At 46.4% G+C, this 72,089-nt stretch overlaps 2 protein-coding genes across 2 annotated transcripts in view; both read right to left on the minus strand.

The window, feature by feature from the left end:
* Window positions 1-2,145: 2,145 nt before the first annotated feature.
* On the minus strand, window positions 2,146-44,836 carry TBXA2R (thromboxane A2 receptor). The gene is made up of 3 exons (XM_063147199.1): window positions 44,748-44,836; window positions 4,377-5,334; window positions 2,146-2,604 (listed from the first exon to the last, which is right to left on the minus strand). Exons 2-3 carry the CDS (start codon window positions 5,163-5,165, stop codon window positions 2,335-2,337), a joined length of 1,059 nt encoding a protein of 352 aa, XP_063003269.1. The 5' UTR covers window positions 5,166-5,334; window positions 44,748-44,836; the 3' UTR covers window positions 2,146-2,334.
* An 18,838-nt stretch (window positions 44,837-63,674) lies between these two features.
* The window catches only part of CACTIN (cactin, spliceosome C complex subunit), a 23,942-nt gene continuing 15,527 nt past the window's right edge, over window positions 63,675-72,089 (minus strand). The window contains exons 9-10 of the mRNA XM_063147209.1: window positions 69,949-70,220; window positions 63,675-64,254 (exon numbers count right to left, since the gene is read on the minus strand). Of these exons, the coding sequence (XP_063003279.1) occupies window positions 63,764-64,254; window positions 69,949-70,220 (763 nt within the window). The 3' untranslated portion in view covers window positions 63,675-63,763. The remainder of the gene's footprint in view (window positions 64,255-69,948; window positions 70,221-72,089) is intronic.

Here is a 72,089-nt window from a genome sequence, read left to right on the forward strand (position 1 = left end):
AAGAAGATTGCTTCTCATTGAATATAAACCAGAATTTTCATTGATTCGGATCTAGGCAAAGAGTGTCACACTGCAGCAGCAACAGCGATTTACTTCCTGAATTTTTTTTATAGTGCAGTTATTAATGCGCATATGCGCACATACGCACATTTGCACAAATGAGGCTATGGATTATAGATGAGGGAAGCTATACATTTAATCTGCGGAGCTCCGCAGATTCACAGAGGAGGAAAACCAAGTGGGGAAAGGAACAAGGCAGCAGAGGAGGATGTGAGCGGGGGACTGAACAAGTCCCCTCCCTCTCACTGCCTGTTCCCCCCTCTTTATTTTCATTTGAAAAGCTCCACCTTAATTCAACATGAAAAAGATGGGAAGGAAAGTGGCAGCCAGAGGACGCGATAGGTGGGAAGCCAGGGAATCAGCCAATCACTTTGTCCTACCCTCAAAGCCCCGCCCACATGTCAAAATGTGATTTAACTCCCCCAACGACACATCGCCATAACGCAGAGCAAACTCGGACATGATCCAAAAGTCGCGGTAAATCGCAAATGCGGATATGCGCATTATCGCGTTAAAAACCCAGCGCTACAGTGAATGGATGGCTGCGTCATGTGTCCTGAAATGAGAATATGTGCATTTCGGTCAGGGTAAACAAGCCGTATAGAATCATAGAATCATAGAATAGCAGAGTTGGAAGGGGCCTACAAGGCCATCGAGTCCAACCCCCTGCTCAATGCAGGAATCCACCCCAAAGCATCCCTGACAGATGGTTGTCCAGCTGCCTCTTGAATGCCTCTAGTGTGGGAGCGCCCACAACCTCCCTAGGTAACTGATTCCACCGTCGCACTGCTCTAACAGTTAGGAAGTTTTTCCTGATGTCCAGCTGGAATCTGGCTTCCTGTAACTTGAGCCCGTTATTCCGTGTCCTGCACTCTGGGAGGATCGAGAAGAGATCCTGGCCCTCCTCTGTGTGAAAACCTTTTAAGTATTTGAAGAGTGCTCTCATGCCTCCCCTCCGTCTTCTCTTCTCCAGGCTAAACATGCCCAGTTCTTTCAGTCTCTCTTCATAGGGCTTTGTTTCTAGACCCCTGATCATCCTGGTTGCCCTCTTCTGAACACGCTCCAGCTTGTCTGCATCCTTCTTGAATTGTGGAGCCCAGAACTGGACACAATATCTAGATGTGGCCTAACCAGGGCCGAATAGAGAGGAACCAGACAAGACCCTGGACTCTATCGCAGCCTCAGATCGCATTAGCCTTTTTAGCAGCTGCTCCATGCTGCTGCATCATGCCCAACTTGCGATCTACTAAGACACCTTTCCCCCTTCCCTTTAAATCTCACTTGCTTGGCCGGTAAAGGGTCCGCAGCCTGCCCCAGAAACACAACAGTCACAGGCAAACAAAACACATGCCACAGGGTTTATTTACTGCCACAATTGTACATACATGCACTTTGCCCTGCCCATCCTGCAGGGATCGATCCACTCTGGGCTTTGGGACAAGCGTCGGACGCACAGCTTTTCCTCTGCTCCAAGATAAATGGGCTACAAAATACAGAGCGTCCCAAATACACCTCCCTTGTCGTGGGGAAGGGCCCTTTCGACTCTCAGTCCGGGTTTTGTTGAGATGCAGTTTTCAACAGCTCATGCTATATTAGGGACTATTGGGTTAACCATCGCAGGGAGCTGTGGGGCCGAGGGTCAGGCCTGGGGGCACAGGATTAGGGTGACCAACTGTCAGGATTTCCCCGGATTTGTTCTGGTTTTTGTTCTTCCATGGTGTCAGGGGGGATTTTCTATAATTTTCAATAATGTCCTGGAATGACACACCTTCCGCTTTAAGGCTGCCACTAGCATGGCAGGAGGGAATGACATGCTTTCTTGAGGTACATCATTCCCCCCCCTCCGAGCTCCAATTGAGGTCTTAAAGGGGAAAGTGGGCCATTCGTGGACATTATAGAAAAGGCCCCCATTGGAGTGGATGGTGGTGGTGCAGAATGAAATCCTTTCCCCTCCTCCACTCCAATCGGGTTCTTTAAGGTGGCGGGGGAATAACGTACTTTCTGCAGGACTCAGAAAGCTGCTTCCCCCCACACACACTAGGTGTCCTCTTTTTTGGTTTCCCAAATATGGTCACCCTACACAGGATGTGGTGGAGCTGGCTTGGAGAGGGAGCCTTGGGGCACGTTCCCAGTGCCTTCACCCTGTTACCAAGGCCAGGTTAAAGCAGTGAGCAGCGTAGCGAAGCAAAGGTGCTTCCCCGTTCCCATAACCTATAGGCCTCACCCTGTTGAAAAGGGGTCATCCAATCGGGAGATCCCCCGTCCCGTCGTTTTCTATTGGAGCACAGATTCCTGGGTAAATTTCCGCCTCAGTGAGGCGCTGACCATAGGGTACAGGGAGATGATGGAAGGTCTGGGTCTGAAGCTGGGGTAGATGCGCTTCAGCACCGCCCGGCGGAAGAGGATGTAGACCCAGGGGTCGAGAATCTGGTTCCAAGTCGCCACGCGAAGAGAAATGAGCAACAACTTCTCCGTCTCCTGGGGAATTTGGTGGGCGGCCAACCCCGCGGGGGGCGCTTGAAAGGCCTTCTGGGCAATGAGTATCTGAAGCAGAGCGGGGGGCGGGGAGAGGAAAGTAAGAAAGAAGATATTCATTCCCTTTTTAAAAAACAACAACAAAGCCCCTAATTATTTTAAACGGAAGCATTTCGTTTTCTTTCTTTCTTTTCTGAACTAAGAACCTCAGAAGTGCCCTGGTGCTGGATCAGACCAAGGGTCCATCGAGTCCAGCACTGTTCACACAGTGGCCAACCAGCTTTTGACCCACAAGCAGGGCATGGTGCAACAGCACCCTCCTGCCCATGTTCCCCAGCAACTGGTGCACACAGGCTTACTGCCTCTAATACTAGAGATAGCACACAACCATCAGGGCTAGTAGCCATGGATAGCCTTTGCCTCCAGGAATTGATCCAACCCCCTTTTAAAGCCATCCAGATCGGTAGCCATCATTACATCTTGTGGTAGTGAGTTCCATAATTTAACTATGCACTGTGTGCAGGGCTGGGCAGAGCCCCCCCCCCCCGGGGGAGTCAGTTGGCATGAGCCTACGATTTTGAGGGGGCCTACTGGGGAAAGTTGCTTGATTTTTCTGTTGTTGATGATGAGTTTGACCAAAGAAAAGCACATAAAGAGGCAGCTGGACAACCACCTGTCAGGGATGTTTTAGGGAGGATTCCTGCATTGAGCAGGGGGTTGGACTAGATGGCCTTATAGGCCCCTCCCAACTCTACTATTCTATGAGTATGTGGACAACCTCATCTGTAGGTGGATACTAGGCTGACCCTATGGAAAGGAGGACAAGGCTCCTGTATCTTTAACAGTTGGATAGAAAAGGGAATTTCAGCAGGTGTCACTTGTATGCATGCAGCACCTGGTGAAATTCCCTCTTTATCACCACAGTTAAACCTGCAGGAGCCCTGTCCTCTTTTGTACTTGGCCACTCCAGTATAGCTCTTGCAGCTTTAACTGTTGTGATGAAGTGGGCATTTCGCCAGGTGCCTACAAATGACACTGAAATCCCCTTTTCTAGACAACTGTAGCCGCTGTGTGAACAGAGTGCTGGACTAGATGCACCTTTGGTCTGATCCAGCATGGCAATTCTTCTGTTCAAATTATTATTATTATTATTATTATTATTATTATTATTATTATTATTATTATTATTCTTACCCGCCTCTGATCGCCTCCACGCCTCCGCTGTGTAGGGTGACCCTATGAAAAGGAGGACAGGGCTCCTGTATCTTTAACAGTTGTATTCTGAAGGGAATTTCAGCAGATGTCATTTGTATATATGGAGAACCTGGTGAAATTCCCTCTTCATCACAACAGTTAAAGCTGCAGGTGCCCTGCCCTCTTTTAAATCTGGTCATAGTATAGCTGCAGTATAGCTCCTGCAGCTTTAACTGTGGTGATGAAGAGGGAATTTCACCAGGTTCCTCATATATACAAATGACACCTGCTGAAATTCCCTTTTCTATGCAACTGTTAAAGATACAGGAGCCCGGTCCTCCTTTTCAGAGGGTCACCCTACCGCTGTGGCTCCGGAGGGAGGCGACGGGTTGTCTTGACGCCATCTTGTGAGTCCTCGCTCTCGCTCCAGAGAAAAAAATCGGGGTAACCCCCCGAGTTTTTGTCTGCAGCTTCAGCGGAAAGCCCCGGGGTGGGTGATTGTACGGGTGGCGAATAATCGCCACTGTGCACCTACCCCAGGGCTTTTGAAGCATTAAAGCCACTCCTGAAACACCATCATCACCATCACCTTGACCACTTTGGGGGAATGAAATAAGAGCAAGGGGGGAGGCACTGAAAGCACTCACCAGTAAGGGCAGCCAGCAGACGCTCGCAATGACCATGATCCCCACAAGTTGGACCATCATTTCAACCTCGCTATCTCGCCGGCGTTGAACTGACTCAGAGTCATGATAGACGCGGCAGAGGGTCACCACGCTGACTGTGTTGAGGAGAAAAGAGAGGCCCACGGAGAAAAGGCCCAACAGGGCAAAAATTAGGCAGAAGGCCCTGTTCCTGGCGTCATGGATCAAAGTGAGGAAACACCAGGAGTTGGGGTACTGCAGGGTATAGTCGCCTAGGCCGAAAATTGGCAGGAGACCAAGGAAAAGTCCCAAGGCCCACACTAACCCTACCAAGGTCCAGGCCCGGCGTTTCGTCATGCTGGTGGAACGGGAAAAGGGCCGGTTGATGCCCACAAAGCGTTCTCCTGCCATGGTGGCCCCCAGCAGTAAAGGGCACTGCCCGAAGAAGACCATGATGAAGCCCATGAAGTGGCAGAGGTGGCAGTCCGGGTCGACATCCCGCCAGTCAAAGCGGATGAAGTGATAAGGGATCACGATGGAGAACGTCACCAGCAGGCCCATGAAATCCGTCACCACCAGGCCACAGAGGAAGACCAGGAAGGACGAGCGTGACCGGCTGTGCATCTTCTGCGAGGAGTTAACCAACACGCAGAGGGCAAAGAGGTTGGAGCAAAGGCCGATGATCCCGAAGGTTGTGGAGAACCACGGCGAGGCAATCTGCCCACCATGCTCCTTGCTGACGTTGACTTCACGGAAGCAGGAGCTCAGTTTGCTGAAGTTCCCCAGTTCCATGGTCAGGAAGCATGGGCTCTTGTCCCACTTGATGCCCCCATGCAACTACTGCAACCCTCAGCAGCTCAGGGTCTGGAAAGGTCTCCTCCCAAAAGTGAGATGTTGCGTGCCGGGCCCCCGGTTTCTTCCATCGTGTGCACCAGGATTAGTCTAGATTGCAGTGCAGGTTCTTCACAGAGAAGGGGCAGAGGGAGGGGAAAGAGAAGATTAAATAGTTAACACCAGGGCTGTGCATATCTCACACTTCTTTAAAAAAGCGAGAGAATTCACCACCACCACCTGCAATTCTGAGAAGCACGTCTTCAACAGCGATACAAAATAGCACAAGCTCCCTAGGATTTCGAAGGATTTCTTCTAGTCCTGCTAGGTGTGGAGAGGAGCAAGGTGACTGAGCGCCTGTGGTGCAGTTAGGTAATTTTTGACTCTGCCCTTATACAAATCCATGGTGCGACCACACTTAGAATGCTGTGTACAGTGCTAATCACCACACCTAAAAAAGGATATTATGGAGCTGGAAAAAGTGCAGAAAAGGGCAACTGAAATGATTTAAGGGGCTGGAGCATCTCCCCTACAAGGGAAGGTTACTTGGGAAAAAGGAGGCTAAGGGGAGACATGATAGAGGTGTACAAAATTATGCACGGTGTGGAGAATGTGGAGAGGGAGACATAGAATCATAGAATAGTAGAGTTGGAAGGGGCCTAAAAGGCCATCGAGTCCAACCCTCTGCTCAATGAAGGAATCTACCCTAAAGCATCCCTGACAGATGGTTGTCCAGCTGCCTCTTGAAGCCTCTAGTGTGGGAGAGCCCACAACCTCCCTAGGCCACTAGTTCCATTGTCATACTGCTCTAACAGTCAGGAAGTTTTTCCTGATGTCCAGCTGGAATCTGGCTTCCTTTAACTTGAGCCCGTTATTCCGTGTCCACAACCTCCCCAGGTAACTGGTTCCATTGTTGTCCCTCTTTCAAAATACTGGAACCAGGGGACATCCCATGAAGCTGATTGGTGGGAGATCGAGGACAAATAAAAGGAAGTCCTTCTTCGCACAGCGCATAGTTAAATTATGGAACTCACTACCACAGGATGTAGTGATGGCCACCAATTTGGATGGCTTTAAAAAGGAGTTGGATAAATTTCTGGAGGCGAAGGCCATCCATGGCTACTAGCCCTGATGGTTGTGTGCTATCTCCAGTATTCGAGGCACTAAGCCTGTGTGCACCCGTTGCTGGGGAACATGGGTGGGAGGGTGCTGTTGCACCGTGTCCTGCTTGTTGATCCCTGGCCGATAGCTGGTTGGCCACTGTGTGAACAGAGTGCTGGACTAGATGGACCCTTGGTCTGATCCAGCATCAGGGCACTTCTGATGTTTCTAACTCATATTATCAACTCATCATTTATGGAAATCGCTGCCACTAACTTAGATGGCAGAAAACTGTGGCAGACTGTACATGGTCCAATTTTGGAATTAATTTTGAATATTTTCCTAGTTACTGGAATTGAGAAAGAATGTGATGCAGTGAAAAGCAAAATCCAGAAACAATAACAGAACAGAGTAGGGAGGGAGAACCCTGTCTTCACTACAGAAAGAACACTTCAAATGAAAATAAACCATTGGATGGCGCACAGTCTCTTGCAGGCGTGGGCAACTTACGGCCTTCCAGATGTTTTGGCCTACAACTTCTGTCAGCCCTAGTCAACCTAGCCCGTGGTGAGAGATGCTGGGAGCTTAAGGTCAAAACACCTAGAAGACCACAAGGTGCCCACCCCACCCCAGTCTCCTAGAATCACCAGGAGAGGGTCAAGCCAGAGAGGACATCAATATTCACCACAAAGGCAAGTCCTGTGATGTTTGAAAGAACGAAGGCAGAGAGAAGCCATCTCTCAGGGGGAAACACCACCCTGACCCCCTATTTTTACATTCCTCTGTACATACCCCAACAGACCTGAAATGGGTTAAAATCTGTGGTGTGGACATCATAAGAGCATCCCGGCCTATCTAGTCCAGCATCCTACTTTGCATGGTGGACACCCAGAAGCTTCTTGGAAGCCCATAACCAGGCCATACAGTAACACCCTACCAGTTGTGTTCCCTAGCAACCGATATTGAGCGGCATACTGACTCTGATGCTAGGGGTTGCATATAGTAGCCATGGCTAGTAGTCTTTGATAGCCTTGTCCTGCATGGCTCTGTCTAATCCCCCATTACAACTATCTAAGTTAGTAGCCATCACTTCATCTTGAGTTTCTGAATTCCATTGTTTAACTCTGTGCTGTGTGATGAAGTCCTTTTTTTTTTTTTAAAACTGTCTTTAATCTGCTACCATTCAGCTTCATTAGACGGTCCTTGGTTCCAGGATTATGAGAGACGGAGAAAAATGTCTCCCTGTTCACTTTCCCTATTGCCATGCATCATTTTATACACCTCGATTGTGTCCTACCTTATAAGAACATAACAAGAGAGAGCTCTGGAGGGGGAAAAATATAGTACAACTGAAAATTGGGATCATCGCCATCCCCGTTGGCTACAACTCAGTTGCCAGAGTCATTTGGGGAAAGTTATGCCTGAGTGATAATCCCCTTTCTCTACATTGTTTAAAGAAACTTGTTTCTAGCTTCTCAGCAGTCAAATAAGCCCACCGTCATCTCAGGAACTCCAAAATGGATGCTTTTATTTTTCTTTCTGCCATTCTATGCTTTTTCTTTCTTACCATGCAGGCCCCCGTCTATACGACAACAAGATTGTTCCTAATTAAACATACACCCGAATTTTCATTGATTCAAATGTAGATAAAGAGCGTCAACACTGCAGCAGCAACAGCGATTTATTTCCTGAATTTTTTTTTAAAGTGCAGTTATAAATGCGCACATGCGCAGATTAGGTGCTATGGAGTACAGACGATGGAAACTATCAATTTTATATGCGGAGCTCCGCAGATTCATATAACAGACAAACTGGGAGTGGGGAGAGGAAGAACAAGGCAGCAGAAGAGGATTCCTGTTCCCCCCCTCTTTGTTTTAATAAGCTCTCTCTGCGGAGCTCCGCAAAATCAGAGAATTCAAACTAAAAATGGCGCAAAGGAACGAGGCAGCCAATAGGTGGGAAATTGGCCAATCACGTTGTCCTACCCTCAACGCTTCGCTCACATGTCAAAATGCGATTTAACTCCCACAAAGACACATGACCATAACGCGGTGCAAACTCGGACATTGATCTAAAAGTCGTGGTAAATCGCCACTACGAATCTGCGTATTATCGCATTAAAAACCGGCGCTACATTGAATGGACGGCTTTGTCATGTGTCCTAAAATGCAAATATGCGCATTTAGGTCAGGGTGAACAAGCCGTATAGACAAGGCCCCCACACAGGTAGCAATCTCCTTGTGTGTGTTATCTGTCTGAAGAAAAAATAAAAATAAATCAAGAACATAGGGGTAACCATCCCTAGAGGTAGAGATTCCCTTACCTCTAGAACGTAGAGATAAAGATTCCCCTACCATTATTCTCTTCCAATACGCTTCAGACCAACACTATGTACAGAGGAATGTAAAAATAGGGGGTCAGGGTGGTGTTTCCCCCTGAGAGATGGCTTCCCTCTGCCTTCGTTCTTTCAAACATCACAGGACTTGCCTTTGTGGTGAATATTGATGTCCTCACTGGCTTGGCCCTCTCCTGGTGCTTCTAGTATCATAGAATCATAGAATAGCAGAGTTGGAAGGGGCCTACAAGGCCATCGAGTCCAACCCCCTGCTCAATGCAGGAATCCACCCTAAAGCATCCCTGACAGATGGTTGTCCAGCTGCCTCTTGAAGGCCTCTAGTGTGGGAGAGCCCACAACCTCCCTAGGTCACTGATTCCATTGTCGTACTGCTCTAACAGTCAGGAAGTTTTTCCTGATGTCCAACTGGAATCTGGCTTCCTTTAACTTGAGCCCGTTATTCCGTGTCCTGCACTCTGGGAGGATTGAGTAGACTGGGGTGGGGTGGGCACCTTGTGGTCTTCTAGATGTTTCGACCTTAAGCTCCCAGCATCTCTCACCACTGGCTAGGTTGACTAGGGCTGACAGAAATTGTAGGCCAAAACATCTGGAAGGCCGTAAGTTGCCCACGCCTGCAAGAGACTGTGCAACAGTTAAACAAGGTGTTCCCTGACCACAAGCTTAGAGTCTGAAAAGACACAACAAGCAAGAGAAAAGGGATGGGAAGGGAAGGAAGAAGAAAAAATTAAGTAGTCTTTTAGCAGGGCCAGTGGAATAGCCCCATTTCCCTTCTCTAGGGTGACCATATGAAAAGGAGGACCGGGCTCCTGTATCTTTAACAGTTGTATTGAAAAGGGAATTTCTGCGGTTATCATTTGTATATGCAGCTTTAACTGGTGATGAAGAGGGAATTTCACCAGGTTCTCCATATATACAAATGATACCTGCTGAAATTCCCTTTTCTATGCAACTGTTAAAGATACAGGAGCCCTGTCCTCCTTTTCGTATGGTCACCCTACCTTCTCACCTCCTGTCATGTCTAGCCCTGCTCCCCCTGTTTTGGAAGAAAGTGTTTCAGGTGATCATTCAGACTCTGAAGCAGAGGAGTCGGCGCCAGAAACAGGCCAGCCTGTACCAGTGGGGGAGAAAGCTCTTCACCAGCTTGGAGTGAACCCTCTCCAGAGCTTATCTCCTCAAGGGCAAACAATACACAGTCAGCGGGAAGCAATCATTCTTCTGAGAGAGAGAGAGCACAGAGAGGTTAGCCGATCCTAGAGTACACCGCAGACTAAAATGGGCGGAGCTAACGGAAGGCGAGAGAAAGTCAGCCTGGCTGGTGTCCCGTCAGGAGCTGCCTCAGAACGAGTCTCTCTGAAGTTAACGCGTCTTGTGAAAGGGCTTTCCATTCTTCTTGAAAGGACCATTGTCTCACTTAGTTTGCCTAGTTTTGCCTACGGGAAAGTTCCTAGAGATTTAGACTCTCTTCAGGCGGGAAGAGATGTTTATTGCTTGAATAAAGCTTTGTGGTTTACTTAGCAGGCCTCGTTATTGTCTCCCAGGAAGGCGGGAGGTTTTGAGAAACACGACTCCTCCCTCAGCTCAACCTGCTGGAATGGCTGTTGGTGGGGACAGTTGAGGGAATAATAGAATAGTAGAGTTGGAAGGGGCCTACAAGGCCATCAAGTCCAACCCCCTGCTCAATGCAGGAATCCACCTCAAAGCATCCCTGACAGATGGCTGTCCAGCTGCCACTTGAAGGCCTCTCTTGTGGGAGTGCCCATGACCTCCCTAGGCCATTGGTTCCATTGTCCCAACTAAGGGAGGCTGTGTATGAAGTTTTGTCATGATCCTGTGAGCATCCAGCGCTTTAGAGCCTCCACCCCATTGTCAGGGTGATGCTGAAAGTGCTGAATTAAGGCCCTGTACTTTACCCCACACCTCTCCGCTCTCATTGGGATATTGTAGAAGGTTAAAACAGGCTGCTGCGATGTTGTCAATGCGTGAAACACGCTCCTACCGGGGCTGCAGCAAGACAGGGGGATGACTCAGATTACGCACAGTAGTTTAATAAACTACGCACAATAGTTTATTTGTACAATTGTGTGGGAGATAACAGTAGCTTATTTTCAAAATAAGCTACGGTGAATAATTTATTCAGCCATCACGGCTCAAAGCAGGGTGGATATGATTTAAATCAATTTGATTTAAATCGTGGTTTAAATCACGATTTAAATCACTACTCAGAAAGACTCGATTTAATCATGTGACTTCCCCCACCCCCCAAAAAGTGCACTCCGTTCCTTGAATTTTTTGAAACTTAGCACTTAAGAGGTAAAGGGGGTTGATTCTGTGTACACCGATTTGCAAAGGCATGACGGGATTGTGAACTCTGCAGATACGAATTCACAGTTTTGAGAACTGTCAAACCAAGCAGCTGTGATAATAATATCTTCTAGAAGGAAAAATTGCCCCATAATCTTACAGAAACCTCTGGAAGAGCATGACATGGTGAATGCATTCATGGAATTCATTTACCCCAAAATGTAAACATTGCAGGAATATACAGCCTCGTGCGACACAGTTAAAAACTAATCCTTATTTCATGATGAATAACCTTAGGACTATAATGTATCTTAAATCATAGAATCATAGAATAGCAGAGTTGGAAGGGGCCTACAAGGCCATCGAGTCCAACCCCCCGCTCAATGCAGGAATCCACCCTAAAGCATCCCTGACAGATGCTTGTCCAGCTGCTTCTTGAAAACTATCTTTAGATAGATTTTTCCTCAAGAAGCATATTATTAAAAAAAAATCCTATTTAAATAAAAAAAATTCCATTTTTAAAATATATATATATTTAAAAGCATTGATTTTTATCTACCCTGGCTTAAAGTGATGTCCGAACCTGACCAGTGTAAATTATTATTATTATTATTATTATTATTATTATTATTATTATTTATTTATTTATTTATATAGCACCATCAATGTACATGGTGCTGTACAGAGTAAAACGTAAATAGCAAGACCCTGCCGCATAGGCTTACATTCTAATAAAATCATAATAAAACAATAAGGAGGGGAAGAGAATGCACCAAACAGGCACAGGGTAGGGTAAAACTAGCAGTATAAAGTCAGAACAAAATCAAGTTTTATTATTATTATTATTATTATTATTATTATTATTATTATTATTATTTATTTATTTATATAGCACCATCAGTGTACATGGTGCTGTACAGAGTAAAACAGTAAATAGCAAGACCCTGCCGCATAGGCTTACATTCTAATAAAATTTGTGAACTACAAGTTCAATCGCAGCTTTTAAAGCTCAGCTAAAAACTTTTCTTTTTAAAAGCTTTAGGAAAAAGAAAAGTTTTTAGCTGAGCTTTAAAAGCTGCGATTGAACTTGTAGTTCTCAAATGTTCTGGAAGAGCGTTCCAGGCGTAAGGGGCAGCAGAAGAAAATGGACGAAGCCGAGCAAGGGAAGGAGAGACCCTTGGGCAGGTGAGAAACATGGCATCAGAGGAGCGAAGAGAGCAGCATGCAGAAAGAAGGAAGGTAAAGTGAGAAACAGGGGAGGGGAGGGAAATGTCCCTTTCTCTCCCCCCCCCCCAGGGCTGCCAAAGATGCTCCCCCTTGCCCTGTAGGGTTCTAGTACCCTCCAGGCTCAGACTAGCCCTTATTTTTGCTCTTGGGCTTAATTGAGCTTAATAGATGATTAACGAGTTTTCTCCGTAGCAGAAGCAGCTTCTCAGCCATGGCCATGTGCCATTAAACTCCATTTGCGGAGTCTCCAAAGAGCTGTGGTCACAAGTCTTGATGAGCTCAGACATTTGGGAGATGTTTGGTAGGAGTTGGGCCATTTGGTGTTCATTCCAACCCACCGCACCCACTTCCGCCGATGTACCCAGGGAAAGATATTCTCGCAAACCAGGGCAGCGGAAATGGAAGGGATGTTTTTGGAAATGGTTTCTCTTTTTAGAATGTCCAAATTTTGGACAATGCCCAGTTCCCCACAGCTTTCAATTCCAAGTGTCTTTCCACCCCCTTCTTCATCACCAATGCACATATGTGCACCGGTAAAACATTGCAAGAAAAAGGCAATCTTGGTGCAATTATTAATAAGTTTGTTCTTACTGTTTTATAAAGTTGTTAGTTTTAATGTCCCCTATGCCTGTTTGGAACATTCCTTCCACTTCCTTGTTGTTTTATTGTGATTTTATCAGAATGTAAGCCTAGGTAAGGCCCAGTATTGGGCAAAAGGCGGGATACAAATAAATATAATAATAATAATAATAATAATAATAATAATAAGTGGCAGGGCGTTGCTGTTTTATTGTTTTGCTATATACAGCACCATCTGCATTGATAGCACTATATAAATAGTGATGATGATGATGGTAAATTGTTCAAAGATTTGTATCTATTGTATTCTTGGATGGGGATAGGGAAGTTGCAGAGAAGCTGAATGAATTCTTTGCATCGGTGTTCACTGCAGAGGATACAGGACAGATGCCTGTGCCTGAACTGATGTTTTCAGGAAGGGAGTCTGAGGAACTGAGGCAAATGCGCAACATGTCCCTAAGCTCAGCCTCCATACCAGAGGACTGGAAGATGGCCAATGTAACACCAATGTTCAAAAAGGGATCCGGGGGGATCTGGGAAATTACAGGCTGGTTAGCTTATTTATTTATTTATTTATTTATTTATTTATTTATTTATTACATTTTTATACCACCCAATAGCCAAAGCTCTCTGGGCGGTTCACAAAAATTAAAACCATAATAAAACAACCAACAGGTTAAAAACACAAATACAAAATACAGTATAAAAAGCACAATCAGGATAAAACCATGCAGCAAAATTGATATAAGATTAAAATACAGAGTTAAAACAGTAAAATTTAAATTTAAGTTAAAATTAAGTGTTAAAATACTGAGAGAATAAAAAAGTCTTCAGCTGGCGATGAAAGGAGTACAGTGTAGGCACCAGGCGGACCTCTCTGGGGAGCTCATTCCACAACCGGGGTGCCACAGCGGAGAAAGCCCTCCTCCTAGTAACCACCTGCCTCACTTCCTTTGGCAGGGGCTCACGGAGAAGGGCCCCTGTAGATGATCTTAAGGTCCGGGTAGGTACATATGGGAGGAGGCGTTCCTTCAGATAGCCTGGCCCCAAGCCGTTTAGGGCTTTAAATGTCAATACCAGCACATTGAATCAGGCCCGGACCTGGACTGGCAGCCAATGAAGTTGTAAAAGGACTGGCGTAATTCGATCTCGCTGGCCAGTCCCTGTTAGTAAACAGGCTGCCCTGCTTTGTACCAGCTGAAGCTTCCGGACCGTTTTCAAAGGCAGCTTGACATCTGTTCCAGGTAAATTGGTTGAAAACATTATTGGTTGAAAACAAAATTAGTAAGCATATAGAAGGGCAGGTCCTGCTGAAGAAGGATCAACACAGCTTCCACAAAGGCAAGTCCTGTCTCAATAATCTACTAGAATTCTTTGAGAGTGTCAACAAACACGTAGACAGGGATGATCCGGTGGACACTGTTGAAGAGAGACTGAAAGAACTGGGCATGTTTAGCCTGGAGAAGAGAAGATTGAGGGGAGACACGATAGCACTCTTCAAATACTGAAAAGGTTGTCATACAGAGGAGGGCCAGGATCTCTTCTCGATCCTCCCAGAGTGCAGGACTCAAGTTACAGGAAGCCAGATTCCGGCTGGACATCAGGAAAAACTTCCTGACTGTTAGAGCAGTACGACAATGGAACCAGTGACCTTGGGAGATTGTGGGCTCTCCCACACTAGAGGCCTTCAAGAGGCAGCTGGACAAGCATCTGTCAGGGATGTTTTAGGGTGGATTCCTGCATTGAGCAGGGGGTTGGACTCGATGGCCTTGTAGGCCCCTTCCAACTATGCTATGATTCTATGATACTTGGGGGGATTCTACACGCCGTACTGAGGGTGCTTCCATGCGCCCCCAGTGCGGCCCCAAAGCGATCGTGTAACTTGCCTGGAGAAGGGTGCCCCGACTTCTTCCGCCGAACTCTCTGTCCCGGCCGGCGAAGAAGTAGGTGGGTGGCGGCGGCGGTGGCGGTGGCAAGGACGCCTCTTCCTCGTCTCTTCGCCAGGCAAGTTACACGATCGCTTTGGGGTCGCACTGGGACTGCATGGAAGCGGCCTCAGTACGACGTGTGGAATCCCCCTTGGACTTCCAAAAGGCTTTTGATAAAGTCATAGAATCATAGAATCATAGAATAGCAGAGTTGGAAGGGGCCTACAAGGCCATCGAGTCCAACCCCCTGCTCAATGCAGGAATCCACCCTAAAGCATCCCTGACAGATGTCCCCCACCAAAGACTCCTGAAAAAACTTCGTATTCATGGAATAAGAGGAGAGGTCCTCTTATGGATCAATAACTGGTTAGAGAACAGAAAACAGAGAGTCCTAATTTCTGTGGCAATGGAAAATAGTTCTTTACCATCCTTTTATGTACCTGTACACTGCTAACATGTCTCTCCTTAGTCTTCTTTTCTCCAGACTGAACATCCCAAGTTCCCTCATCCTGTCTTCATAGGGCCTGTCTTCAAGTCCCTGTATCATCTTTGTTGCCTTTCTCTGAACCTGTTCTAACCTGTCAATGTCCTTCTGCAAATGTGCTGCCCCAGAATTGTATTCAGTACTCCAGGTGTGGTCTCACTATCACCGAGCAGAGAAGAACAAGGACTTCATTTGTCTTTGATACAATGCTTCTAATGCATCCCAGAACTGCGTTAGCCCTTCTAGCGGCTCTGTCGCACTGCTGACTCATGTTCAGATTGCTGTCGATGAGCACACCCAAATCCTTCTCTGACGTAGTGCTCCCAAGCCAAGAATCCCCCATCACGTATGTGTATCTTTCCCCAACATTCCAGATTTGCCCATAATTTGGGGTTGGCATTTGGTTTTCCGACATGGTTTTCTTCACAGTTACTAGAACAGCCTTCCTCAAGCTGGGGCGCTCCAGATGTGTTGGACTACAACTCCCAGAATGCCCCAGGCAGCTGGCTGGGGCATTCTGGGAGATGCAGTCCTACACATCTGGACCGCCCCAGGTTGAGGAAGGCTGTACTAGAGTCCTGCAAACCCAAAGCTTTTGCTACTTATCCAAATTGAAAACATTCCTCTCTTTCCAACTCTAAACTGTTCAGCTTCTGTTCCTTGATCCCAGTTCTATGCTCCCCGCTTAAAAACGTCTGTTTCTCTGAGGGTGGCTGTCGTCACTGACCCCAGATCCTTGGCTGGCTTCTTCATTTTTATTTGAAAGATGGGAATTCTTTGTTTCTTATGGGATTGATTTATGTTTCAAGGGTAATCAGATGCAGATGTTTGCCTGCATCTGGATGTCAATTAACAAGTCTCTCTATATCTCACCATCATGGGGATTTGAAGGTTACACACCAGGCCCCTGTCTATACAACAATGGGATTGCCCCTCATTAAATATAAACCCGATTTTTCGTAGATTCGAAAAATAGCGTCACATTGCAGCAGCAACAGCAATTTATGTCTTGAATGTTTTTTTGGTACTGTACTTATAAATGCGCACATGCACATATTCGCACATTTGCTTATACAAAGCTACAGAGGAGAGAGGAGCGAAGCTATAAATTTTATATGCGGAGCTCTGCAGATTCATATACAGACAGGGGCAGACAAACTGGGAGTGGGGTGGGGAAGGAACAAGGCAGCAGAGAGAAAGGAACGAGGCAGGAGAACACGTCTCCTTCCTCTGGCTGCCCGTTTCACCCTCTTCGTTTTTGTGAACCATCAAGAGAGCTTTGGATACTGGGTGGCATAGAAATGCAATAAATATATAAATACATAAATAAATTTGTTTTAAGAAGATTTCTCTTTGGAGATCCGCAGAATCAGAGACTTCAAACTAAAAACGGCGCGAAGCCCTATGAAGAGAGACTGAAACAACTAGGCATGTTTAGCCTGGAGAAGAGAAGATGGAGCGGAGACATGATAGCACTCTTCAAATACTTGAAAGGTTGTCACGCAGAGGAGGGCCAGGATCTCTTCTCGATCCTCCCAGAGTGCAGGACACGGAATAACGGGCTCAAGTGACAGGAAGCCAGAGTCCGGTTGGGCATCAGGAAAAAAATCCTGACTGTTAGAGCAGTACAACAATGGAACCAGTAACCTAAGGAGATGGTGGGCTCTCCCACACTAGAGGCCTTCAAGAGGCAGCTGGACAACCATCTGTCAGGGATGCTTTAGGTTGGATTCCTGCATTGAGCAGGGGGTTGGACTCAATGGCCTTGCTATCACAAGATGCAATACTACAAACAAGAAGGATCTTGGAATTGTTGTAGATCACAAGCTGAATATGAGCCAACACTGCGATAGGGCTGCAAGAAAGGCAAATGCTATTTTGGGCTGCATTGATAGCTTCAAAATCACATGAGGTACTGGTTCCTCTCTATTCGGCCCTGGTTAGGCCTCATCTAGAGTATTGTGTCCAGTTCTGGGCTCCACAATTCAAGAAGGATGCAGACAAGCTGGAGCGTGTTCAGAGGAGGGCAACCAGGATGATCAGGGGTCTGGAAACAAAACCCTATGAAGAAAGACTGAAAGAACTGGGCATGTTTAGCCTGGAGAAGAGAAGATTGAGGGGAGACATGACAGCACTCTTCAACTACTTAAAAGGTTGTCACACAAAGGAGGGCCAGGATCTCTTCTCGATCCTCCCAGAGTGCAGGACACGGAATAACGGGCTCAAGTTAAAGGAAGCCAGATTCCGGCTGGACATCAGGAAAAACGTCCTGAGTGTTAGAGCAGTACGACAATGGAACCAGTAACCAAGGGAGGTTGTGGGCTCTCCCACCCTAGAGGTCTTCAAGAGGCAGCTGGACAACCATCTGTCAGGATTGCTTTAGGGTGGATTCCTGCATTTAGCAGAGGGTTGGACTCAATGGCCTTAGAGGCCCCTTCCAACTTTGCTATTCTATGATTCTATGATTCTATGTCTTTTGTTGATGCTGTGGTGGATGATATGGGCTAAAACCTATTTTGGTTACATAATAAAGACTAGTGGACTTACTGTATATTTGTACTATATGCAATAATCTATAATTATTATTTTTTTAAATTTTATATTGTTTGAATCGTTATCAAATAGATCTCGTTTTCAACATTTAAACTACGACTTAGATTGGTATTGTGCTTTTCACCCATATGGAGGGGCTGAAGCGAGACCGTTGAAGACGATGAGTTTATAGAGAAAGAGGGAGACAGTGGCACGTGCCGCCAATAAAGCAGATAATAAATCTTGGAGCAAAATTCAAGAGAGCCAACATTCCATTAATCCAGCACTCATCCATTCCATGGCTCCAATCCTAGGATGCCTTGTCTCAAAGCGTCTGGAAATAGGACACTGCTTTTTTCGCTTGTAAAATGCCACATATGTTTTCCAGCTGGGAAAAGGAAGGAATGTGAGAGGGGTGGAGATTTGCCCGAACTCCTCCTTTTCCCATACACACTGGGGCAAACTTCACTAGTATTGCATCCTGGAACTGTAACATCTTGCTCACCAAATACGGCACGTGACATAGAACTTCTGTCCATGAGTGATTTATCGCACGCTCTTGATTGACCACTCACAGAAGTTTGCAGGTCCTTTACAAGACGCCGTCAACCTCCAGGGTACCTCTCACACCTTCCCCTGGTAATCTTGCTTTTAAAAAAATATCAGAGATAATGCGCTATTTAAAATTATCATAGGATATCATGGGCCACTAGATGGCGGTGTTTCATTTAACTTTATGGATCATTGCCAAGGGAGGAAGTTTTCAATTACAAATCATATAACCAGGTGATTTCGAGCCATAGTCAAAACAGAAAGATAGAAGAAGAAGAAGAAGAAGAAGAAGAAGAAGAAGAAGAAGAAGAAGAAGAAGAAGAAGAAGAAGAAAGCATGAGTTTCCCCCCTTAATGTAGAAACACTCATGCTCACTAAATCATTGTTCTGATTTCTCCCTCAAGATTAATCTCCCCCCACCCACAAAATTACTTTTCTGATGACTTTTGGATCATTGTGGTTTCTGGTCACTACAAAGTCAGCTGTGTTCCAATCCAAACAGATATTGTCTGTTTTTGTTTGTATTTTTATGCTTTTTATGCTTTTAAATTTTGTATATTTGTTTTTAATGTTCACTGTTTTTAACTTTTGTAAACCGCCCAGAGACCTTCGGCTATGGGGCGGTATATAAATAATAATAATAATAATAATAATAATAATAATAATAATAATAATAATAATAATAGCACTGTTGGGAGTGTTTTTAAAGTTGTAAAGCCTATTTTGTAAGATTTCCCCTCCCCCCTCCCCAGAAAACAACTTTCTCCTTTTCCCCTACCCTATTCTTTCCTCACATGGATTTTGATTGGATCTATGGGCATGGAATTGATTTTTTAGGGTCTTGGCATGGAAACGTTGAAAATATTTGTCCCTGAAAGCCCCCTACCACATAAGAACATCAGAAGTGCCCTGATACTGGATCAGGCCAAGGGCCCATCTAGTCCAGCACTCTGTTCACACAGTGGCCAACCAGCCATCGGCCAGGGATGAACAAGCAGGACATGGTGCAACAGCACCCTCCCGCCCATGTTCCCCAGCAACTGGTGCACACAGGCTTATCGCTTTGAATGCTGGAGATGGCACACAACCATCAGGGCTAGTAGCCATGGATAGCCTTTGCCTCCAGGAATTTATCCAGCCTCCCTTTTCAAGCCAGCACTGCATAGAATAATAGAATCATAGAATAGTAGAGTTGGAAGAGGCCTATAAGGCCATGGAGTCCAACCCCCTGCTCAGTGCAGGAATCCACCTTAAAGCATCCCTGACAGAGGGTTGTCCAGCTGCTTCTTGAATGCCTCTAGTGTGGGAGAGCCCACCACCTCTCTAGGTAATTAGTTCCATTGTCCTGATGTCCAGCCAGAATCTGACTTCCTGTAACTTGAGCCCGTTATTCCATGTCCTGCACTCTGGGAGGATCGAGAAGAGATCCTGGCCCTCCTCTGTGGGACAACCTTTTAAGTATTTGAAGAGTGCTATCATGTCTCCCCTCCATCTTCTCTTCTCCAGGCTAAACATGCCCAGTTCTTTCAGTCTCTCTTCGTAGGGCTTTGTTTCCAGAGCCCTGATCATCCTGGTTGCCCTCCTCTGAATCCCCTCCAGCTTGTCTGCATCCTTCTTGAAATGTGGTGCCCAGAACTGGACGCAATACTCTAGATGAGGCCTAACCAGGGCCGAATAGAGAGGAACCAGTACCTCATGCGATTTGAAAGCTATACTTCTATTAATGCAGCCCGAAATAGCATTTGCCTTTCTTGCAGCCCTATCGCACTGTTGGCTCATATTCAGCTCGTGATCTACAACAATTCCAAGATCCTTCTCGTTTGTAGTATTGCATCTTGTGGTAGCGAGGTCCATAATTTAACTATGCGCTGTGTGAAGAAGTACTTCCTTTTATTTGTCCTGGGTTTTGCACTAGAAACCAAAGGCACGCATGCATGCACGCACACACACACACACACACACACACAAAATCACACATTGCTGAATACATGGTTGTGCTTGGACCAAATTCTTTCCCCCAGGGGAGGGCCATCTCTTGCACTTCCAGTTATTCGGCTTCAGAATAACTAGATCTTTGATTGCATTTGTAGTCCCTTTTAAAACTTTGGTGTACAGTTTGGGTGCATGATTTGACTCTGTCATGTAAGCTTATAAATGTGAAACAAAAATGATGTATGTGGCACACAACTTCTAGGTATATAACAAATTGAAAAACTGGGGTGAAAGGGTGGTTTTTATATATATACTTCATGTCCTGCTCGTTCATCCCTGGCCGACGGCTGGTTGGCCCCTGTGTGAACAGAGTACTGGACTAGATGGACCCTTGGTCTGATCCAGCATCAGGGCACTTCTGATGTTCTTAAGGAGAAGGAGGAGAAGGAGGTGGCGAAGAAGAAGAGGAGGAGGAGGAGGAGGAGGAGAAGGCTTGCACTATGTCCTGCTTGTTCATCCCTGGCCGATGGCTGGTTGGCCACTGTGTGAACAGAGTGCTGGACTAGATGGACCCTTGGTCTGATCCAGCATCAGGGCACTTGTGATGTTCTAACTTTTTACACATTTTGGTTTGATATTTTTAACTGCTGCCTCCTGCATTAGAATATAAATGTGGCCATTTCGATCTGATCTGAAACCCTCTGAGGCACAGTTGAAGGAAGTGGTTATGTTTAACGTAAGGAAAAGGAGATTAAGAGAAAACTGATTGATACTTGAAGGGCTGTCCCACAGATGATGGTGCAAATCTGTATTCTGTTGCTTCAGAGGGCAGGAGCCAAACCACAGATTCAAATGACAAAAAAAGGAAGAACTTCCAGACTGTACAAGTTGTTCTGCAACAGAAGGGGCTGCTTCAAAGGGCAGTGGACTCTCCTTTGTGAAAAACAAAAATAACCGTGCTGGTTCATGAGAAAAATGCCAAAATCCAATGCTGGGCAATACCTTTATTAGAATGCCCACCCATCCAGGATACTAGAGCTGTGGATTTACCACATTGGCAGGGGCTTGGCTCCTCCCACTCAATAATAATAATAATAATAATAATAATAATAATAATAATAATAATAATAATAATGAACATAAGATGTGCCCTGCTGGATCAGACCAAGAGTCCATCGAGTCCAGCACTCTGTTCACACAGCGGCTAACCAGTCATTGGCCAGGGATGAACAAGGCAGGACATGATGCAACAGCACCTTCCTACCCATGTTCCTCAGCAACTGGTGCACACAGGCTTACTGCCTCAAATACTGGAGACAGCACACAACCATCAGGGCTAGTAGCCATGGATAGCCTTCACTTCCAGTAATTTCTCCAACCCCCTTTTAAAGCCATCCAAATGGGTGGCCATCGCTACATCTTGTGGTAGTGAGTTCCATAACTTAACTATGCACTGTGTGAAGAAGTCCTTCCTTTTATTTGTCCTGGATTTATTTATTTATTTGTTACCCGCCTCTCCCTCCAGATCAAGGCGGGGTACAACACAAATGCAAACACCATAAAATACATATAATTGATGAAAAAAATATAAAACTAATACATTATTAAAAGCAGCACATTATTAAAAGGCATCTTAAAATTCATCTGGGTAGGCCTGCAGGAAGAGATCAGTCTTGATGGCTTTCTTAAATTGACTCTGTGATGGGTATCGCTCAAATGCACATCATTTTTGGACTTGGCAACAATGATGTAAGTTTTCCCACGAATTTAAAAATAACCCATAACTTTAACACAACACTGGCTGTACTGATCCTTGCTACCAGCTCTTCAGTTGCTAAACACATATGCAAGAAAGCGCCCTCCCCCTTTCCCTGGCAAAGCTGTCACCAGCAACTAAATCATAGAATCATAGAATAGTAGAGTTGGAAGGGGCCTATAAGGCCATCGAGTCCAACGCCCTGCTCAATGCAGGAATCAGGCCCTGTCTGAAGACTCTACTTGCTGTATAACATTTTCATTTAGTTTGCAAAAGCCTGAAGCTGCCTTACACCAAGTCAGATCACTGAACTATTTACTCAGTGTTGTCTACATTGACTGTGCTTTTCCAGCGCTTTAGACGGAGAGGGCTTTTTCCCAGCCCCACTGGTGATGCTGCCCAGGATTCTGAGAAGGATCTTGGAATTGTTGTAGATCACAAGCTGAATATGAGCCAACAGTGCGATAGGGCTGCAAGAAAGGCAAATGCTATTTGGGGCTGCATTAATAGAAGTAGAGCTTCCAAATCACGTGAGGTACTGGTTCCTCTCTATTCAACCCTGGTTAGGCCTCATCTAGAGTACTGTGTCCAGTTCTGGGCTCCAGAATTCAAGAAGGATGCAGACAAGCTGGAGTGTGTTCTGAGGAGGGCAACCAGGATGATCAGGGGTCTGGAAACAAAGCCCTACGAAGAGAGACTAAAAGAACTGGGCAGGTTTAGCCAGGAGAAGAGAAGATTGAGGGGAGACATGATAGCACTCTTCCAATACTTAAAAGGTTGTCACGCAGAGGAGGGCCAGGATCTCTTCTCGATCCTCCCAGAGTGCAGGACATGGAATAACGGGCTCAAGTTAAAGGAAGCCAGATTCCATCTGGACATCAGGAAAAACTTTCTGTTAGAGCAGTAAGACAATGGAACCAGTTACCTAGGGAGGTTGTGGGCTCTCCCACACTAGAGGCATCCAAGAGGCAGCTGGACAACCACCTGTCAGGGATGCTTTAGGGTGGATTCCTGCATTGAGCAGGGGGTTGGACTCGATGGCCTTGTAGGCCCCTTCCAACTCTGCTATTCTATGATTCTATGATTCTATGAACCTGAGACCTTCTGCATACTAAGTAGGTGCTCTACCACTGAACTACAGGCTTTCGTCTTTTTAGTACAGGCAAAAAAATAGTGAGGAAGAAGGGGTTAAGTCTACGGATTTATAAAATTATGAACAGCATTTTGAACAAGAATGCAGAGAAAGGGCTCAGTCTCAAGTCACTAGAACATGAGTTCACACAGTTAAGTTGATATGCAGGAAAAAGATGGCCCCAAACCACCCCATCCCGTAAGACATAGCAAACATGTCTAATTCATTGTTATCGTTTTTTAAAAAAGGCAGAGATATAGTCATCGAAGGTTATCTATGATGCTTTTTGCATCCTTCTTGAAGTGTGGTGCCCAGACTTCAAGAAGGATGTAGACAAGTCAGAAGGGAATTCAGAGGAGGGCAACACAGATGATCAGGGGTCTGGAAACAAAGCCCAGTGAGGAGAGACTGAAAGAACTGGGCATGTTTAGCCTGGAGAAGAGAAGATGGAGGGGAGACATGATAGCACGCTTCAAATACTTGAAAGGTTGTCACGTAGAGGAGAGCCAGGTTCTCTTCTCGATCATCCCAGAGTGCAGGACACGGAATCATGGGCTCAAGTGACAGGAAGCCAGATTCCGGCTGGACATCAGGAAAAACGTCCTGACTGTTAGAGCAGTACGACAATGGAACCAATGACGTAGGGAAATCATGGGCTCTCCCAAGATACAGCTTCAAAGCTTTTCACGGTCTAGCTCCTTCCTATCTCTCCTCTCTCCTCTCACACTATTGCCCCGCTCGTGCTCTTCGCTCCTCTGATGCCATGTTTCTCACCTGCCCAAGGGTCTCTACTTCCCTTGCTCGGCTTCGTCCATTCTCTTCTGCTGCCCCTTACGCCTGGAACGCTCTTCCAGAACATTTGAGAACTACAAGTTCAATCGCAGCTTTTAAAGCTCAACTAAAAACTTTTCTTTTTCCTAAAGCTTTTAAAACTTGATGTTGTGCGGACTTTATACTGTTAGTTTTACCCTACCCTGTGCCTGCTTACCCTACCCTGTGCCTGTTTGCATTCTCTTCCCCTCCTTATTGTTTTACTATGATTTTATTAGATTGTAAGCCTATGCGGCAGGGCCTTGCTATTTACTGTTTTACTCTGTACAGCACCATGTACATTGATGGTGCTATATAAATAATAATAATAATAATAATAATAATAATAATAATAATAATAATAATAATAATAATAATAATCTTTCAGCTACACTTTAAGGTGGATTCCTGCATTGAGCAGGGGTTTTGACTCAATCTTATAGGGCCCTTCTAACTCTACTATTCTATAATTCTATGGTTTTATCGCTCCTTTTTTTTAATGGAGCAGCCAAAGGAATCAAGCAACAGCTGTGAATGAACGTTTTGAACACACCATGAAAGGCCAATGGCTTTTCTGTTGGGTTTATTTTGTTTTGTTTACTTGGAAGATTTCTGTGTCACCCTTCAATATAAAACTCTCAGTGCAGTAAATTCACTGTCAACGTTTTAAAAGTATTATCCTGCCTTTCTCCAATTTGGGTTGAATCCCAAGTTCACATTCATTCAATTTCCGTTTTCTAAATATTATTGTAGTGTGTGCCTACAGCCTGGTTTGCGAAATCCTGAACAAATAAAGCAGTGAAGAGTGGGTGGTGGTGTGGATCTACTAGTAGTAATCAGTGTCAGGGACTCTCAGATATGAAACCTCGGGCTCGTCTATGTGGCTTGTTTACCCGGAACTAAATGCGCAGATTCGCGTTTCAGGACACATGATGCATCTGTCCATTCGCCGTAGCGCCGGGCTTTTAACACGATAACGCGCATATTCGCATTTGCGATTTACCGCGACTTTTGGATCACGTCCGGGTTTGCACCGCGTTATGGCGATGTGTCGTTGGGGGAGTTAAATCGCATTGTGACATGTGGGTGGAGCTTTGAGGGCAGGACAAAGTGATTGGCTGACTCCCCGCCTTCCCAGCTATCGCTTTTTCGGGATGCCTCTTTCCTTCCCGTCCTTTTCATGTTGAATTAAGATGGAGTGTGTTCAGAGGAGGGCAACCAGGATGATCAGGGGTCTGGAAACAAAGCCCTGTGAGGAGAGACTGAAAGAACTGGGCATGTTTAGCCTGGAGAAGAGAAGATGGAGGGGAGACATGATAGCACTCTTCAAATACTTAAAAGGTTGTCACACAGAGGAGGGCCAGGATTTCTTCTCGATCCTCCCAGAGAGCAGGACACGAAATAACGGGTTTAAGTTACAGGAAGCCAGATTCCAGCTGGACATCAGGAAAAATTTCCTGACTGTTAGAGCAGTATGACAATGGAATCAGTTCCCTAGAGAGGTTGTGGGCTCTCCCACACTAGAGTCATTCAAGAGGCAGCTGGACAACCATCTGTCAGGGATGCTTTAGGGTGGATTCCAGCATTGAGCAGGGGGTTGGACTCGATGGCCTTGTAGGCCCCTTCCAACTCTGCTATTCTATGATTCTATGAAATGAAAACAAACAGGGCTGAACAGGCAGTGACAGACAGGAGACGTGTTCAGTCTCTCGCACATTTCCTCCTCTGCTGCCTCGTCCCTTTCCCCACTCGCTTTTCCTCTGCTATGAATCTGCGGATCTCCACAGATAGAAGTTACAGCTTGCATCTCCACAGATAGAAGTTATAGCTTGTATCTCTATAATCCATCGCCTTGTATGTGTGAATGTGCGCATGGGTGCATTAATAACTGCACTATATTAAAAAGTCAGGAGATAAATCGCTGCTGCAGTGTGACACATTTTACCTAGATTCAAAACAACGAAAATTCGGGTTAAAATTAAATGAGAAGCAATCCCACTGTCATATAGACAGGAGCCTGGAAAGGCAGTATTGTGAATTGAGAAGGGAGGGAGAGAGAGAAATTTGGAGCCCTTTTCGCTAGCTGTGTTGCAAGGTCGTTGGTGTGTCTGTTCCCAGGCTGGGTCGTCTGTTGGCATTGCAACGGAAAACAGTTAAATTCCTTGCATTCAGCAAGCCGCGTAAGGGATCTCAGAGCTGAGGGGATTTTTATTCTTGCTATCTAACTACTCCTAAGGGGAGGGACAGGACTGGATGGGAAAGGGCGAGGGATCCGCTGGAATGCCTGCCCTTGCTTGATTTACTGACTCTACGCAATGAGGGTTGGGTGGTGAAATTCCTTTGACACGAGAGCGTTGGACGAGGCTGGGAAGGGGGAATGTGGGGATCACCCTTTGAAACTGTCTGATAAGATGTAGCTCAACCTCTGTTTTGGGACTTCACTGCAAATGCAGCCCAACACATCCAGGAGTAAAGGTTCTGGTAACGGGGATTCAAAGAGCTGTACTGAATCCCCCACCTCCGGGCATCGTAGGGCATTTTGTGGAGAAGGAATTACCTTTTATGGGGTCCATTTCAATGCAAGGGGAAAAAACCCTGGACACACGGTTCTCTCTCTCTCTCTCTCTCTCTCTCTCTCTCTCTCTCTCTCTCTCTCTCACACACACACACACACACACACACACACACACACACACACACACCTGCTTATTAAAAGGATGCAGACAACCTGGAGCTTGTTCAAAGGAGGGCAACCAGGATGATCAGGGGTCTGGAAACAAAGCCTTATGAGGAGAGACTGAAAGAACTGGGCAGGTTTAGCCTGGAGAAGAGAAGATGGAGGGGAGACATGATAGCACTCTTCAAATACGTGAAAGGTTGTCACACAGAGGAGGGCCAGGATCTCTCCTCGATCCTCCCAGAGTGCAGGACACGGAATAATGGGCCCAAGTTACAGGAAGCCAGATTCTGGCTGGACATTAGGAAAAACTTCCTGAGTGTTAGAGCAGTACGACAATGGAACCAGTGATCTAGGGAGGTTGTGGGCTCTCCCACACTAGAGGCATTCAAGAGGCAGCTGGACAACCATCTGTCAGAGATGCTTTAAGGTGGATTCCTGCACTGAGCAGGGGGTTGGACTCGATGACCTTGTAGGCCCCTTCCAACTCTGCTATTCTATGATTCTATGAAAGCAGATAGGCACTCCTGATAGACTATGTTTGTCTCTTTTTTAAAGCATCAAATGGCAGGTCCTTTGGCATGATCTCCATCCCACCGGCTTGCAAAAACCCAGGGTTCCGAGTCTTGATGTGCCAGCTCCTTTCTTGACATAGATACGTCCAGGACGACCAGCCCAAGAACCTTTGGCAGCCTTTGACTCCCCCACAGAGTAAAGGTGTAATAGTACCCAAGTCTAGCCCAGTTATTTTGACAATAGGGTGGCAACATGGCCCTCCCTTACATAGGGCAGACTCTGATTTAAAAGGCTGTCCAGTTCAAGTCTGGTGTAAAGAAAGGGATCCATCCGGAGCAATTACTGGGCACCTGGACAGCAGACTGAGCAAGGCACATGGATTGTGTGGTCACAGCCTTCCACATTAGAGTGAGATGTACTGTATTTTGATTTAAAACTTGTTGCTATACATATAAATTAGCATATGCAAAATTTATGCAAATCAGCATTCTCTGTAAGGGGGGTCCCTGCCCTCTTTTTGGGAAATTCACCAGTGGCCACCCTACCCCTGACCACCTCATAAGAACTTAAGTAGTGCCCTGATGGATCAGACCCAGGGTCCATCTAGTCCAGGTCTCTGTTCACACAGTGGCCAACCAGCCATCGGCAAGGGATGAACTAGCAGGACATAGAGCAACAGCACCCTCCCACCCATGTTCCCCAGCAACTGGTGCACACAGGCTTACTGCCTCGAATACTGGAGATAGCACACAACCATCAGGGCCAGTAGCCATGGATAGCCTTTGCCTCCAGGAATTGATCCAACCCCCTTTTAAAGCCATCCAGATTGGTGGCCATCACTGCATCTTGTGGTAGCGAGTTCCATAATTTAACTCTGCACTGTGTGAAGAAGTCCTTCCTTTTATTTGTCCTGGATCTCCCACCCATCAGCTTCATGGGATGACCCCGTTGCTTTCTAGTATTTTGAGAGAGGGAGGAAAATGTCTCCCTGTCCACATTCTCCATCCCGTGCATCATTTTGTACACCTCTATCATGTCTCCCCTTAGCCTCTTCTTTTCCAGGCCAAACAATCCCAGTTGATGTAACCTTCGCTATCCCTAATAGTAACATCAGAAATGAAAAATGTGTACAATGAAGGCTCACTAATCATTTTGATCGGCATTTTCCATACCTCTTCTACATGCGCATGCGCGCACACACAGCCATGAACGGGTCTTACAAATACCGAGGGGTCCCTAATTTTGTCTGTGGGATGTTGGAGGTTATGAAAATCATATATTTATAGAGATGGAATGGACCACAGACCCCATCTAGTCCAACTCCCTATGAAACCAAAAGAAGGAAGTGGAATGAAGAGCCAAGCCAAGCCAGGAACCAAAAATAAACAGCGGTTAAAACTGGCAACGAAATTTAAAAGAAGTTTGTAAAATAAAACATCAGCCTTGAAGAAAAATGGTTAAAATTCTTAATAAGATCAGGGCTTAGAATCATAGAATAGTAAAGTTGGAAGGGCCCCATAAGGCCATTGAGTCCAACCCCCTGCTCAATGCAGGAATCCACCCTAAAGAATCCCTGACATGGCTATCCAGCTGCCTCTTGAAGGCCTCTAGTGTGGGAGAACCCACCACCTCCCTAGGTAACTGGTTCCATTGTCGTACTGCTCGAACAGTCAGGAAGCTTTTCCTGATGTCCAGCCAGAATCTGGCTTCCTGTCATTTGAGCCCATTTGTCAAGGAGACATCCTTCACTCTCACAACAACAACTGTTATGCAGAATAGATGGTCATCCCACTTATCTAACTTAGTCAATAGCTATTGATCCTCCTCCTCAGATCTGTCTACTGCCCTTAGGGCAGGGCGCATCTCCTGACAGCACCGAGGAGATGCATGTCCCCTGCTGTCTTGCTTATGGTGGTGCTTGGACCGAGTTCCAGGCATCCAGACAGGGTCAGTCCAAAGTCTTACACCAGTACCTCCAGAGAAGAGCAAGGAAATACAAGTCGGACAGCTGGTGGTCAGACATTGGTGTCTGGACCTGGAAGCTTTTAAGACTGAACCGTCACAGCCCCACCCAGAGCACAGCTGCAGCCCATAATGCCACTTAAGAAATGGTGCACTCATGGAGCGAGCCTTTACTCACAAGGAGACCTTGGCCTTTAGGTGCCTGTGCTCCCTGGGACCTTGTAGGCTCTCAGCATCTGTCTGTGATTCCAAGAAGTGGCTATTTATGCCTCGAGGGAAAGTCCGACAGTCATCCCCCCAGAGCGCCCCTGACACCACCCCCTCCGATCTGCATCAAGTCCCCCTTCTTCATGATATTTGGCTTGGAGTGAGTGTGGGGAGTTCCAGGTCATCTTCCGAAGAAGAGTCCGGCAGACCGGTCAGGACATTTTCTTTCCCAGATTCTTAAGAACATTAAGATTGATTTATTATTTACATTTATGCACTGCCTATCAGCTTAGTCCTCTATGCGACGCACAGATTAAGTTAAACAAAGGCAAACACACACACCCCCAAAACCTCATATTTCATATTGTTTACATTATTTGTAGTAGTCGGGTAATGACCCGATCATTGGAAAAGAATGTTGACAAGCTGGAAACGATTCTGCCAGAGCCACGGAGATGATAATGGGTCTCAGAGGGAAACCATATGAGGGAAAAGTTGGAGATGGGGTTTTATTTTGCTATTATGCTGCAGGCACAAGATGCCCACAGATATAGCTGAGCCTAAGATGACTTTTTCTGTCCCTGCTCCACCCTCCAGGTTGGTCGCAGCCTCCTTTTGCATTGCCCCTTTCCCAAGCGGCCTCCTTCTTGGTCTTCTACCTCCACCTCCTCCTTCTTCTCAAACCTCCTCCTTCTCCAGTAGCATATACTAGGGTGACCCTATAGAAAGGAGGACAGGGCTCCTATATCTTTAACAGTTGCATAGAAAAGGGAATTTCAGCCGTTGTCATTTGCATATATGGAGAACCTGGTGAAATTCCCTCTTCAAAACAACAGTTAAAGCTGCAGGAGCTATACTAGAGTGAGCAGATTTAAAAGAGGGCAGCTTTAACTGTTGTGATGAAGAGGGAATTTCACCAGGTTCTCCATATAAACAAATGACACCTGCTGAAATTCCCTTTTCAACACAACCGTTCAAGATACAGGAGCCCTGTCCTCCTTTTCATAGGGTCACCCTACATATAAAAGTGGTGGCCCAAATTGTGAACCCAAATTTTCATGATTTGCAACTTTGCCAACTTATAGAAAATGTTCTGTTTCACGAAATTCCAATGTTTATGTATCAGTTGAAAGACCTTATTCACGTAATACAACCAGCCTGCTTCTTTTCCTGGGTGGCCAATAAACTCTTTTCTTTGGGGCCATGGCTCTGTTTATGAGGTACGTGCATACACTTTTAATTTGAGAAATACTTCAAATATTCACACAAACTCCAATTGCGCTTCAGCTAAAGAATAAACCGCAAAACCGGCGTTCCCCAACTTGACACATGAAGTATCGCAGCTACTGACACGTGATTGGTCCCCAGAACAAGGACTGTGATTGGCCAGTAGGGTTTGCAATTCCAATCCGCGTCTTCACTCAATCACACCTGTGTTCGTTTTTAAACGAAAGTAAGCATAACTTTTTTTGTACTGCAGATATTTGCATTCTGGGTTTTTTTTAAAAATTAAATTCAGCATTAAATTCTCTTTCAATTGATATATAAACATTTGAATTTCGTGAAACAGAACATTTTCTTTCAGCATGCAAAGTTGCAAAACATGAACATTTCAAAGTGTCTACAATTTTGGCCACCACTGTAAACCCCTTTAGACAGAAAAAGTCATGCAAAATTCATTTGTATGCAGGCAGCACCTGGTGAAATTCCCCTCTTCATCAGAACAGTTGACGTTGCAGGAGCCCTGCCCTCTTTTGTATCTGGTCACTCTAGTATCACTTCCTCACCACAGCTTTAGCTGTGGTGAGGCAGAGGGAATTTCACCAAGTGCTGCGTGCATACAAATGATACCTGCTGAAATGCCCTTTTCTATGCAACTGTTAAAGATATCGGAGCCCGATCCTCCTTTCCATATGGTCACCCTAGAGGCCACCAATTTGCATAATATTGAGATATACAGATTTATATGGGTGGATGCAAATTTAGAAAGAAGAGCCATAATTTAAATAGAAATGCAATACATTTCACTTTATAGGGGCAGACCTGGTGTCCTGTGTGTCTGCCTGCATCATCTGCTGCTATCCAGTTGCTAACTGTTTGTTTTAGGGTTATTTGAGGAGTATCTTCAAATATTTAAAAGGTTCGAATACTTGAAAGGTTGTCACACGGAGGAGGGCCAGGATCTCTTCTCGATCCTCCCAGAGTGCAGGACACAGAATACCGGGCTCAAGTGACAGGAAGCCAGATTCCAGCTGGACATCAGGAAAAACTTCCTGACTGTTAGAGCAGTACGACAATGGAACCCGTTACCTAGGGAGGTTGTGGGCTCCCCCACACTAGAGGCCTTCAAGAGGCAGCTGGACAACCATCTGTCAGGGATGCTTTAGGGTGGATTCCTGCATTGAGCAGGGGGTTGGACTCGATGGCCTTATAGGCCCCTTCCAACTCTACTGTTCTATGATTCTATGATCAGGAAAAACTTCCTGTCTGTTAGAACGGTACGACAATGGAACCAGTGACCTAGGGAGGTGGTGGGCTCTCCCACACTAGAGGCCTTCAAGAGGCAGCTGGACAACCACCTGTCAGGGATGCTTTAGAGTGGATTCCTGCATTGAGCAGGGGGTTGGACTTGATGGCCTTAGAGGACCCTTCCAACTCTACTATTCTATGATTCTATGATCTAACCCTCAAACAACCCAACCACTTGGGGTGTCATGACACAACAAGCCATGGCAAGTCAGGCAGCCAGCATAATGAAACAGATCCATGGGTAAATTTAACCATGGTGGGCTGTTGTATCATGCGAACCAGCTGACTGACTTCTGAATCTGAGGAGGAATCCCCATTGCATGAGCTTTAGTTGATTAATCAGTTAATTATCTATTAAATCTACATAAACTTACACATTAGAAAAACTATTCAAAAGGAGAAAAATACTTTGTTTTCAGGCGTGTGCTACAAGGTTAAAAGATAGCACTTACCATCCTCACTTTTTCCTGTATCCTTTTTTTTAATTCAATTTTTGATTAATCAGGGCACTTTTTAGCCGATTAAAACATTTTCTCCAATTAATCTAAGCAATTAATTGACTAAATGTTGCAGTCCCTGGCTTTCGGATTATGTTAAAACGTTTTCAACGTTTGGAAGCGTAACCCAAACAACAGAGAGTGGATTACCCCTAAAGTAAAATCGGATCTACACTACTGCTTTAAAGCGCTTTATAACAGTTTTGAAAACGGTATATGCAGTGTGTCCTGGGCCCCAACAGTTGTCAAAACTCTTATAAAGCGCTTTAAAGCAGTAGCGTAGATCCTGCCCAGACCTGAGGCGTTTTGAAGGTCCGGTTCTGTAACATCCACTTTGCTCTTTTTGCGGATGTGACCAATTTAGCTTTTGCAGGTGTAACCAAAAAATGACCCAGGTGCCTGCTTCCCCCACCTTTGGGCAGTGCGTAGCAGGAAACCACAGCACCCAGATGGTCGTTGCAGCTTACTGAATAACTTGTTCGTGCTACTGTATAAAGGAAGTTGTAACTTCCTTAGGGCTCTAAGTTTCGTCTGAGCGCCTTGCGTGCACTGCAATAAAAGCTTGCTTTTGAGAATTCAAAGACTTACCTGTGTTGGCCCGATACTTTGGCCCTTCAGCTGGACGAATGTCCCACCCCCGGGACGAGGCCCCTTGAGCCGTTTACCAGCTGTCTGGCCCTAGAGTTTTATATTCCTTTCCTCCAGCAGTTCCGAGGCGTGAAGAAACTGAATCAATAGAATCATAGAATAGCAGAGTTGGAAGGGGCCTACAAGGCCATCCAGTCCAACCCCCTGCTCAATGCAGGAATCCACCCTAAAGCATCCCTGACAGATGGTTGTCCAGCTGCCTCTTGAATGCCTCTAGTGTGGGAGAGCCCACCACCTCCCTAGGTCACTGGTTCCATTGTCGTACTGCTCTAACAGTCAGGAAGTTTTTCCTGATGTCCAGCTGGAATCTGGCTTCCTTTATCTTGAGCCCGTTATTCCGTGTCCATGACACGTGTTCATGACAAGACTTGCTTGTCATGTACCCATGTTTGCTGCAAGGATTTGGGACATGGTCAGCAGACCCACCAGTAAGGACGGAACTGGGGAGGGTGGCAGGTACACGCACACACAAATACACACACACAGCATGCTGACAGGCTAAAAAAAAAAGAAGAAGAATGTAAGCCTATGCGGCAGGGTCTTGCTATTTACTGTTTTACTCTGTACAGCACCATGTACATTGATGGTGCTATATAAATAATAATAATAATAATAATAATAATAATAATAATAATAAATAAATAAATAAATAAATAAATTATTTTTATGTATGGTTTGAAAGTAATCTTTCTGAATTAATGGTATTTGTTTTACTCTTCTCCATTCGTCTTTTCCTGGCATATTTAAAACCAAAACTACGGTCAATGTAATAGTCTTGATGCGTGGCATCCGACGTTTATGTTCAGAACACGCAAAGCCATGGTTGGATACTGCCAAATTCTTATCAACACCTGAGCCCTGAGAACTGACTGTTTTTTATGAATTGACCACTTTCTAAATCCATTTCAAGCCACAGCATTTATTCCTGAAGCACACCTCCTCCTCTTCCTCCACTCCATTTTATCCTCACAACAACAACCCTGTGAGGTGGGTTGGGCTGAGAGTCTGTGACTGGCCCAAAGTCACCTTGTGAGTTTCTATGGCCGAGTGGGGACTAGAACCCGGATCTCCCGACTCCCAGTCTGACGCCTTAGCCACTACGCCTCACTGGCTTTGAGGAACTTGCCTGAGGAACAGGATAAAAATGCTTTAAATAAATAAATTGAATGGACTGATGGCTGTGGGACGATTTGTTTTTGTTTTTTTAAATGGAATGTTTAGCGGTTAAGGCCATCCAGTTCTGGGCTCCACAATTCAAGAAGGACAAAAACAACAACAGTTTATTGCAGTCAATAGGCCATTCCAACAAAATTACGTACAAAAGGACTGAGCATACAATTAGCTATTAAAAAGACGAGTAATCATAGAGGATCTAATAGAAATGGCCAGGTTCAAAAACTTGCAAGCTGGAGCGTGTTCAGAGGAGGGCCAGGATCTCTTCTTGATCCTCCCAGATTGCGGGACACGGAGTCATGGGCTCAAGTTACAGGAAGCCAGATTCCGGCTGGACATCAGGAAAAACTTCCTGACTGTTAGAGCAGTACGACAATGGAATCAGTTACCTAGGGAGGTTGTGGTCTCTCCCACACTAGAGGCCTTGAAGAGGCAGCTGGACAACCATCTGTCAGGGATGATTTAGGGTGGATTCCAGTATTGAACAGGGGGGTGGACTTGATGGCCTTATAGGCCCCTTCCAACTCTACTATTCTATGATTCTATGATTCTAAGAAGGGAAAGGAAGGAAAAACACAGATCTTAGGATGAGGGAAATAGCAGGGGGCGTGGATGACTACAATAAGGCTGTTTTTCAAGGGAGTTGCCTTCACCACTTTGTTCCCTATAGATAGGGTGACCATATTTGGGAAACCAAAAAAGAGGACACCTAGTGTGTGTGTGGGGAAGCAGCTTTCTGAGTCCTGCAGAAAGTACGTTATTCCCCCGCCACCTTAAAGAACCCGATTGGAGTAGAGGAGGGGAAAGGATTTCATTCTGCACCACCACCATCCACTCCAATGGGGGCCTTTTCTATAATGTCCACGAATGACCCACTTTCCCCTTTAAGACCTCAATTGGAGCTCGGGGTGGGGGAATGATGTGCCTCAAGAAAGCATGTCACTCCCTCCTGCCATGCTAATGGCAGCCTTAAAGCGGAAGGTGTGTCATTCCAGGACATTATTGAAAATTATAGAAAATCCCCCAACACCATGGAAAGAACAAAACCCAGGACAAATCCGGGGAAATCCTGACAGTTGGTCACCCTACCTATAGATGTGCTGTACCACAGTTTCCTTAACCCCAGCCAGCATGTCTAATGCCCAGGGATTGTGGGTGTTGTAGTTCACCACATCTTGAGGGAACCGGGTTAGGAAAGGATATGGCTGGGTGTGGAGAATATGCAAACCTTACAGTACCATCCTTTACATGTCTGTTGAAAAGTAAGCCCCATTGAGTTCAATGGAGCAGACTCCCAGTCAAATTGCTATAGGATTGCAGTCTTAAGCACAATTACCTGGGAACAAATCCTATTGAACTCAATAAAACTGGCGTTTGAATAGATGGGTATAGGATGACCCTGCTAAATTACTTTGAATGGAGAATGAGTCCTGGGGCTCAGACTCCCGATCTATGAGCCTTGCACTCTAGATATGCTCTGAGGTACATCCCATTGCTATGCTTCCATGCTTAAGAATGGAATGCACTCTGTACGCTCAGAGGCACACTGCTATTGCTGTAATGCATGTCCAAGCACAGCTGGAACTAAAAAAACCCCACCATTCTAGAGCTATGAGTAAAACCCAGTTCCTTTTAAGCTATGCTTCAATGCTTCTTACTCCATCTCAGAGCATTGGTTACTTGGTGTGCGTGTGCGCATGCACATCTACTTGTTTGATATTACTTTGCTTTTACTGCAGACAGCTGTGGGATCTCTCAAAAAGTCTCTCTCTCTCTCTCTCTCTCTATATATATATATATATATATTTAAAATAAATAAGTACAATTTATTCCTAAAATAAATTCGGAGCAAGAGAAAATATTGTTACATAGAATCATAGAGTTGGAAGGGGCCTACAAGGCCATCGAGTCCAACCCCCTGCTCAGTGCAGGAATCCACCCTAAAGCATCCCTGACAGATGCTTGTCCAGCTGCCTCTTGAAGGCCTCTAGTGTGGGACAGCCCACAACCTCCTTAGGTAACTGGTTCCATTGTCATACTGCTCTAACAGTCAGGAAGTTTTTCCTGATGTCCACACGGAATCTGGCTTCCTGTAACTTGAGTCCATTATTCCGTGTCCTGCACTCGGGGAGGATGGAGAAGAGATCCTGGCCCTCCTCTGTGTGACAACCTTTCAAGTATTTGAAGAGTGCTATCATGTCTCCCCTCAATCTTCTCTTCTCCAGGCTAAACATATTTTTGCTGTGGGGAAATTCGGAAGTCCACCTTAATTTTGTGTGTTTTTGTTTTATCTGTGTATACTTTATGTATTTTGTGTTTGTTAGTTTGTTATGTTTTGAAAAAAAATATTTATTTATTTATTTATTACGTTTTTATACCGCCCAATAGCCGAAGCTCTCTGGGCGGTTCACAAAAATTAAAACCATAGTAAGACAACCAACAGGTTAAAAGCACGAATACAAAATACAATATAAAAAGCACAACCAGAATAAAAACCACGCAGCAAAATTGATATAAAATTAAAATACAGAGTTAAAACAGTAAAATTAAAATTAAAATTAAAATTAAGTGTTAAAATACTGAGAGAATAAAAAGGTCTTCAACTGGCGACGAAAGGAGTACAGTGTAGGTGTACTCTCTGGGGAGCTCATTCCACAGCCGGGGTGCCACAGCGGAGAAAGCCCTGCTCCTAATAGCCACCTGCCTCACTTCCTTTGGCAGGGGCTCACGGAGAAGGGCCCCTGTAGATGATCTTAATAAAAAATATTATATAAATAATAAAATAATAATAATCCAGAGTCACCTTTTGGCCCAAACGGAGCCACCAAGGTGACCGCCATTTTAAAACACATTGGAAACATAAAAACATAACTCAACAAAATGAAGAACAGGGAAACGTTAGTTTAAAATGAAGAGCAGAGCTTGGCACAAAAAACACCCAACAACACGTTTTCACAGCCTGCCTGTTAAATGAGCGTTTCGGGCATATCTGAAAGCCGCAGCAGACTGACGCCCTTCTACATCCTGCTTCACTTTTGCATGGTTCTATCTGAACGCCTTGAGAGCTGCAGCATCGCCCCTGCCAGGATGTACAGCACAATTCGAGGCATGACTTAGCCAGAAGCATGCTCAATCTTCAATGGGGCAGAGGGCCACAGCCTTCCTTTCCAAGGAAAGACATGCCAGGCTTTAACTGTATGTGGAAAACACACACGCGCGCGCGCGCGCACACACACACACACACACACACACACACTGGTAAGTTTATTTCCCCTGGAATTCTTAATGTTCAGGGACAGAAATGTACTCTGCACTCTCTCAGAGGCACTGCCATTCATTCAAAGGTTTCCAGATTTGTGCTGTAGCACAAAAGGAATCTTAAGCCTTAGCTAGACTTAAGGTTTATCCCGGGATCGTCCTGGGGTCGTCCCTGCCTGCTCCCGGGATCCCCTGTGTGTCACTTACATGAACAGGAATGACACCGGGACGATCCCAGGATAAACCTTAGGTCTAGCTAAGGCCTTAATCTGTTAGCTTCATCCCATGTACCTGTTTCCCTCGAATTATCCCCTACAGCGCTAAGCTGTCAGCGTTGTTGTTGCTAAATGGGCATGTTTAGCCTGGAGAAGAGAAGATTGAGGGGAGACATGATAGCACTCTTCAAATACTTAAAAGGTGGTCACACAGAGGAGGGCCAGGATCTCTTCTTAGTCATCCCAGAATGCAGGACACGGAATAACAGGCTCAAGTTAAAGGAAGCCAGATTCCGGCTGGACATCAGGAAAAACTTCCTGACTATTAGAGCAGTGCGACGGTGGAATCAGTTACCTAGGGAGGTTGTGGGCTCTCCCACACTAGAGGCCTTCAAGATGCAGCTGGACATCCATTTGTCTGGGATGCTTTAAGGTGGATTCCTGCACTGAGCAGGGGGTTGGACTAGATGGCCTTGTAGGCCCCTTCCAACTCTGCTATTCTATGATTCTATGATTCTATGAAATCACACCCCGGGCAGCAGCGCTCCTAAGATCCCTTGCATACCAGGAAATGAGTTTAAGGGGGGAAATGTAAAAAATCATAAACAAAATCAACGGATGACCCAATCCAATTCAAATTTGGTATGCTTTAGAGCTTTATCACACCAGGGTTATACTGTGCAGTCAGTGCAAATTGTGTTCAAAGGACTCCAAAGTTTTCCACCTTATAATCTGCTTTGACTGTGAAGCACTCCCAGGCATCCTGCTTTAATTGTGCTATAAAGGGAAAAGCCTCACTGTATTCAGCCACTAGTTTTCGAGTGTATCTTCCGAGCGGCCACTGGGGCGCAGGAGCAGGATTTGAAAAAAATTAAACCAATGTTTACATCTGCATAAGCTTTAAAGATAGAAACATCAAAGTCGGCACAGTAATAGATATTAAGGAGGGCTTTAAGCATACCAAATTTGAATCGGATTGGGTCATTTGTTGATTTTTTGTATATTTTTTACATTTCCCCCCTTAAACCCTCTTCCTGGTATACAAAGCCCTGCCGCCCGGGGTACAACACCACCCCGGGGGATGCTTGGCTCAGCAATACTACAAACAAGAAGGATCTTGGAATTGTTGTAGATCACAAGCTGGATATGAGCCAACAGTGCGATGTGGCTGCAAGAAAGGCAAATGCTATTTTGGGCTGCATTCATAGAAGTAGAGCTTCCAAATCACGTGAGGTCCTGGTTCCTCTCTATTCGGCCCTGGTTAGGCCTCATCTAGAGTATTGCGTCCAGTTCTGGGCTCCACAATTCAAGAAGGACGCAGACAAGCTGGAGCGTGTTCAGAGGAGGGCAACCGGGATGATCAGGGGTCTGGAAACAAAGCCCTAGGAAGAGAGACTGAAAGAACTGGGCATGTTTAGCCTGGAGAAGAGAAGATGGAGGGGAGACATGATACTTGAAATACTCTTCAAATAATTGAAAGGTTGTCACACAGAGGAGGGCCAGGATCTCTTCTCGATCCTCCCAGAGTGCAGGACACGGAATAACGGGCTCAAGTTAAAGGAAGCCAGATTCTAGCTGGACGTCAGGAAAAACTTCCTGACTGTTAGAGCAGTACGACAATGGAATCAGTTACCTAGGGAGGTTGTGGGCTCTCCCACACTAGAGGCCTTCAAGAGGCAGCTGGACAACCATCTGTCAGGGATGCTTTAGGTTGGATTCCTGCATTGAGCAGGGGGTTGGACTCGATGGCCTTGTAGGCCCCTTCCAACTCTGCTATTCTATGATTCTATGATTCTATGAACAACAACAACAACGAAAGCTAAACGCAGTAGGGGATAATTCGAAGGAAACAGGTACATGGGATGAAGCTCTAAAGCTCTCCTTAATATCTATCACTGTGCCAATTTTGATGTCTTTATCTTTAAAACTTACGCAGAAGTAAGCATTTGTTCGATTTTTCTTTAAACCTATCAAATCCTGCTCCTGAGCCCCCAGTGGCCGCTTGGAAAACAACAAACGATTCGCTCCAAAAGTAGTACCAAAATAGGTCGGGTCTTTTGCCTTTGAAGCACAATTAAAGCAGGACGCCTGGGAATGCTTCACAGTCAAAAGCAGATTATAAGCTGGAAAACTTCGGAGTCCTTTGCGCACAATTCACAGTGATTGTGCCGTATAACCCTGGTGTGATAAAGCTTTGTTACTCCCACACAAGAGAAACATTTCAGGACTTACATGTTGTGACCTTGGGAGATAAAGATCTCTTTCCGGTGGGGCTTAATTTCTAGGCTGCTTCACAAAAGAATGAATGAGGCTGGTAGCGTAAAAGAAAAGGAGAAAATGTTTACAGATAAACCACAGCTGGACAGGGCACGGAAGTCCTGTTCACACGGGGGTGGGGGATCAATTCCAGGTGCTCATCTCTCATACTCAAATCTGTAGCTCAATGTGCAAAATGTATACCGCAGAGGAATCACAGAGATGTACAATGAAAGAACTGGGCATGTTTAGCCTGGAGAAGAGAAGATTGAGGGGAGACATGAGAGCACTCTTCAAATACTTAAAAGGTTGTCACACAGAGGAGGGCCAGGATCTCTTCTCGATCCTCCCAGAGTGCAGGACACGGAATAACGGGCTCAAGTTAAAGGAAGCCAGATTCCGTGTGGACATCAGGAAAAACTTCCTGACTGTTAGAGCAGTGCGACAATGGAATCAGCTACCTAGGGAGGTTGTGGGCTCTCCCACACTAGAGGCCTTCAAGAGGCAGCTGGACAAGCATCTGTCAGGGATGCTTTAGGGTGGATTCCTGCATTGAGCAGGGGGTTGGACTCAATGGCCTTGTAGGCCCCTTCCAACTCTGCTATTCTATGATTCTATGATTCTATCTCTTCTAGACCACACTGCCCATGGTGTTTAAAGGAGACTAGAAACTTGCATTGGAGGCTTGTATGTTTCTGAGCCCGATTCAAGGTGCTGGTTTTAACCGATAAAGCCCTCCACGGCTTGGGACCACAATACCTGACGGAATGCCCCTCCCGACATGAACCTACCTGAACACTACATTCAACATCTAAGGTCCTCCTCCGTGTGCCTACTCCGAGGGAAGCTCAGAGGCCGGCAACAAGGGAGAGGGCCTTTTCGGTGGTGGCCCCTCAATTATGGAACCAACTCCCCGACAAGGCCTGCCTGGTGCCAACGTTGTTATCTTTTCCGCGCCGGGTCTAGACTTTTCTCTTTTCCCAAGTTTTAAATTGCATGTTTTTGTGATTTTCAATTTTTGTATATTGGTTTTAGGTGTTTTTATCCTGTGTAAACTGCCCAGAGAGCCTCAGCTATGGGCGGTATACAAATAATAATACCGTATTTCTTCGATTGTAAGACGCCATCGATTGTAAGACGCACACTAATTTCAGTACCACCAACAGAAAAAAAAAACCCTAAGACACACCCGCGATTTTAAGACACACCCCATTTTTAGAGATGTTCATATGGGGGGAAAAGTGCATCATAGAATCGAAGAAATAGGGGAATAATAATAATAATAATAACAACAACAACTGAGCCATATAGCTACTAGCAAGAAAACCCAATGATATTACTACAGTCTCTAAAATGAATCAAAGGTCTGGAACTCATGTTCTCCTAGACCTCAGATGAGTAAGAGGCCAGTTATGACCACATGGTCAAAGGCACTCTGTACTTAATCATTTTGTATTGTGTAAGCACAAAATATATTATTCCCTGTAACTCATTTCGTACCATTCACTTGGACTTCAATAGAAGGCACAACAAATGGATCATCAGTCCAAAGGTTCATGTAGCCCAACATCCTGTTTTCAAGAGTGGGCAGCCCTTATGTAGGGTGACCATATGGAAAGGAGGACAGGGCTCCTGTATCTTTAACAGCTGCATAGAAAAAGGAATTTCAGCAGGTGTCATTGGTGTGCATATGCAGCACCTGGTGAAATTCCCTCTTCATCACAACAGTTCAAGCTGCAGGAGCCCTGCCCTCTTTTGTATCTGGTCACGGTAGGCAGGGCTGCTACAGCTTGAACTGTTGTGATGAAGAGGGAATTTCACCAGGTGCTGCATATGCACACCAATGACACCTGCTGAAATTCCTTTTTCTATGCAGCTGTTAAAGATACAGGAGCCCTGTCCCCCTTTCCATATGGTCACCCTACCTTATGGGCATCAACCTTCCCAACTTTTGGTGTTCCAAGGTAGACTGCTTCTGGACAGGGAGATTCCTTTTCGCTATCCCAGCTAACCCCCATTAATAACTAGACCTCACCTGTGCATTTGACTAATACAGCCTTCCCCAATCTGGCTACAACTCCCATCATCTGGACTACAACTCCCATCATCCCAGACCACTGGCCATACTGGCTAGGGCTGATGGGATTCATAGTCCAGAACATCTGGACAGTACCAAGTTGTGCAAGGGTGGACTAACCTATTAGCCACACCCCACTATGCAGTTGTAAACCCTGGAAGAGAACATAAAAGTACCAGCCCTGCGGAATTAGACCCAGGCCCACATCGCCTGCACCCTGCATGGGTCCAGCCAGATTCCTCCAGGAAGCCACAGGCAGGGGGCAAAGGAATCAGACCAAGGGTCCACCTAGTCCAGCACTCTGTTCGCACAGTGGCCAACCAGCCATCGGCCAGGCATGAACAAGCAGGACATGATGCAACAGCACCCTCCCGCCCATGTTCCCCAGCAACTGGTGCACACAGGCTTACTGCCTCGAATATTGGAGATGGCACACAACCATCAGGGCCAGTAGCCGTGGATAGCCTTCTTCTCCAGGAATTTATCCAACCCCCTTTTAAAGCCATCCGAATGGGTGGCCATCACCACATCTTGCAGTAGTGAGTTCCATAATTTAACTGCCTTCTGTAGGAGACTCGGCTCTTGAGATCTCTTCAAGTAGAGGGCGTTTGCACTGCATCGTTTACGCTGCTTTCTACAACAGTATTCAAGGTTTCTAGTTCCTCTGATCATGTGCAAAGTACATCTCCCTTGCCATTATGCTACAACTCTTTATTTATTTATTTTTATTTATTTAAGGATTTTTATGCCGCCATTCAGCCAAAAAAGGCTCTCACGGCGGCTTACAAAAGTATTTCTTGACAGTCCCTGCCCACAGGCTTACAATCTAAAAGACATGATACAAAAGGAAAGGGGATTGGGAGGGAGGAGGAGGAGGGGGAAAAGGAAAGCAAACTCAGGCACTACAATCTTAGTTGGAAAGTTCAGCAGTTGCAGTTGACAGCAGGAGGGAGGGGGCTCTCAGCTGGAGCTGGACCCAGGCACGATGGAGAGGTGCCTGGCTGCTGCTTCCTCCCTCACTGGTGGCCTCTCCAGAGACAGTTGGTAGCAGGAGGGAGGGGGCTCTCAGCTGGAGCTGGACCCAGGCATGGTGGAGAGGTGCCTGGCTGCTGCTTCCTCCCTCACTGGTGGCCTCTCCAGAGACAGTTGACAGCAAGAGGGAGGGGGCTCTGAGCTGGAGCTGGACCCAGGCACGGTGGAGAGGTGCTTAAGACCTCTTAAGACCTCCAAGCAACAGGAATTAGAGTTCAAGGTTTCTTGGTTAGAAAATGTAGCTTGCAAGCTAGGTTTTATCTATGGCATGTCTCTTTTTTTGGGGGGGGGGGGGAAATATAACTTATAGTTTGTAGACAGTGATAAAAGCTGCAATGAAAAATATTACAATAGACAAATAGGTGGCAAGCTAATGAAGTTCCTCCAAAATGTAGCGATTAGTAAAATTTGGGGCATTTTTTTTTAAAATTAAGAACATACGAAGAGTTATGCTGAATCAGTCCATGAACCCACAACTGACTCATCGAAAGGTTAATGAATTCACGCAAAAGGGAGAGGCATTCCGGGGAATTCGTTTTCAATTTGTGACTAGTGCAGGTCAACCAGATTCACACCTTGTCAAGGTATTCATTGTTGACTGACAACAGGTAACATTATCATCATTTTGCGTTGTTATTTTGCTGTCTGGATCTCTTCAATTCCCCTCTGTATTACACCTAAGTTGAATTGTTATTGGGCTACTTTTGCAAATGATAATTTGGGAACTAGACAGAAAGAAACTTTTTCTTCTCCCACACTGCTTCTTTGCCTTGCCTTTCCCACGCCCTCATCCACTGCCTCCTTTTTTCCTTTTCTTCTTCTCCATGCATCTCACTCTCTTCCTTATTTTTTTTTTAACATTTTGAATTTATTCGTTGTTATCAACTTTACAAATGCATAAGTAAACACACAAAAACTTCACAATACAAAGAAGCAAAATACAAAAAGGGACTAAAAAGGTTTTCATTAAAAGGTGCCCACAAATATATCAAAGGTAGTTTTAATACAAAGAATTAAAATAAGGCACTAAGAATTTACGTTCAAAGGGCCATAAATGTATAAAAGTTAATACCCTGTTTCCCCGAAAGTAAGACATCCCCCCAAAATAAGACCTACTTCCAGTTTTGCCTCTCGCTGTAATATAAGGCATCCCCCTGAAAATAAGACCTTTTTTTTTGTTCAACAATAAATGTGTACCGTATTCTTCTTCATGGAAAAATAAGACATCCCCTGAAAATAAGACCTAGCGCATCTTTGGGAGCAAAAATTAATATAAGACACTGTCTTATTTTCGGGGAAACACGGTACTACTGATATATTAGAACATGTTAAATTTCATCATTACAGAATCTTCTTCTCAATTTTTGGACAGCCGCTGTGAATCTCGCAACTCTGTCTGCCACAAATTTGTCAGCATCAGAGAGCAAATATATAACTCTAACGTGATCATCACTGTTAGCTATATGGAACAGATTCAAAATAAATTTTGTCCTGGGTTCAGAATACAGAGAGCAATATAACAAATAGTGGCTGAGGTCTTCTACTACTTGAACACCACGTATACAGTACCTCTGTTCTACAGGTATTTTACAGGAACGGCCCTCTAAGTATTGCGAAGGCATAGTTTGGAAACACAGTGCCCTTTTTGTTATCCTTTTATTGTGTTGGAGAAGGGATTTCATCTGGAACGCTCCGTTTCTATCAGCTGGGCATTTCAAATCTGTCCCTTGCTCAAAAGGATCATCAATGCAGTATGGCAAAAAAAATACCAAAATACTCCATGACACTGCCGGCCACCGCACATACCTTTCAGCCGGGCTTCGGAGAAGTTGTTGGGCTGCGATACTCAAGCAGTGGTGTTGTCCTGTGCCTCTCCCTGCTGCATCTGCTGCTGCTGTACGAAGAAGAAAGACAGAGAAGAGGCACTTGAGAAAAGAGGTGGGTGGGTGGGAAGGAGGAAAGGCAGGGAGGCACTCGGAGCAGAGAGCCGCTGTCTCATCGCCCGCCCCATCGGCAGGGAAATGCACGCACATGGAGTGTCAGAAAAGGAGTGTCATGACCGGTGGCCTTTAGGGAAGGCTTCTGGAGGGTCATCCCAGAAGCTGGGAAAGACGGAACACGTGCGCCCCACAGGGCTTGGAGAAAGACCACAGTGGCCGCCCACACACACACACCCTTCCAAAAGGCCTGGGAGCGGATTTGGGGATGGGGGGCTAAGGAAATGAGTCATGAGAGGACAATTGAAAGCAGAAGGAGTGAGAGAGTGACTTGCCAGCTGTTGAGGGGCCCGGGAACGTGTGGTCACCGCAAGGGCTTTCCCTCCGATGCCTCATGCATAATAATAATAATAATAATAATAATAATAATAATAATAATAATAATAATAATAATATATTTCTTACCCGCCTCTCCACTTCGATTGAGGCAGGGAACAACAGTGAATATAAAACACATTAAAAACTGATTAAAAACATAGCACACATGATTAAAACATCCTGAAAACATCCTAAAATTTCACTGGATAGGCCTGCCGGAAGAGATCAGTTTTTATTGCTTTTTTAAATGCTAAAAGACAGTCAAGTTGAGGAGTCTCCTCCGGCAGGCCGTTCCACAGTCTGGGAGCAGCAGAAGAGAAGGTCCTCTGGGTAATACCCGTCAGCCTAGTTTTGGTTGGCTGAAGTAGATTCTTCCCAGAGGACCTGAGTGTGCGGGGCGGATTGTATGGGAGAAGGCGATCCTGCTGGTAACCTATTCCCTATTTATTAAGATCAACATGTCTGCAATTCTAATCATAGAATCATAGAATAGCAGAGTTGGAAGGGGCCTATAAGGCCATCGAGTCCAACCCCCTGCTCAATGCAGGAATCCACCCTACAGCATCCCTGACAGATGCTAGGTAGGTAGATGCTAGGTAGGTACCTAGATCTAGGTAGAGCTACCTAGATATAAGCTCCATTGAACCTGGTAGTGCTTACTTCTGACCGCAGAGGTTTAACTTGTAAAAACAAACAAACCACAAGCTTTAACAAAAGATCTTCAATCAGCTGAAATGTAACCTAATCCTCTATTCCCTAACTTGCGAGTAAGTCCTATTGTACTTAATGAGACATACATCACCTTACACATACATTGGATTGAACTGATAGCTTTTAACTAGAAATGCAAGTAGAAGTGTTCCCATTTAAACTGCTGGTGTGAAGTAGGCACTCCATTAAAGGAATGGAAAGAAATACCTAGCTTTTGATTGATTCTTTTGCTCATTCTCTGACTCTGTCTGTGCTAACCTGTCACAAACAATAGTAAAAACTTGAAAGCCTCGATATTACCTTGCTCACTTACCGGAGTGAGGAGAGTCCATGAGTCAGCAGTCCTTGCTGCTGCTCTGAAAAAGTCCTGGCGCAGTGATCCAAAGTGTGTTCCTGCCCCCACTTGCCATGCCTTTAAGCAGACTTCTAGGTGACCTGGAATGCAACTCCCATCATCCCCAAACATAATGGATCTTGGATATGCTGGTTGGGGATAATGGGAGTTGTACTCCAGGACACCTGGAGGATACCAAGTTAGAGGAAGGTTGTGCTTTGTGAGATGGGGATTATTTCAGGCCTCCCTTCCCTAAGACTTGTGAGGAAATAATAATAATAATAATAATAATAATAATAATAATAATAATAATAATAATTTATTTCTTACCCACCTCTCCATTCTAATCGAGGCAGGGAACAACAACAAACAATAAAATACATAAAACTGAATTAAAACATAATACGTATTGTTAAAAACATCCTAAAAAGCATCCTAAAAACATCTTAAAATTGCCTTAAATACAATCTTGATTAAATCAATTTTCTTTTCCCGCAAATTAGATAGAAGACGATAGCTAAGAGGACAATTTTAAAAAGTTCAGAAGAATAACAAATACAAAAATTATTAGTGTGTAATGAGAAAAGGCTATTGTTTCAATTAAGTATCAATTAAAAACCAATTAAGTATCAATTAAATGAGGTCTGTGGTTAGGGAAACTGTGCTAACCATAACAGATTAAAAAACGGTTGTGTTGACAGCTGTATCAACACAGTATTTATTGAAGCCACGAATGGCTTGATTCAAGACATGGTCATACTCAAAACAGATCAACTTTCTCCAAGCTGGAGCCCTCCAGAGGTGTTGGTCTACAACTCCCACCTCTTGGGGATGATGGGGCTTGTAATCTAACACATCTGCATGGTGGCAGATTGGGGATGGATAGAGCAGAACCATTGAAATCAATGGGACTTCAATTAGTCATGAATAACTTAAGTATCGTTGTTTTCAATGGGTCTACTCTCAGTTTGACTCCAACCAGCCATCTTTTCATCCTAGAGATAAGAAGGGTCCAAAGTTCAGGGGCGGAACTCAGGCTTCACAACACGGAGCCTCCCTGCGATCTCCCGGGCTTTTTGTTTTGTTCAAAGGCCGCAGGAGCAGGTGCTGGGGAGAAACCTTCTCCTCGGGTGACCCTATGAAAAGGAGGACAGGGCTCCTGTATCTTTAACAGTGGCATAGAAAAGGGAATTTCAGCAGGTGTCATTTGTATATATGGAGAACCTGGTGAAATCCCCTCTTCATCACCACAGTTAAAGCTGCAGGAGCTATACTAGAGTGACCAGATTTAAAAGAGGGCAGGGCTCCTGCAGCTTTAACTGTTGTGATGAAGAGGGGATTTCACCAGGTTCTCCATATATACAAATGACACCTGCTGAAATTCCTTTTTCAATACAACTGTTAAAGATACAGGAGCCCTGTCCTCCTTTTCATAGGGTCACCCTACCTTCTCCGCCCAAGCCTCTTGAGAGCATGGAAGAAGAAACCACATTTGGTTAGATCCAGGGTGGGCAACTTCGGAGGGCCCAGGGGCTAATTTCCACACCCTGCTAAAATTAGGGTGACCGTATGAAAAAAGAGGGCGGGGCTCCTGCATCTAACAGTTTTATCGAAAAGGGAATTTCAGCAGGTGTCATTTGTATATATGGGGAACCTGGTAAAATTCCGTCTTCATCACAACTGTTAAAGCTGCAGGTGCCCTGCCCTCTTTTAAATCTGGTCACTCTAGTATAGCTCCTGCACCTTTAACTGCTGTGATGAAGACGGAATTTCCCCAGGTTCTCGATATATACAAACGACACCTGCTGAAATTCCCTTTTCTATGCAACTGTTAAAGATACAGGAGCCCTGTCCTCCTTTTCATAGGGTCAACCTAGCCAAAATCACCACTGCAATTCAGCGAGGAAAATACCGCCGGTGCGCTGCGCAAGAAAGACCCCTCGTTTGAGTGCCAAACCTTGGTTCTGGAAGCCCAGTCCCTTGTTTGAGAGCAAAAATACAAGTTCTCCCTCCTTACCACAGCACACCGCCAAAATTCAGTGATGAGGTGGCAGCCCTTTGGGAGATGCAATAAAGGACGGGGGGCCAAGTGGGCCACGTCTTGCCTAAGCCCTGGGCTAGACGTACCAAAGGTCTGACTATAAGCATCATTGTGTTGGAGGGGATTGCGTTTCCCTACCGTCGCTTCTCCCCCGCTTCTGTCCCACAATACTTCCTCTTTCTTCACTCAGGGGAAGAAAGAGGAAGTAAACAATGACCAGGTGGCCCTTTTCATCATCACACCACTTTTTAGTTTTTCCAGCAGGCCTTTGGAGAATATTCTGGCCTTCTATCTATGTTAATGTCTTATAATTTTGTTGTGTATTTTAAACTATGTATATTTTTGTGTATATTCCCCCCTCCCTTGTACATTTTTAAACTTTGTAAGGTCGCCTTGAGGCCCAGCATTAGGCAAAAGGCGGGATGCAAATAAATATAATAATAATAATTTTTCTTCACACAGCAGGAAATAGTGGCACATCCAGGTGTGTGTGTTTTTAAATTTAATTTAAAGGGGGTCCATTTTGTGACAGAAGGAAGGCCACAAGGAGCGATAGACGCGCGGTTGACGGACGCCATCATCAAAAAGACCCGTGAACATCCGTAAGTGGGAAGTAACGGGCATTTGATAAAATGCTCATCCGATGATGCTCTCAATGGCAGCCATGAGCCTGGGACACACGCCATGGTACGTCCGAGCGCTGCAAAGCATTGTGGGAGGAGGGCTGCAGTGCCAGTCTGTGTACACCCAACACACATCCACACACTTCTCACTGAAGCTCACTGGGTGGTTTTGGGCTACTCACCACCACTTAGATTAACTTACCTCACAGGGTCACTGTGGTGATAAAATGCAGGGGGTCTAGAGAGAACCATTGTGCACCACCTGGAACTCCAGGGGGGAAAGATGGAACATAAATGTATAAATAAGGGGGGGCGGAATAGTAAAAATTTGCCATAGGTCCAACTTTCAGAGCAAAAAATGAACCTCACAAAAATCAGTACAAGGGCCGGTGGTGAACTCTCTCTCTCTCTCTCTCTCTCCCTCCCCCTCTCTCTCCCTCTCTCCCGCCCCCACCCCCTCTCCCTCCCCCATCTCCCTCTGTCTCCCTCCCCCTCGCTCTCCCTGTTTCTCTCCCCCTCCCCTTCTCTCTCCCCTCCCTCCCCCTCCCCTTTCTCCCTCCCTACCCCTCCCTCCCACCCACTCTCTCTCCCCCTCCGCCTTTCTCCCTCTCTCCCTCTCTCCCTCCCCTCCCCCTATCCCTCTCCCTCTCTCTCTCCCCCTCCCCATCTCCCTCTGTCTCCCTCCTCCTTGCTCTCCCTGTTTCTCTCCCCCTCCCCTTCTCTCTCCCCTCCCTCCCCTCCCCCTTTCACTCTCCCTCCCCCTCTCCCTCTCTCTCCCCCTCCCCTCCCTTCCCCCTCTCTCCCCTCCCCTCCCCCTCTCTCTCCCCCTCCCCCTCTCTCCCTCCCTCCCTCCCCTCCACCTCCCCACTTCCATCTCCCCCTCCCCCATCTCCCTCTGTCTCCCTCCCTCTCCCTCCCCCCCTCTCTCTCTGCAGTTCTTGCCATCTTTGGAAGGCTTGGATCGGCCTTGTGTGCAGCTCCTTCATGGCCCCGCCGAGCCAAGACATGGGCCAGCCCCAAGCCCCAGCCTCTCTGCCTGCAGTCGTCTGTCTGCATAGCCCTGGCGAGGCTGTAGGGGCCCCACCACACGTCCAGCCGGTCAACTCTGAGCCTCCGCAGACTTCTTTGTCTGGCCTGGGTGAGGATAAGAGCCCCGGACCTTAGCAAGAAGCAGGCCCAAGCCCCTTTGATCCCTGGAGGATCTTTCATCGCAGCGCCTGACAGTTCTTTAGAAGAGAGAGAGGAAGAGCTACGTGGCGACTGGAATCGCGATCGAGATTAGACTGCTGGCGAAATGCGCCTTCTAGCACCAGAGACAGGCTGTTTTGGAGGAGGGTGATTCAGATGGGTGTCCTCAAGACTGTCCAGAAGCCGCAAGTTGTGCAAAACGGGGCAGCCGGATTAATAAAACGGGCCAGAAAGTCAAAGCATATAGCACCAATTCTGCCCACTTGCACTGGCTGCTTGTATGGCTGCTACGTTGCTGGGTTTAACCTATAATGTCTCACATGGCTCAGGACTGCAATTCCTGCCAAAGTGCCTCTTCTGACATGAACCTAACCCGGCTGCCATATTTTGCACAATCTGCAGTTTCTGAGCGGTCTTCAAGGGCAGCCCCACATACAGCGTATTGCAGTAATCTAACTTGGAGGCCACCTGAGCCTGAAGGGACAATGGTGTCTCCAGGAGAATGACCGAACTTTCAGAGGAAATGCAGCCTCATCTAGAACAGGACGATCATTCCCCATCTGGTCAGGAGAACTGCCCACTAATTGCATCTTGGCCTTGTCTAGATTGGGCTATAGTTCATTAGCCCTCATCCAGTCCATTGTTGCAGCCAGGCACCGGTTCAACACATCCACAGCCTCTCCTGCTGAAGATGAAAAGAAGCAGAGTTGCATATCCTCAGCATACTGATGACAACGCAGTCCAAAACTCTGGGTGACCGCACTCAGCCGTGTCATGTACTTGTTAAATAGCATGGGGGATAAAAGCAGTACGACAATGGAACCAGTTACCTTAGGGAGGTTGTGGGCTCTCCCACACTAGAGGCCTTCAAGAGGCAGCAGGACAACCATCTGTCAGGGATGCTTTAAGGTGGATTCCTGCATTGAGCTGGGGGTTGGACTTGATGGTCTTAAGAGGACCCTTCCATCCCTACTATTCTAGGATTCTAAGGGTGGCACTTGACCTTGCGTCCCCGTGAAGTGATTTCTCCCAAAGGGGCAAACCTCTTTCAGATTGTCCCCATCGGTGTCATCACCACCCCGCTTCTAGACTGGTGGGAGGCAGACGACGTTGTGAGAGGGACCCACAAAAATCGGTGAGCGCCCAGGAACAAGCGTGCAATAAAACTATTGTCCAATGTTGCTCGAAGAGTGCTATCCTGTCTCCCCTCAACCTTCTCTTCTCCAGGCTCAACATGCCCAGTTCTTTCAGTCTCTCCTCATAGGGCTTTGTTTCCAGACCCCTGATCATTCTCAAGCACGCAGCCAGCCAGCTCACATTCTCAATCAACCTGGAGGAGGCTTCCTCCTCTGGCCGGCTATACCAGCTTCTCCAGATAGCAAGTGCAACAGTCCGAGCCACAGCAGGCAAGAATACAGGGCAACCTTCCTTCAGAGATGTGAGGGGCACGGATGGTGCCTCTCAGCTCCAGAAAGCAAGGCCCAAGAACGTCACGCGGAGCACAGCCTGTGTGTTCGCCCACTTCCCCTGCCGAGGTCTCTGATGTAGGGCAAAATTGTTTTTTCGTATACATTTTACCGCATTTTCTCTTTTTGTTTTTCAGAGGGGCGGAGGAGAGCGCATGAAAGTAGTGTGTGGTTTCCTCCGAAGCGTCAATGTGACAGTAGGAGGGGAGTGTTCCAACACAGCCTTCATTTTATCTGTAAAAAGTATGGGGGGGGGCAAGATTAGGGTGACCCTATGAAAAGGAGGACAGGGCTCCTGTAACTTCAACAGTTGTATAGAAAAGGGAATTTCAGCGGGTGTCGTTTGCATGCACTCAGCACCTGGCGAAATTCCCTCTTCTTCACAACACTTAAAGCTGCAGGAGCCCTGCCCTCTTCTGTATCTGATCAAGAGGGCAGGGCTCCTGCAGCTTTAAAGGTTGTAATGAAGAGGGAATTTCACCAGGTGCTCCATGCATACAAATGACACCGGCTGAAATTCCCTTTTCACTGCAACTGTTAAAGATGCAGGAGCCCTGTCCTCCTTTTCATATGGCCACCCTAGGGCAAGATGCCTTCAGTGCCCAGCCTCAGAATGACAATGACCCCTCCTGGCCATTACAGATGGACACCCAGAGTGCCAGTCCTGAGGGAGGAGGAGAACCCCAAGGCCTTAGCAGGCTATTATATATTTATTTATTTAGCACCATCAATGTACATGGTGCTGTACAGAGTAAAAGAATAAAACAGCAAGACCCTGCCGCATAGGCTTACATTCTAATAAAATCGTAATAAAACAATAAGAGAGGGAAGAGAACTCACCAAATAGGCACAAGGGACAATAAAACGAACAGTGTTGAAAGTAAGAACAAAGCCAAGTGCTAAAAGCTGTAGAAAAAAGAAAAAGGTTTCAATTCAGCTTTAAAAACAGTCATTGAACTCGTGGTCCGCAAATGCTCCGGAAGAGAATTCCAGGCGTAAGGGGCAGAGAGAGAAAATGGACGAAGCCGAGCAAGAGAAGTCGAGACCCTTGGGGGTGGGGGAAGAAACACGGCATTCGATGAGCGAGGAGCACGAGGGGGGCAATAATATGAGATGTGTGAAGAAAGATAAGAAGGAGCTAGACTGTGGCAAGCTTTGAAAGTCAACGGGAGAAGCTTATATTGGATTCTGAGGTGAATTGGAAGCCAATGAAGAGATTTCAGAAGTGGAGTAACATGATAAGAACATCAGAAGTGCCCTGATGCTGGATCAGACCAAGGGTCCATCTAGTCCAGAACTCTGTTCATACAGGGGCCCACCAGCCATCGGCCAGGGATGAACAAGCAGGACATAGGGCAACAGCACCCTCCCACCCATGTTCCCCAGCAACTGGTGAACACAGGCTTACTGCCTCAGATACTGGATCAGAGTGATGAGCCAAGAAGATGACCTTAGCAGCCGAGGGGTGAATAAAAACCAACGAAATGGTGTGAGAAGAAGGAAGGCCAGTCAGGAGAAGGTTATAATAGTCCAGCCGAGAAATAACCAAAGCATGAACCAGAGTCTTGGTAGAAGAGTCAGACAAAAACTAGCTAAAAGTGGGCTAGATGGAACAACTATTAGGTGGATTCACAGTTGGTTACAGAATTGGACTCAAAGAGTACTTATCAATGGAACCTTCTCAAACTGGGGAGAGGCAACGAGTGGGGTGCCGCAGGGCTCAGTCCTGGGCCCAGTGCTCTTCAACATTTTTATTAATGATTTGGACGAGGAGGTGCAGGGAACGCTGATCAAATTTGCAGATGACACAAAATTGGGTGGGATACCCTGGAAGACCAAAACAAACTTCAAAATGATCTTGATAGGCTGGAGTGCTGGGCTGAAAACAACAGAATGAAATTTAATAGGGATAAATGCCAAGTTCTACATCTAGGAAATAAAAACCAAAGGCACAGTTACAAGATGGGGGATACTTGGCTCAGCAATACTACAAACGAGAAGGATCTTGGAATTGTTGTAGATCACAAGCTGAATAGGAGCCAACAGTGCGATATGGCTGCAAGAAAGGCAAATGCTATTTTGGGCTGCATTAATAGAAGTATAGCTCCCAAATCATGTGAGGTACTGGTTCCTCTCTATTTGGCCCTCATTTAGAATATTGCATCCAGTTCTGGGCTCCACAATTCAAGAAGGATGCAGACAAGATGGAGCCTGTTCAGAGGAGGGCAACCAGGATGATCAGGGGTCTGGAAACAAAGCCCTATAAAGAGAGACTGAAAGAACTGGGCATGTTTAGCCTGGAGAGGAGAAGATTGAGGGAAGACATGATAGCACTCTTCAACTACTTAAAAAGTTGTCACACAGAGGAGGGCCGGGATCTCTTCTCCATCATCCCAGAGTGCAGGACACCGAATCATGGGCTCAAGTGACAGGAAGCCAGATTCCAGCTGGACATCAGGAAAAACAACCTGACAGTTAGAGCAGTACGACAATGGAACCAGTGACCTAGGGAGGTTGTGGGCTCTCCCACACTAAAGGCCTTCAAGAGGCAGCTGGACAACCATCTTTCAGGGATGCTTTAGGGTGGATTCCTGCGTTGAGCAGGGGGTTGGACTAGATGGCCTTGTAGGCCCCTTCCAACTCTACTAATCTATTATTCTAGTCCTCATTGCTATTGGCACTTGCCTGTACCTCTGAGCGGCTGGACAAGCAACCAATGATAGAATCATAGAATAGCAGAGTTGGAAGGGGCCTACAAGGCCATCGAGTCCAACCCCCTGCTCAATGCAGGAATCCACCCTAAAGCATCCCTGACAGATGGTTGTCCAGCTGCCTCTTGAATGGTGGAAAGAAGCAGCTGTGGGGAGCTTGAGGTGGTTGTGGGAGCCCAGCTATCAAAACAGAAGTTCCTTGGATGGGATTTGACTTGGGACAGCTCACTCACATGTGCACAAGCCATGGTTTTCTTCTGCAGTTGGTCATCACGGGATGAGAACAGAGCCGGCCTGCCCTCGTCCCTTTTCTCCTCGAGGGAAAGCCTTGCCTGCCTGTTGCTCCCTCCCCTTTGCCCGTCACTTCTGCGCAGCTGAGTTTGGAAAAAGCGAAAAGATGTTTCAGGCGTTGGAAGCAGATGACTTCTCAGCGTGAAGAATGGATGGTTCCTGGCACTGTTGTCGTCACTTGCTGGGAGGGGAGGGGTGTTCTGGCACCAAGGCTGCGGAACCGCCCTTTCCCTGGGGAGGGACGGATGAGCCTGGAAGTGTACCAAAGCAAAATGGAACAACTTGGCTCCAGAAGGATAACGAAAGACGGCTCCTGCAGATCTTGGAGAGGGAAAGCTGGTGGAAGCCATGTGCGAAGAAGGCTGTGGTTGACGTCAGAGGAACAAGAGCAGGGTATTTGCAAGGAGGTGGCGAGCAGGGAGAACAACCCTCAATGGCCCACGGCGCCATATGGGACCATTTTGGCCTTGTGGGATCAGGCCATAAAGACAGAGAGACTGAAACAACTGGGCATGTTTAGCCTGGAGAAGAGAAGATTGTGAGGCTCCTCGTCACCCAGAGGAGGGCCAGGATCTCTTCTCGATCCTCCCAGAGTGCAGGACACGGAATAACGGGCTGAAGTTACAGGAAGCCAGATTCCAGCTGGACATCAGGAAAAACTTCCTGACTGTTAGAGTGGTATGAGAATGGAAGCCATGACCTAGGGAGGTTGTGGGCTCTCCCACACTAGAGGCCTTCAAGAGGCAGCTGGACAACCATCTGTCAGGGATGCTTTAGGGTGGATTCGTGCATTGAGCAGGGGGTTGGACTCGATGGCCTTGTAAGCCCCTTCCAACTCTACTATTCTATGATTCTATGATCAGGAAAAACTTCCTGCCTGTTAGAACAGTACGACAATGGAACCAGTGACCTAGGGAGGTTGTGGGCTCTCCCACACTGGAGGCCTTCAAGAGGCAGCTGGACAACCCTCTGTCAGGGATGCTTTAGGGTGGATTCCTGCATTGAGCAGGGGTTGGACTAGATGGCCTTGTAGGCCCCTTCCAACTGTGCTATTCTATGATTCTATGATTCTATTATCTAACCGAGCCCCCGTTTCCGTCGTTGGCAGCCAGCAGCTTCTGGAGAGCCAAACAGCAGAGGATGCAGGCAAGAGCCTTCTCCATGCTACATGGAGGGTCTACCTTTTAGGGGTGGTGGTAAGGATTCATCAATCCCACTCGTGCAAGCCATGGATTTCTGCTCTGTTATTGTTCAGAGACCTTTGGTCTGTTTTGCAATTCACTCCCCTCCTTAGCCCCGGCTTAACTTGGGAAATTTCGAAGCTTAAGTGCAGAGCAAGAGGATGTGATCTACCGAGCACCAGTTCCAAAATGCGTGCATCTGTAAAAAAACAAACAAACAAAAACAACGGCACAAAGAGAATCTTGATGCAATCGTAACTCTGTGCACGTCAAGATCGCTGTTGGGCAGCGTTCGAGCGCTGTGCTCGTGGAGGCTACCACACGGCTCCTCAGCCCAGTCGTTGTGCCGTGTTACCAGTGAGGTTTGCACGGCTGCCTTCCAGCTCTTCTTGCGGCTTGTCCAGACGGGAAGTCTTTGGCTGTCTATCGTGCGGAAGCAGAGGGACAGGACTGTTGTTTCGGTCCAGGAGAAAGTGTGGATACAAGAGCTCTTAGGCGAAGTCTCTCTCCCCCTCACCGCCCCCCCCCCCCCGGAGCCCAGCAGAGTTGTCAAAACGTAAAGTAGAGGAAAACCACAGCTCCAAGATCGGTGTACATCTGCTTTCTCTCCCCCCAACCCCAACACACACCCCTCTTGCAATCAGCCAGAGGGAATTTGAGATCTCCAAAATGCCTGAGACGCCGGGAATTGTTGCCCAGTCTTTCTGAGGATAGTAAAGATCAGTGTCACGTTGTGACCCTGCTCCTTTTGGGGTCATGGGTGAGGCAGAAAAGGGCCCCCCACGTGCCAATCATAGGGGCAACCCCTGGTAAACAGGCCCTGTCAGGAGCGTTTGGGAACGTGGGCATTTCTAACAGCCTGACAGCTGACAAGGAGAAATTTGTTGCACCCTTAGGTGTTGATGCATGACTTGACGTGTGCATGGGGGATTTGAAAAGCATTCAGCTGCTGCAAAATGTGCTGCCTGTGTGGCTTCCTGGAGCATCCTTTGCAGATCTTTATGACCCTATTTTGCTTTAGCTGCACTGCACTGGTTTTCACTTCGGTTCTAGGTGCAATCCAAAGGGCTGGCACTTATTTATTTATTTATTTATTTAAGCATTTTTATGCCGCCATTCAGCCAAAAAAGGCTCTCACGGCGGCTTACAAAAGTATTTCTTGACAGTCCCTGCCCACAGGCTTACAGCAAGGTGTCCACAGCAAGGTGGGTGTCTAGCACAACAGGCGGATGAGATGGGGAAGCCCTGCTGAAAGCCTTGGTTATTCTTCTCCCGTCCCTGTTGCTTTTTGTCCTTAGAATCATGGAATCATAGAATAGCAGAGTTGGAAGGGGCCTACAAGGCCATTGAGTCCAACCCCCTGCTCAATGCAAGAATCCACCCTACAGCATCCCTGACAGATGGTTGTCCAGCTGCCTCTTGGAAGGCCTCTAGTGTGGGAGAGCCCACAACCGCCCTAAGTCACTGATTCCATTGTTGTACTGCTCTAACAGTCAGGAAGTTTTTCCTGATGTCCAGCTGGAATCTGGCTCCCTGTAACTTGAGCCCGTTATTCCGTGTCCTGCACTCTGGGAGGATCCAGAAGAGATCCTGGCCCTTCTGTGTGTGACAACCTTTTAAGTATTTGAAGAGTGCTCTCATGTCTCCCCTCCATCTTCTCTTCTCCAGGCTAAACGTGCCCAGTTCTTTCAGTCTCTCTTCATAGGGCTTTGTTTCCAGACCCCTGATCATCTTGGTTGCCCTCCTCTGAACATGCTCCAGTTTGTCTGCATCCTTCTTGAATTGTGGAGCCCAGAACTGGACGCAATACTCTCGATGAGGCCTAACCAGGGCCGAATAGAGAGGAACCAGTACCTCACACGATTTGGAAGCTAAACTTCTATTAATAGCATTTGCCTTTCTTGCAGCCATATCACACTGTTGGCTCATATTCAGCTTGTGATCTACAACAATTCCAAGACCCTTCTCATTTGTAGTATTGCTGAGCCAAGTATCTCCCATCTTGTAACTGTGCCTTTGTTTTCTATTTCCTAGATGTAGAACTTGGCATTTATCCCTATTAAATTTCATTCTGTTGTTTTCAGCCCAGCACTCCAGCCTATCAAGTTCCCTTTGAAGTTTGTTTCTGTCTTCCAGGGTATTAGCTATCCCACCCAATTTTGTGTCATCTGCAAACCTGATCAGCGTTCCCTGCACCTCCTCGTCCAAATCATTAATAAAAATGTTGAAGAGCACTGGGCCCAGGACTGAGCCCTGCGGCACCCCACTCGTTGCCTCTCCCCAGTCTGAGAAGATACCACTGATAAGCACTCTTTGAGTCTGATTCCATAGCCAACTGTGGATCCACCTAATAGTTGTTCCATCTAGCCCACTTTTAGCTAGTTTGTGAATCAGAATGTCATGGGGCACTTTCTTTTTGTCTTTTTAGATTTTAAGCGTGCGGCCAGGGCGCTGCCTTGCTTTACTCGTTGCATGTAAACTGCTCCACGTGCCTTTCTGGTTGAGGAGTGTGATAAAAATACTTTAAATAAATAAATAAATAAAAGATGCCCATAGGAATCCCATGGGATGCCAAGTGGCCCATGAAGCTGAAGAGCAGTTAACCAGAGCCTCATCAAGGCCCTTAACCTTTGCCTTTCTTACCCGTGGGATGGAATTCCCAGCTGTATTACATTCCTAGGGATTGGTTGCAGATTTAAGGCGGGTGGAAGTGGTCTTCCTCAGCCCCCTGAAAACACTCCTCCGGACAGACCCTGCTGAAAGGGGTCTGCTGTAAGGTGTGTGAGGGGAGCCCCCCAAAATTGGGCGGAGGGTCCTTCCACAATCCCTGCCTCTCACAAAAGGCCGATTCTGGATTCAACCCAAGGAAAGGAAATGCCAGGAGAGGCTTAGACTTACGAGAACACTTCTATGTCCCGTTACTTCATCAGAGCTTTAAATTTTTTAAATGTAAAACCCCCCCAACGTGAATTACATTTGGAAACCCGTTCCAGTAAATCCATTAAGCAATTACGAAAGCTGCAGACTTATTTGTCTGTTAATTAAGAGAAGACCACAGCTCTTTGCTACTGCCTGATGAATCCAAGACTCATCCATTTGAGCCAGGACATCAGCTGCAGTTCTACGGGACAGCACATGCTATGATGCTGGGGGCAGAAATCCAGGATCTGGACAGGGCCGATGCTACCATAGAGGCCACTCAGGCAGCCGCCTAGAGCACCAAGCTAAGAGGGGCGCCGGGCACAACGCAGCACTCACGCACGTTGGCTGTGAGCCGGCCCGGCCCGAGGATTCAGCTGAGCCTAGGCGGGCGAGATGGCGCCCCGTGCCTGCCCAGCTGAAGCAAAGCCAGGGATGCTGGGGTGGGGCGGCTCCACTTCCGGAACGCGCCCGGAAGAGAGAGAGAGAGAGAGAGAGAGAGAGAGAGAGAGAGAATGTATGGGTGAATGGGGTGCATCATGGGGTCTTTGAGTGAATGCATGTGTTCACGTGTGTGTTTGTTTGGAGTGAGTGATGCTGAGTGTGTGTGTGCATGCTCGCGTGTGAGTTGGGGGGGGTATGATTTGGAGGTGATATTCCTATTAAATAATGCATTTTAGAGCCATAGACGTTCCTTTCCAATTTGTTTGCTATAATTGGCATGACGTATTTCTTGCACTTTAAAATAAATTGAGCAGTTTCAAGTTTTGTGCTTCTTATTTTTTCCAGGAAACATCTGTTCTTAAAAATCAAAGTTGGCATTTTTGGGGTGGTGGTGAAAGTAGCTCACCTTGCCTAGGCCGCAAAATAGTCTGGCACCGGCCCTGGTTCCGGACAAATCTTAGCCTTCATTAAGATAACCTCCGCCCCACATTTCTAGACAAGGGATGGGGAACCCTAGGCCCTGTACAGTTTCCCCATACAGCTTGAGTTCCTTCTGTGGGGCGGACCTCCCCAAGCCCCTCAAGGCTAATAGAAGCTCAGGGAGAAGGCGGGAAGGGGAATTGAGTTCTGGTTCTGCCAGGTCCCAGTCAGGTCTTTTTGGTTATCAAGGTAAAACAAGGCACTTGTGAAAAAAGACCTAGGGAGGGACCACATTACACCAGTTTTAAAATCTCTTCACTGGCTGCCAATTAGTTTCCGGGCGAAGTATAAAGTGTTGGTTATCACCTTTAAAGCCCTACATGGTTTGGGTCCAGGCTACCTGCGGGATCACCTTCTCCTGTACAATATGCCCCACACACTCAGGTCCTCTGGGATGAATTTCCTTCAGCCAGCCAAAATTAGGCTGTCAGGTATTACCCAGAAGACATTCTCTCCTGCTGCTCCCAGACTGTGGAACGGCCTGCTGGAGGAGACTTGTCAACTTAACAGACTTTTAGCATTTAAGAAAGCTATAAAGATTGATCTCTTCCGGCAGGCCTATCCAGTGGAATTTTAGGATGCTTTTAGGATGTTTTTTTTAGGATGTTTTAACAATGTATACTATGTTTTTAATCAGTATTTTATACTTACTGTTGCTCCCCGCCTCGATCAAAACGGAGAGGCGGGTAAGAAATAAAATCTATCTATCTATCTATCTATCTATCTATCTATCTATCTATCTATCTATCTATAACGTTTAGGTATGTTTCCATAAAGGCTTCAGCTGATACAGGTTGCTAAGCAACAGTAACAACGTGTAACATCAGCTGATACAGGTTGCGAAGCCCCTCGCCCGACTCCTCCAGGCTTTCCAAGGTAATTCTACCCCCCTTTCTGCCTCTTCGCTCCCCTCCCCCCCGAAGGGGGCAGCGCCATGGTCTGGAGCATGAGCGAGCCACATCTGGGGCCCTTGGTGGCCGGGTGGAAGGCTGCTCGCCTGCTGCGAGCCCAGGCCTTGGCCTAATCTCACACGAGCTGGGCGGCCGGCCCAAGGCTGATAGGAACCCCGGGGAAAGGGGGACGCGTACTCCCCTTCCCCACGATCCCCCAGGTCTGCCAGACGGCGCTGTATCGGTGGCCTCCAAGCAGCCCGCGCCCCTGCAATGATATTTAATTAATAAACTTTAAGTTATGCTACAATGGCATATGTTACGCCGGGAACAGCTAGTGTATTATTATTATTGTTATTATTATTACCAAAAGAACCTGATTGATGACTTGGACCCAGCAGAACCAGAACCCAAACTCAACACAGGAATCCTCACTGTTGTCTGATCTGTGCTCAGGGACAAGAAGGGGAGCTCCCCTTATTCAGCCCACTCCTCCCCCTCCCAAATGGGAGAGCCGCTGCAAGTCACGGGGACTCAACACTAGGCCAGAGGAATCAGTGGCCTCAGACTCTCCGTGGCAGCTCCCAACGTTCGCGGACACCAAAGCAACGGTCCATCTAGTCCAGTATTTGCAGTCATAGAATCATAGAATAGAATCATAGAATAGCAGAGTTGGAAGGGGCCTACAAGGCCATCGAGTCCAACCCTCTGCTCAATGCAGGAATCCACCCTAAAGCATCCCTGACAGATGGTTGTCCATCTGCCTCTAGTGTGGGAGAGCCCACAACCTCCCTAGGTCACTGGTTCCATTGTTGTACTGCTCTAACAGTCAGGAAGTTTTTCCTGATGTCCAGCTGGAATCTGGCTTCCTTTAACATGAGCCCGTTATTCCGTGTCCTGCACTCTGGGAGGATCGAGAAGAGATCCTGGCCCTCCTCTGTGTGACAACCTTTTAAGTATATGAAGAGTGCTATCATGTCTCCCCTCAATCTTCTCTTCTCCAGGCTAAACATGCCCAGTTCTTTCAGTCTCTCTTCATAGGGCTTTGTTTCCAGACCCCTGATCATCCTGGTTGCCCTCCTCTGAACACGCTCCAGCTTGTCTGTGTCCTTCTTGAATTGTGGAGCCCAGAACTGGACGCAATACTCTAGATGAGGCCTAACCAGGTCCGAATAGAGAGGAACCAGGACCTCACGTGATTTGGAAGCTATACTTCTATTAATGCAGCCCAAAATAGCATTGGCCTTTCTTGCAGCCCTATCGCACTGTTGGCTCATATTCAGCTTGCGATCTACAACAATTCCAAGTACCTTCTCGTTTGTAGTACTGCTGAGCCAAGTATCCCCCATCTTGTAACTGTGCCTTTGGTTTCTTTTTCCGATTTGTAGAACTTGGCATTTATCCCTATTAAATGTCATCCTGTTGTTTTCAGCCCAGCGCTCCAGCCTATCAAGATCCCTTTGAAGTTTGTTTCGGTCTGCAAGCAGCCCATCAGATGCCTCCAAAAAGCTCACAGTCAGCGTGGGAAAATGTGCTGTAACGGTAGGGTAACTGCGTTCGAACATGGAGGCTCTGTTGAGCTTTCATTGGCCCTGTTCAGGCAACATGCTAAACCATGCTGCTTAATGGAATGCATTAACCTTAATGCATTCCATTAACCATTTTGTGGTTAAGCAGCATGGTTTAGCGTGTGTTCTGAACAGGGCCATTTTGAGTTGCCACTGATAATCCCTCCCCTCTGTAAGCATGTAAGATCAGCGGTGCTGGATCAGACGGAAGGGAGCCCATCTTATTTTTATTTATTACATATTTATACTGCCCAACAGCCACTACAGAGAAGGCCGTTGAGGTTCTTTGTGACGACAGTCTGCTCGTCTTGGAATGACGAGCGGGGCCTCCTCTGACCATCGTAAATGTCGTCTGGGTGTATATAATTTTCAACTCCCACCAACCACAGGAAGCCAAAGCAGCAGGAAGGCTTTAGCCCCCTCTTGCTGTTCACCTCTGCAACCCCCTTGCAGCTGCTTTTCTGAAACTGTCTCCAAACATGAATGTTTCATCACCAGCAATCGCAGCTGAAAGAACTCCGCTGAAGTCTGAATCCTGGCAAGGTGAAGGCTCTAGATAGGGTAGTGATCAAAATAACCCGTGCTTCCAGGGGCAGCGTTGGATCAATGAACATCCCAGGCTACGTGCCTGCTCCTTCAAGGGACCCCATCTAGAGAGCCAATGTGGTGTAGAATCGTAGAGTTGGAAGGGGCCTCTAAGGCCATCGAGTCCAACCCCCTGCTCAATGCAGGAATCCCCCTTAAAGCCTCCCTGACAGATGGTTGTCCAGCTGCCTCTTGAAGGCCTCTAGTGTGGGAGAGCCCACCACCTCCCCAGGTCACTGGTTCCATTGTAGTACCGCTCTAACAGCCAGGAAGTCACTGTTGTGACAGTGACTTCCCCCAGTTAAGTTATTATCATATTTATATCCCGACTTTCCCCCCCGACAAGGAACCCAAGGCGGAGTACATAATCCTCCTCCTCTCCATGTTATCCTCACAACAACAACCCTTTGAGGGAGGCTGGGCTGAGGGTCCGTGACCAGCCCAAAGTCACCCAGTGGGTTTCCATCACCGAGTGGGGACTAGAACCCAGATCTCCCGACTCCCAGTCCAACACTCTAGCCACTACGCCACACTTGCTTTTACATAACAGACACCCTCCCATTTGTGGATTTATCATCCCTTTCCTCCTGGCCTTTCCACTTGCGGCAACACGCCCACTGTGACGCTGGTTCAAGGGGCACCAAACAGCTTCAACCATCTAAAAGTTTATTGCGACTGGATGCCTTTCCCAGAAGGCAAGTCACCCAATGTCCTAGGTTAATACAGTCTCAGGAAACAATTACAAAATCGCATCAAGATGGTTTAGTACCACTCTGGGAATATACAAGAGAAGTCTGTGGCCAGAGAGACACTAGGTGAGAGGACAGCGCCCCCTGGTGACAGGGAAAGGAAATACATCCCCACGGTTCGGTTGGGGCCATGGAGGGTGCAAAGAAATGGGGTTCAGTTGCCCAATATCTTGAGGGGCACAGTATTATGTCCTCTGGAAAGCGAGTCCTCCTCAGTGTTTACTCTTCACAGCTCCAGTTTTGGTCCAAGGTCACAGACGCTGATCCCCGACCTTCACTCTGCAAACGCAGTTGAATAGTGAAATCAGCACATGCTCTGACGCCGCTCACCGCCGATAACGGTAGCGCTTGAAGTGGAACCAGAGCTGAAAGATGCCGTTGGCGAACTGGCACCGAAAGCCGTGGCGGTGGGAGTACTCCCACTCGCGGTTGACGATCTTGAAGGCGATGTCCTCGTAAGGCGGCCCGGCGTGGAAGCGCAGAGTGGCAAAGTCCTTGTTGTCGGGGCAGGCCTCCAAGAAGTACTCGGGCGTGGAGCGCTTGTCAATCAGGTCCGGGTAGAAGATGTTGAACTTGTAGCCCTGCACGATCTTGGGCGGCGGGTTGTCAAAGTCGTAGTGGGTCTGGTTGTATTTGTTCCACTCGAAGCCTGTGTGGACCCGGTTGAAGAAACGGGGCTTGCGGGGGCGGTACTTGTCAGCCCAGAGGTAGGCCTTGCCGGTCAGGGGCATCTCCACACTGAACTGGGCCTCGTCGGCCCCCATGCCCTCCTTGGCGCGGCGGAAGAAAATGTCTTCAGCGCTTTCGCTGGCATCACCTGCGGCGAAGAGGGAAGAACAGAATCAGGTGGGCCTTCTTGGGCAACGCTGGCCAAAGAAGGCCTAAAAACACTGCTGGTTTTTTTATTTTATTATTATTATTATTATTATTATTATTATTATTATTATTAGAATCATAGCATAGCAGAGTTGGAAGGGGCCTACAAGGCCATCGAGTCCAACCCCCTACTCAATGCAGGAATCCACCCTAAAGCATCCCTGACAGATGGTTGTCCAGCTGCCTCTTGAAGGCCTCTACTGTGGGAGAGCCCACAACCTCACCAGGCAACTGATTCCATTGTCGTACTGCTCTAACAGTCAGGAAGTTTTTCCTGATGTCCAGCTGGAATCTGGCTTCCTTTAACTTGAGCCCGTTATTCCGTGTCCTGCACTCTGAGAGGATCGAGAAGAGATCCTGGCCCTCCTCTGTGTGACAACCTTTTAAGTATTTGAAGAGTGCTCTCATGTCTCCCCTCAATCTTCTCTTCTCCAGGCTAAACATGCCCAGTTGTTTCAGTCTCTCTTCATAGGGCTTTGTTTCCAGACCCCTGATCATCCTGGTTGCCCTCTTCTGAACACGCTCCAGCTTGTCTGCGTCCTTCTTGAATTGTGGAGCCCAGAACTGGACGCAATACTCTAGATGAGGCCTAACCAGGGCCGAATAGAGAGGAACCAGGACCTCACGTGATTTGGAAGCTATACATCTATCAATGCAGCCCAAAATAGCATTTGCCTTTCTTGCAGCCATATCACACTGTTGGCTCATATTCAGCTTGCAATCCACCTCTCAGCGGCCTTCGATACCATCGACCATGGTATCCTTCTGGATAGGTTGTCTGAACTGGGAGTTGGAGGTACTGCGTTGCAGTGGTTCCGCTCCTACTTGGATGGCCGATTCCAGAAGGTGGTGCTGGGGGATTATTGCTCTGTGCCGTGGCACCTAAGTCATGGGGTTCCACAGGGCTCTATTTTATCCCCTATGCTGTTTAACATATACATGAAGCCGCTGTGGGAAGGTTATGCGGAGATGTGGACTGAGGTGTCATCAATATGCGGATGATACCCAGCTCTACATTTCCTTTTCATCAAACCCAGGTGAGGCAGTGGCTGTTCTGAACCAGTGCCTGGGCACGGTAATGGACTGGATGAGGGCTAATAAACTGAAACTCAATCCAGACAAGACGGAGGTACTGTTAGCGGGTGGTTCTTCTGTCCGGCGAGGTGATGTTTGCCCTGTCCTGGATGGGGTTGCACTCCCCCTAAAGGATCGGGTCCGTAGTTTGGGGGTGCTCTTGGATCCAGAACTGTCACTTGAGGCACAGGTGAACTCAGTGGCAAAGAGCACCTTTTATCAGCTCAGGTTGATATACCAGCTGCGCCCTTATCTGGACAGAGATAGCTTAGCTACAGTTATCCATGCTCTGATAACCTCTCGTTTGGATTACTGCAATGCGTTATACGTGGGGCTGGCTTTGAAAACGGTCCGGAAACTTCAACTGGTGCAAAACAGGGCAGCACGCTTACTAACAGGGATTGGCCGGCGAGACCACATTACGCCAGTCCTTTTCCAGCTTCACTGGCTGCCAGTCCAGGTCCGGGCCCGATTCAAAGTGCTGGTATTAACATTTAAAGCCCTAAACGGCTTGGGGCCAGGTTATCTGAAGGAACGCCTCCCTCCGTATGTACCTGCCTGGACCCTAAGGTCATCCTCAGGGGTCCTTCTCCATGAGCCCCTGCCAAAGGAAGTGAGGCAGGTGGCTACCAGGAGGAGGGCCTTCTCTGCTGTGGCACCCCGGCTGTGGAATGAGCTCCCTAAGGAGGTTCGCTTGGCACTTACATTATATGCTTTTAGACGCCAGGTGAAGACCTTTTTATTCTCCCAACATTTTAACAATCTATAAATTTTAAATAACATGGTTTTAAATTTGTAATTTTGCATTGCTGCTGTTTTTATCTGGTTGAGCTTTTATATTGTATTTTATATTATGGTTTTATACTGTTGTTTTATACTTTGAATGGTTTTAATTTTTGTGAACCGCCCAGAGAGCTCCGGCTATTGGGCGGTATAGAAATGTAATAAATAAATAAATAAATAAATAAAATAATTGGGAACCACTGCTTTAAGGGGTTCACCAGACAAGTGTTTTATCACATGCTCACTACCGCCCACTCATGGTTTTTTGCACATCCATTAGACATCACCGTCCGCCTCCCGCTCCTTCTTGCCTTCTTTCCGTCACAAAATAGACCCCCCAAAATCCGACTTTTTTTTTTTTTTTGTAAACGGAATGTGCCGCCATTTCCTGCTGTGTGCGGGAAAAGCGGTGCAATGGAAATGACCCCTGAATGGCCACGTGGTCTTTGTTTACTTCCTCTTTCTTCCCTGGGAAGAAAGAAGAAATATTGAGCAACAAAGCAGGGGCGGAGAAGCAATGGTAGGGAACCGTGATTCCCCCCGACCCACCCCTGTCTGATGGCACTCTAAGAGCCAGAAGAAGAAGCTTATACTGAATCCTAAAATGAATGGGGAGCCAATGAAGAGATTTCAAAAGTGGAGTAACATGATCAAAGTGACGGGCCAGGAAAGTGACCTTAGTGGCAGAATGATGAATAGAAAACAAAAAACTAATACAACATAAAGGAAGAGATTACAATAAACAAGACAAGAAAGGATCAAAGCGTGAACAAGAGTCTTGGCGGGAAAGAGATAAGACAGATTCTGGCAATATCGTAGAGGAACAAAGGGCAAAACAGCTGCAGCCTCAATATGAGGAAGAAAAGGAGGAGAGGAATTGAAAATGAAGCACAGACCACGTGCTTCCTCAACCAAAGAGTAATGGAAAATTATTAACAGTAATGGAAGAACTAGGGAGGAAAAACAAGCAATTCTGTCTTTGCCGTATTAAGTTTCAGACGCCGACGATGACGCATCGGAGCTGAGATATCAAAGAGGCATGCCGTAATGCAATCTTGGCCATCAGAAGAAAGTTCTGGGGATGAAAGATTTAATTGCATATCATCAGCATGCAAACGATATTGGAATGAGGTTACTCAAGGCCAGCATAGAGAGAGAAAACAACGAAGGGCCCGAAACTGAACCCGCTGTGGAACCCCAACTAAAATGGGAAAGGAAGATGGAGTGCGGTCATTAGCCCACACATCAAATGACCAACCCAACAGGTAAGAAGCAAACCAGTTAAAAACGGAGTCGGAGAACCCAAGGTCAGGAAAGGAATCCCTTCAAAAGATTCTGTCAAAGGCCGCAGAAAGATCGAGAAGAACAGAACCCTTTGGACTTAGCGGTAAGGAGATCATTAGTAACTTTCGTAAGAGTTGTCTCAGGGGAATGCAAGGGACGGAATCCAGATTGAAAAGGGTCCAAACGGCCCATTCCGGGACTTTTAAAGGAAAAGGCAACGAAGGAGCAGGACGGTAATTAGAAAGAGAAAGCACATAAAGAGGTTTTTTGAACATGGAAGAATCTATAACGTGCTTAAGAGCAGAGAGAAACAAGCCAGAAGACAAGGGCAGATTAATAATATGAAGTAAAGACGGAAGGATAACAGGAGTAACATTGAGTAAAAGACAAGAAGTAATAATAGGATCAAGAAAACAAGTAGACAATACTCTGGACAATTCATCTGACGAGACCAGAGAGAAGTTAGAAAAAGTAGCAGAAACGGCATTTGAAGAGCTGGTAACGGAAGAGGGGAAAAGGCAGCAAGGCCGGAATGAATAGTTTCAATTTTAGTATTAAAGAAAATAGCAAAGTCATTAGTGAGGAGAGAGGAAGAGAGGGTGGGACAGGCTTTAAAAGAGAATTAAAAGTAGCAAAAAGACACGGAGGACACTTAGCATTCACCTGAACTAACAGTGAGTAGTAGCATGTGAAGAGAGTCATTTTTAAAATCATTACAATGTGTATTTGTAATATTATCAATATTTACATGAGAATAAAACAAAATATTCAATTTTGGAAACATACAATAGCACAGTCTTATAAACTATCCTGCTACGCCATGTGGAAACAAAGCCCTATGAAGAGAGACTGAAAGAACTGGGCATGTTTAGCCTGGAGAAGAGAAGATTGAGGGGAGACATGATAGCACTCTTCAAAGACTTGAAAGGTTGTCACACAGAGGAGGGCCAGGATCTCTTCTCGATCCTCCCAGAGTGCAGGACACGGAATAACAGGCTCAAGTTAAAGGAAGCCAGATTCCAGCTGGACATCAGGAAAAATTTCCTGACTGTTAGAGCGGTATGACAATGGAACCAATGACCTAGGGAGGTTGTCGGCTCTCCTGCACTAGAGGCCTTCAAGAGGCAGGTGGACAACCATCTGTCAGGAAAGCTTTAGGGTGGATTCCTGCATTGAGCAGGGGGTTGGACTCGATGGCCTTATAGGCCCCTTCCAACCCTACTATTCTATGATTCTATGTGTGTTCTATTATTTGAAAGTTCCTTAAAGGACAGATATAGCAAAATGCTTAAATTATCCCCAAAGAGTAACGCTGTACTACATCTCGGACTCTATCATTCCAACAGGTAACAAAAAGCTCCATTTCTCTATGAATTAGTTGGCTTGCTGCTTCTCCCACCCTCAAATAGCCAAAATCCTCATACATCATTCATCAATGGATGGAGGATTTTCCCTATCTGTAATTTATTGACATGCATGCAAATGTCACTAAATGTACTATCATTTTGTTATCTTCTGCCAAAAACATACCTTTAACCAGTCAAATAAGATAATACTGGATCCAAAGGAAGTTTGCATCCAGATAGGTTTTTAATTTCAGATTTTATGGAAACCCATAAAGCAAAAAGCCTTATTCACTGAGGTTAACGCCATGGTTTAAGGTGTCTTCTGAACACGGCCTGGCTTTCTGGCTTAACCACCGTGGTTAAAGCAGTGGTTTAAGGTGTCTTCTGAACACGGCCTGGCTTTCTGGCTTAACCACCATGGTTCAAGCCGTAGTTTAAGGTGTCTTCTGAACACGGCCTGGCTTTCTGGCTTAACCACTGTGGTTAAAGCCATGGTTTACTGTGTCTTCTGAACAAGGCCTGGCTTTCTGGCTTAACCACCGTGGTTAAAGCCGTGGTTTAAGGTGTCTTCTGAACACGGCCTGGCTTTCTGGCTTAACCACCGTGGTTAAAGCCATGGTTTACTGTGTCTTCTGAACACGGCCTGGCTTTCTGGCTTAACCACTGTGGTTAAAGCCATGGTTTACGGTGTCTTCTGAACAAGGCCTGGCTTTCTGGCTTAACCACCGTGGTTAAAGCCATGGTTTAAGGTGTCTTCTGAATGGGCCCTTTGTTTGAAAAAATTATAAACCACACCTTCATCCCCAAAAGGATTTCAGGGCAGCGTACATAAAACATTCTAAAAATCACGCAATGCAACCAACTAAAATGTAAACTTTCTTTTTAACTGAGAGGCATAAAACTATTTCAACTGGCTAAAAGGCTGCCCCTGTGACACTGATCACTTACTTCAACACAAATTTGACAGAGTCTAAAAAAAAAGGTGTCCAGTATTTGAAAACAGCCACTGATTTGCAGCTGGCAACTTAAATACCCAAACCCTTGACGGTTTTGATATCTGAACAGAGAGGTTTGCTACACAGAGTTTTGATGGCACTATATGGATCATTGCCACACTTAAATCCAGCTTAAACCCACAACTTGCCTACCTGTGACCTGGAGTTGCTGTCGGGAGAGCATCAGGCGCTGCAGGTCCTCGTCGGCCTCCACCACGTGGGCGTCGAAGGGCAGCTCGTGGGAGGTCAGCAGCCGGGGGCTGTACTTGCCGGCGTCGTAGTCGTCCAGGCTTTGCTGAATGAGGTCCTCCTCCATCAGCACGGCCTCTCCATCTCCCTCGGCTTTGGCCTCGGACTCCGGCTCAGCCCCAGACTCCACAGAAGAGGGACCAGGCTGCACCGAAGCACTCTCCTCCAGCTCCAGCCTGCTGAAAAAAACCGAATGAAATTTAATAGGGATGAATGCCAAGTTCTACACCTAGGAAAAAGAAACCGAATGCACAGTTACGAGATGGGGGATACTTGGCTCAGCAATACTACAAACGAGAAGGATCTTGGAATTGTTGTAGATCAATTGTTGTAGATCACAAAGGCAAATGCTATTTTGGGCTGCATTACTAGAAGTATAGCTTCCAAATCGCATGAGGTACTGGTTCCTCTCTATTTGGCCCTCATCTAGAGTATTGCATCCAGTTCTGGGCTCCACAAGTCAAGAAGGATGCAGACAAGCTGGAGCATGTCCAGAGGAGGGCAACCAGGATGATTAGGGGTCTGGAAACAAAGCCCTATGAAGAGAGACTGAAAGAACTGGGCATGTTGAGCCTGGAGAGGAGAAGATTGAGGGGAGACATGATAGCACTCTTCAAATGCTTAAAAGATTGTAACACAGAGGAGGGCCAGGATCTCTTCTCGATCCTCCCAGAGTGCAGGACACGGAATAACGGGCTCAAGTTAAAGGAAGCCAGATTCCAGGAGGACATCAGGAAAAACGTCCTGACTGTTAGAGCAGGACGACAATGGAATCAGTTACCTAGGGAGGTTGTGGGCTCTCCCACACTAGAGGCCTTCAAGAGGCAGCTGGACAACCATCTGTCAGGGATGCTTTAGGGTGGATTCCTGCATTGAGCAGGGGGTTGGACTCGATGGCCTTGTAGGCCCCTTCCAACTCTGCTATTCTATGATTCTATGACAAGACTTTGTTTCCAGAACCCTGAGCATCCTGGTTGCCATCATTTGATCCCAGGCCTCATTTGATAAGGATGAAGAAGACTGTACATGGCCAGAACTGTACTGTAAGTTAACCAGATGGGAACATTTTGAAAGGTAGCAGAGGAAAGGGAGAATGTCTTTTAGCAATTGATCTTCATTTATTCATGTTGTAGAAGTAAGAGACAGTTTAGATATGAAGATATACGGGGGCTTTTCTATGGTATGAATCTGTATGGATTTCTTTCACTAGTGTGTGTACACATATGATTTACCAATTCTGGAACTATAATGGTTGACTTGTGATATAGTTTTACATGTCAAGGTATTTGTATAACTTTATTTATTTATTTTATTTTATTTAAAACATTTGTATCCCGCTCTATATCACTCCGATCTCAGGGTGGCGTACAAATAAAAATCTTACCATATAAAACAATAAATATACACAGCCAAAAACAAATTAAGCCATGTATCAAGTTAAAACCAACTTATAATTTAAAAGCAATTTAAACAGTTAAAACAATGTACAAACTTGGTGAATTTAACCATTAAAGGCTTTGTTAAAAAGACATGTTTTCACTCGGCGCTGGAATAAAAACTTTTGTATTTATTTATTTATTATTTATTAATTACATTTCTATACCGCCCAATAGCCGGAGCTCTCTGGCCGGTTCACAAAAATTAAAAACATTCAAAGTATAAAACAACAGTATAAAACCATAATATAAAATACAATATAAAAGCTCAACCATAAAAACAGCTGCAATGCAAAATTACAAATGTAAAACACCAAGTTAAAATTTATTTATAGACTGTTAAAATGCTGGGAGAATAAAAAGGTCTTCACCTGGCGTCTAAAAGCATATAATGTAGGTGCCAAGCGAACCTCCTTAGGGAGCTCATTCCACAGACGGGGTGCCACAGCAGAGAAGGCCCTGCTCCTGGTAGTCACCTGCCTCACTTCCTTTGGCAGGGGCTCGCGGAGAAGGACCCCTGAGGATGATCTTAGGGTCCGGGCAGGTACATACGGGAGGAGGCGTTCCTTCAGATAGCCTGGCCCCAAGCCGTTTAGGGCTTTAAATGTT

This window comes from Elgaria multicarinata, chromosome 23 (genome assembly GCF_023053635.1).
Source record: "Elgaria multicarinata webbii isolate HBS135686 ecotype San Diego chromosome 23, rElgMul1.1.pri, whole genome shotgun sequence".
Lineage (NCBI taxonomy): Eukaryota > Metazoa > Chordata > Lepidosauria > Squamata > Anguidae > Elgaria > Elgaria multicarinata.

What these genes read in the sequence shown, in the direction of transcription:
- TBXA2R (XM_063147199.1), bottom strand. Translation starts at nt 5,165, where the DNA reads ATGGAACTGGGGAACTTCAGCAAACTGAGCTCCTGCTTCCGTGAAGTC. An exon ending in TCTGCTGGCTGCCCTTACTG is followed by an intron (nt 2,605 to 4,376) that starts GTGAGTGCTTTC and finishes GCTCTGCTTCAG; the next exon opens with ATACTCATTGCCCAGAAGGC.